Consider the following 72,089-nt stretch of genomic DNA (forward strand, 5'->3'; position numbering starts at 1 on the left):
CTTCGAAAAGGTCCACTGAAAAAAATCTCAGTATATAATCAGCATTTTGCAGAGATTATATTTTATCCCATATTATCTGATCTCATTTCATTTCATTCCATGCCAATTGATTAATGCTTCAAATTAATCAAATCCATTTCACTCCATATTATCATTTTTCATAAAAAAAGATTAGGCTCTATGGCATGATATTTTTGCCTCTCTAGTTGGAAAAATAAAACTACTAAAGAAATACTCGATCGAAACGTTAAAATCCACTAATTTGTAACACGCACTCGCACAAATGTCATTCGTAGTACTCATTTCGGTAAAATTACTCGGTTACGAGATCACAACGTTAATATGAACTCGCACTCACAAAATAACACCGAGTACGTTTGCCGCTAGGGGCGCTGTTCCAATTGCATACAAATTTGAGCAAACTGGCTCGCTAGTGAGAACGTTACAAAACTCGCACTAAGCACACTGATTGTAAAACGTATTATAATTTTAGTTTTAATTTGTGTCTTGTAGTGCCTAGCGACTTGTTTACTCTTTTTACTTTATAATAGAACATTGTACACATATTATATTATTATATTGTTGAATTGGTGTGTTTGACTTTTATCTGTTCGGAGCATAATATCCCGAGAATACTAAACTTAGGCCAACCAGACAAGATAATAAACGTAAACAAGCGGACCGTTACTGAGTAACATTGCGATAGCGAGGGATTATTATCTTTTTTTTTTTTATGATTGAAACATTACTGGTGGCCCGAAGGCCTTTCCAGCTTCATCAGGACAAGTGGGATTATTATCTCTGTCCTTATCACTCCTACGCGCAGTTATGGCGTCAGTTGGTCGACAACAGCTGTCGTTGTTTCGTGGTACAGGAAAGCACTGAGTACCGCAGGTGTCAACATTTGGTCCGCCATTTTGTGAACAAGTTATAAAAGTTTGGATCATGTTATAAAAGTCGAGGACAATTTTTATAGCAATATTGACAACATGATTGATAATACAATAGATAGTTTTATCATAAAAACAGCTGACTCGGACTCTTCCGACGAATCATCTTTGTCTAGTACAGATGACAGCGATTAAAATTCGAACTTTGTAATAATTTATTTAAATACAAATGTTTTTTACTCCTGAAACTTTGTTTACATTTTTTATCTCGTCTGGTTGGCCTTACTTTAATAACAAACTGCAAATCGATCCGACGCTACGAGGGTCGACGGAGGACTCGGAACAATGCAAACATCGGACTAGCGAATCGAAGAGTCAGAAGTGTTGATTCGTTTTTTATTTATTTGAGCGATTGTCACTTAAACAACGAGCTGTAAATGCAGTAATTTACGTAAAACCACTTTATCTTCGTCAGTGCTCAGTGTATTAATTAAGAATTTGGAAATTTACATTCAATAAATGATTAAGTAAATTTTCAACACTTGACGCTTCACAAAAACTGGTGGTAGTGGTAGGTCCTCTTGTGAGTCCGCACGGGTAGGCACCACCGCCCTGTGTGTGGCGCATTTACGTTGTAGATGTCTATGGGCTCCAGTAACCACTTAACACTAGGTGGGCTGTGAGCCCGTCCAACCCTATAAGCAATACAAAAAAAAATGTAATGCGACGTTGCCGGGGTCGGCGTTAGACGCTTCCGATACAGCGTAATACATGTCGTCAAATGCCTTAACAACTTGCATATCGATTTTGTCTTTAGGGTTAATTTGAAGTTTTATGGCATATATTTGATTAGTTAGATCTAAATATTCTTGCCGTACCTATGCCATACCTATACGTTTGTATCGAACATTGAATTGAGATACTGGTGGTAGGACCTCTTGTGAGTCCGCGCGGGTAGGTACCACCGCCCTGCCTATTTCCGCCGTGAAGCAGTAAGTAATGCGTTTCGGTCTGAAGGGTGGGGCAGCCGTTGTAGCCTGGTGTTAAGTGGTTACTGAAGCCCATAGACATCTACAACGTAAATGCGCCACCCACCTCGAGATATAAGTTCTAAGGTCTCAGTATAGTTACAACGGCTACCCCACCGACCGAAACGCACAACTGCTTCATGGCGGAAATAGGCGGGATGGTGGTACCTACCCGTGCGGACTCCCAAGAGGTCCTACCACCAGTACAATACATTCACGTCTCAATTAAATCAAAATTAACAAAACGTCTAGAGTCTATGACTTGAATAATACGTAAGTACAGGCTTGCATTATAAGCGGGTCGAATTAAGAAGATAATAATAACTCTGTTTGCAGTTTTTCAATACTACCGGCAGTAGATACCTTAATTGTTTTGCTTTTTTTTGTTATATATATTCTTCTCAGTCGTGTCACTCTTGACAGAGTGGTCGTGATCGTCATGTAGTGTTGGAAGGGGCAGATTTGATACGTCTCACGATGTCGCGCCATCTCTCTCTGCTCGAGGCCGTTCTACTGCACTCATTTAGGGGACCTCCCACTGCAGTTATATATAAAAATAAATATAATATATTTAGAAATAAAAAAATTGTGTAATAAGTCAGAAAATAAAAATACAAACATGGACTTACTTCAACCTAAAAAGCGGCTTATACTTTGTTGCCAGCTACGGACTGTAATGAAGAGACAACGAAAAAATTTATTATGTTTTATACTAAATGCTATGCTATTCTATGCTATAATATATAAGTATACATACTTCAGGTGAACGAGCTTACAGACCACCTGGTGTTAAGTGGTGACCGAAACCCTAAACATCAATAAGTAAATGACGCCACCGACATGAAGTTTGTTACATAGTAGAAGGATTGTGCCACCCTTGAAATCAGATGGCACCAGAGCTTACCAGGAGGTTTGCAGGTTTGATTTATATCACACGGTTACTTTATAACGGAAGTCATGCATGAACATGCACCTAATATGCATTTTTTTTTTTTTAATTACTAATAGGCCGGAGGTCATAAGGACTATTCCAGCTACGCGCGGACGGGTAGGTGAGCAACGGGCTCAGCTTGACAGAATTTGATAACACTAGACCTATCAGTGCACTAGTTCGCAGAATCTACCACCGGATCGGAATCGCCACTGAATCTGGTGGTAGGCAGCGGCTTGGCTCTGCCCCTGGCATTGCTGAAGTCCATGGGCGACGGTAACCACTCACCACCAGGTGGGCCGTATGCACGTCTGCCTACAAGGGCAATAAAAAAAAAAAAACTCAGTGGGTTAAGTTGTACGTTTTGAAGCCGTCGTGGCCAAAAGGATAAGACGTTCGGAGCATTCGTATCGAGCGATGCACCGGTGTTCGAATCCCGCAGACGGGTATCAATTTTTCTAACGAAATACGTACTTAACAAGTGTTCACGATAGACTTCCACGGAGAAGGAATAACATCGTGTAATAAAAATCAAACCCACAAAATTATAATTTTTCGTAATTACTGGTGGTAGGACCACTTGTGAGTCCGCAAGGGTAGGTACCACCACCCCGCTTATTTCTGCCGTGAAGGAGTAATGCGTTTCGGTTTGAAGGGGGGGGGGTATACTGAGACCTTAGAACTTATATCTCAAGGTGGGTGGTGCATTTACGTTGTAGATGTGTATGGGCTACAGCAACCACTTAACACCAGGTGGGCTGTGAGCTCGTCTACCTAACTAAGAAATAAAAAATAAAATAATAAACGTCGAACTTTTCGTCGTAATCGACGAATTTTTGAAGGCTAAAAGCTTGAAGAGCCTAAAAGCTCCAAAAGTGGATTCGGGGGAAGTTACAAGACATGTTTCGGGCTACGGTGACCTTGCGTTGTCCCGTCGCGTCGTCTGGATCGGATATGAAGTTTAATTAGAAACTAGTGGTCCCGCAGTAGTCGAAATTCGACTTTATTTAATTCGCTGGACGTAACTCCTCGGGATCCTCCAAAAAGTCTCAGTAAATAGGATAATAGGAGAAATGGTAGGACTTCTTGTGAGTCCGCACGGGTAGGTACCACCACCCTGCCTATTTCTGGCGTGAAGCAGTAATGCGTTTCGGTTTGAAGGATGAGGCAGCCGTTGTAACTATACTGAGACCTTAGAACTCAAGGTGGGTGGCGGCATTTACGTTGTGGATGTCTATGGGCTCCAGTAACCACTTAACACACGGTGGGCTGTGAGCTCGTCCACCCATCTAAGCAATAAAGAAAAAAGAAAAAAAAACATATTTTACTGAGATTATATCTCATCCCATATCATTTCACCTCATTTAACTTAATTTCATGCCAATTGATTAATGTTTCAAATTAATCAACTTCATTTCATTTCACTTCATATTACCATTTTTCATTTTAATTTTTTTATAAAATATTAGACTGCATGGTATGATACCGTTGCCTTTCCAGTTGAAAAAAAAGAACTACTACTACTCAAAATGTTTGACAACAAAAGAGTATGCATGCGTGTGTGTGTTAAATACATAGTAGTGTGTGTAATGATTTCTTTATTGATTTAATGTATCTTTTATGCATTATTTAAAAAAAATATTAGCATTGTGCACTTCTTCTCTATTTTCTCTATAAGTGTGGAAAATTTCATACTCCTCCATCCGCGCAATTTTCGTAAAAAATGATACAAAGTTTTTGCTTCACGTATTAATATATATAGGTAGAATGATAGCTGCTTGTGGAATTTGAACACTGCTCGATAAGTATACTCTTATCGTCTTATCATCTAATTTTAATTTAAAAGCGGGCATTTAACACTGTTGTTATCATTGATAAATAATTGTATTGTGAATACTTTATACGTGTTGTAATTTAAACTGTTTTTTTCATTAGACACACATGAGCAATAAATATTAAAATCACAGTCCAAATAGACAGGCTTTATTATTGTTACAAGTAACGATTTTTTTTACAGAATTTCTGTAAATATGTAGGAAATCAGTGAAACATGACCTCACGTACTATGTACTAAACACCTCAATACTTAGTTACATTTAATGTTCACTTTACTTCATTAAATAATATCACTATATAGTATAAAACATAGTCGCTTTCTTTGTCCCTATGTATGCTTAAATCTTTAAAACTACGCAACGGATTTTGATGCTGTTTTTTTTAATAGATAGAGTGATTGAAGAGAAAGTTTATATGTATAATAACATCCATTACATAGTGGAGAAATTAATAATAAATTACAGTTTCCGAAGCGAAGCAAGGACGGGTCGCTAGTTTGGAATAAAGTTGATCATGGTTCAATTTTGAAAAAGAATCTCTTCAAGGTTCCCACCTTCGATCAACCAAATAGAAGCGCTCGATGCTCTCTTGAATACTTCCAGAGATGCGGACCCGACGTCGCTTGGTTCTTGCCAGGTGTGCGCCATTGCATATGCCAATAAATCCGCAGGAATTGAACTAGTGTCCTCTTCGAAAAAGGGTCTAGTTAAATTAGTTTTAGTGAAGCCAGGGCACAGAGCCACAACGCGAACGCCAGACTTTTGAAGATTTCCCTCGTGACCCAACGATCTGGTGAAGGTAATCATGCCGGCTTTCGTTGCTTGATATATTGGACTAAATTGTGAAATCCGGTAGCCCATAATCGAAGAAATATTTATAATTGTGCTCTCTTTCCTTTCATCACGGCTCATATTATAATGGTACAGTTTCAAACTTAGTGTTACACATGCTGTAAAGTTTATATCTATGCATGTTTTGTAGTCTGTACCTCCAACACCAGCGTTGTTGACTAGAACATCGATGCGTTTGTATTTCTCAACGATTTCATTGAACGCCCTGTCTATATCAGTTTTCAAATCGCATTTCACGAATACAGTTTTATCGATTCCCAAACGTTCGATAGCTTGTTTACCTGTATCCTCGTTGAAGTCCAGTATAATGACAGTGGCGGATTGCTTAGAGAAATTTTCGGCAATGCTATATCCAATTCCGGTAGCGCCACCAGTTACAACAACTATTTTGTTTTTTAGATCAACCTCCATTATAAAATATTAGTTTTTTATTTCAGACCACAAGACGGTACAAAGCTGTTTTTAGATCGTGCCAAATAAAACTGTATTTTTGTTTATCAAGGTGTTCACTTAGTCTTCATTCACTTTGTTTGTAATACACGAATTTGGCACTAAAAAGAAGTAAGTACTAGAAAAGCGCACAAGACTTTAGTGGTGACTGAAGCTTTATGTGAAGCGTGAGCGACGACTGAATCTAGCGAACGTAGTTAGAGTATTTAAATGTTATAATACTAGTTGTGATCGTGACTTCGTTTGTATAGCACTATTAGTTGGATTGAGCTTTTTTTTCGTGGCTTCTGTTCTGATTTAAACTTCTCCGTAAATCGGTATCAAAGTTTTAAAAATAAGAATCGGTTTTGAGCTGTAATATTTATCTATATAAACCTTTTTTTTGTGGGGCCGTTGTCTCAACCTTTTTGGATTTACCGCGTCAAGAGATTGCGGAATAGGGGCCATCCGCAAAATGATTTTTATTATTATCTTCGACTTTCACGAGTCGTACTCATAATTAAACCTCATCATCATTCTCCTGCCCTTCTCCCAGTCACCTGGGGTCGGCGTAACATGTTTTCTCCTTCCATACTCCTCTATCATTTACCATTTACACACGCCTATTTCTGCCGTGAAGCAGTAATGCGTTTCGGTTTGAAAGGTGGGGCAGCCGTTGTAACTATACTGAGACCTAAACTTATATCTCAAGGTATGTGGCGCATTTACGTTGTAGATGTCTATGGGCTCCACTAACCACGTAACACTAGGTGGGCTGTGAGCTCGTCCACTCATCGAAGCAATAAAAAAAAAATGCTATTTCTTCTCTCATTCCCCTCTTACACATGTCGGCTTTCAAGCAATCCATCCATTTTTTCTCAGGTCTACATCTTCATCCTCCTTGTGCGGTTTAGTTTTACGTTTGATTCAGTTACTATGTAATTATCGCCCTTAGAATACTTTACGAATTTCGTGGAAACGGATGACTAATGTTCTGTATGCACATCGACATATGCATGACGCGTAATTAAAAGTAACTGTTTTAATTAAACCAATATCAACACTTCATTTACAATTAAAATTTGCGAACAATTACCGGCGATACGGTATTGAAATTGGAACAAAAAATAAACTAGTTGAGTGTTCGGTTTCGAATTGACGGACGGATGTTACGATGTTCGAACGTATAGTGCTGATTATAAAACATCACGTTTTTAATTAATACTAGCTGACCCGGCAGACTTCGCAGTGCCTCAATCGCTAAATAAAAGACCTAAACTTTTGTATTAAATAAACTTAAAACAAACAAAAGGAATCCGTCCGATGGTGTCCCCCATCAAATGAAAAACAAAATTGTTATTTTTATTTAATTCCGAGCATTTTCATATTTATGTAATTTTTAAACCTTCTCGGAACTTCTACAAATAATTCAAGACCAAAATTAGCCAAATCGGTCCAGCCGTTCTCGAGTTTTAGCGAGACTAACGAACAGCAATTCATTTATATATATTATATAGAAGATTCACATTTACTTGATTAAATCGCGCTGGACTGAACTGCCAGCGAATATGTAAGCCTAAAAATGTTATTCATAGCTCATACCGGATCCTGTAGACCGAATGGTAAACAGTCGACGTCGCCCAAAGCACGTCATTACGGATCCTCCCGATCCATTAACGGTGCTTTTAGGCACCACAAGCACCGGTCACCGTCCTCGTCGAACCCGTCGCTTGCGACGAAGGGCTTGGCGAGCGAATAAACCCATAGACACAGCCCACTGAGTTTCTCGCCGGATCTTCTCAGTGGGTCGCGTTTCCGATCCGGTGGTAGATTCTGGGAAGCACTGCACTTGCTAGGGTCAGTGTTAGCAGCACTCCGGTTTGAGCCCAGTGAGCTCAACTACACGTTAGGGTGAAGCTGAAATAGCCTCTCAAGGCTATCAGCATAGGTAGGGAAAAAAATCATAGTAATTACGCAAATTATAATTTTGCGGGTTTGATTTTTACTGCACGATGTTATTCCTTCACCGTGGAAGTCAATCGTGAACATTTGTTGATTACGTATTTCATTAGAAAAATTGGTACCCGCCAGCGAGTTTCGAACACCGGTGCATCGCTCGATACGAATGCACCGGACGTCTTATCCTTTAGGCCACGACGACTACATATAGTATATACATATATATCTTTTGATAGATTAAAACAAATATGCGTACAACAAAGAGTAGTAGTATAGTATAGAAGTAGTTATATTACGTGTTAGTTTAAAAGCATTCACAAAAAAATCGAACGCTCAATAATGAAGTAAAAAAAAATTGTAACTTATTCTTAGTCGCTTAATCATTTTTTCGCGATAATGTATGGACGGACCTGTAACACGGCAGTATTAGTTAATATGACGACAGCGATTAGGTTATAATTAGATAACGTTACGTCGTAACAAAGTTCTAACAATATAAAATTAATTCATAAATCATTACAACAAACAAACAAAAAAAAAAACAAACAAACAAAATAACTAGTTGTTACAATGAATGGAAACCGCGCGCTTTAACTAGTGATCGCTTCATAATGACCATACCTTATATATTCATTGGTACCGGAAATCAAATTCTTTCTGGAACATCCGATAACAAACGCCCACAACGTAAGTGCCTAGAATTTTCGAAATAAAAATACAATAGCGAACAACGAGTCAACTGCTTGTTAATAATTCCATTTCGCTCGGTTCGACTATTGCTATCTCAGTACCACAGGAGTTTTATAGAATACTGGCTGACCCGGCAGACTTATTAGTGCCTCAATCAATAAATAAAAGACCTAAGCTTTTGTATAAAATAAACATAAAACAAACAAAAGGAACCCGTCCGACGGGGGACACATCAATGGAAAAACAAAATTGTTATTTTTATTTAATTCCGAGCATTTTCACATCTATCTACCTTTTAAACCTTCTCTGGACTTCCACAGATAATTCAAGACCAAAATCAGCCACATCGGTTCAGCCGACTCGAGTTTTAGCGAAACTAAGGAACAGCAATTTTAAGAGTCAAATGAAGAAACAGTTCCTGTCACTTTAATCGTATTTAAGTTATTGTTTTATGTATTTTTATTTATATGTATTTTTTAATGCTTAGTTTAAAAATCATGCTTTAACAGCTCTTATATTGTACACTATTCCCCTCTTATACATCGTATTTCTCTCTGCTAATGGTTTGCTGGAAGAAAACTCATGAATGAGTTAGCTCGCCTTTGTACATAGTATTTAGACATTCTTTAAATCTGTTTTTATTATATTTTCTTTTGTGTACAATAAGTATAAATAAAAAATAAAAAATAAGCAATTCATTTTTATATATAGAGATAGATGGACAATAGTTTGAGGCGTGACTTGCTTCGGTTAAGCCGTTCTTTTCATATTTCTATCTCGTCTCATACGAAATATCTAGAAATTCGGTCAGTGCGCATTGTCGCCACAGGAAGGAAGTAGGCCGTTCCGATACAAATATATAAAAACGAATTCGCGCAGGAGAAAAGTAATTTCGACTCTAGAGAGTTCACACGACAATTATATGCGATCCACGCTCGTGATTATTTCATCTCATTTTGAAAAGTAGTAAAATCAGTGCTGCACTAAATTAAAAAAAAGAGAATTAAAAGCGGATTATTCAGATAAGTTTAACGTAATTAATTCCAATAGGTTTGGTTGCTATTTACTAATTTTTCGTGTGTGGATTAGATTAGATCGAGGGAAAGAGACCGCGCGGGCGCAGTCCGACAAGGTGGTTCGACCAAATCCGCACCACACTAGAGATCCCATTCCACGACGCCCTTCATGCGGCCAATGATCGGAGGCGCTGGCGGGACATCACAAGGAGTAAAATCATGTCGAATTATAATGGTCACGACCCTCAGCAGTGAGGAAACGACGCGAGGAGGAGGAGGAGGATTAATTCGATTACTATTCAACAAGTGATTTCTTTAACCTTTTAATAGTGCAAAAAATTTCTAGGGCTATATATTCTTTAATAGTGTTTTAACAACGTAATGAAATGTGACAGAGGGTATCTAAAAATTAGTAAAGTATAACTTTATCTATTTAATCATTCCGATAAGTTTTAAATACATTTCACTGCGTTTTTTCTTCATTAACATTCTATTATCATATTAATTCAGTCCAAATCAGTCCTGCCTCCTAAAGAAACCGCCGCGATAATTAATTCCCACTGTTTATTTCACGCGTTAACATCGGTGGCTTGTGTGTATTTTATTAGAACCTTCTAATTAATAGAAAATTCTAAAATATTTATTTTGTTAAAATAATATACGTTTGGTTTTGTAGTCAGTAGCCTATTAAAAATTGCCACCGAAAAATTGTATACAAGATTGTCTATATGAATTATAAACTCGTAGTAATGTAATTAAAATGTTTGCCACGACACATATCTTAATTTCGTTTAGGTTTTAAAGCCAATTTTATAATAGTTGGAATGTATTTCATAAAACATACTTCCTTCTATTAGTTTATATAAGTAATGTAACTCAAACACATGGCTGGAATTTATTTGCTACAATAGATTAGCGTGATGTTATGATTTCTCGATGTACCAGTCGATATATTTATTAGTAACTACCTGCATTTGCGTAGAAGTCGAAAATGTAATCTTTTCTTTTGTACCTCATAGCGTAGTGTAATGGTGATCGTCCGGCATATAAACAGTTGGGGTTTGATTCTGGGTTGGGTAAATACCTAGTCAGGTCATAAATTCTGTCACATGTTTAATGTAAAATAATTGAAACAAGTTTATTCATTATGTAACCATTCATATACCAAAATGAACTTAACAAAACATAGATTCTTATGACACTAAAGTTTATTCAAAATGACCTCCGTGATTTTGAATACAGGCCTTCAATCTGCGCGGCCAGTCGTCTATCGCAGCACGAACGAGGTCCATGTCAATATCGGCGGCTGCCTTAATCAAGGATGTCTTGAGTGACTCCAAATTGGGATGAGGCTTTGAGCACGCCTTTTCCTCCAAGTGTTGCCATATCTTGTAATCTAACGGATTCAAATCTGGACTGGAGGAGGGCCAGTCTTCGTGCCGGATGAAGTCGATTTCACGCGCCGCCAGTCAGTCTTGTGTGCTCTTCGCTCTATGAGCTGGCGCCGAATCTTGTTGGAATACCCAGTGCCTGTTATTGAACATGGTATGAGAAACAGGTTCCACAAGGTTCGTCAGGACTGTATTTTGATACACAACTGCATTCGTTTTTACACCTTTCTCACAAAAATGTACCTCTGTTAAGCCCCAATAAGAAACTCCCAACCATACCATGAGCGAGGATGGAAAATGACCTCGTTGGACACGCGGAATACGGTTGCTCGCTTCTTCACTACTGTATGCGTACACCTTATCATTTTGTTTGTTGTAGCTCTCTTCTACGGTAAAAATCTTTTCATCCGAAAAAAGAATTTCCCGATATTTTTTTCCCGCGTACCGCTTCAACAAAGCGCGGCATCTCTTCAGTCTCAGGTCCATTAGACGAGCATTCAAACGATGTCCTGTTTTTCTTCGATATGCCCGAAGCCCTAAGTCTTCATTTAACACCCTTTTCACCGTGGTTCTGCTTAACCCCATCTGAAGGGCCAACAGTTTCTGCTTACGTTTGGGATTTTTTTTAATTCGCGCCTTCACAGCTTTTATCACTGCTGGAGTCCTAACAGACCGAGGGCGACCACTTCTTGACCTGTCATCTACACTAGAGTCTTCATTGTATCGTTTGACGGTACGATAAACGAATCTTTTGGTTATATTAAAATTTTTCAGTATGTTAAAAATTTGAATTGGCGCGTAACCGCAACGATGCAACGCAATAACTGCAACACGGTCTTCTTTAAGCGTCCACTCCATATTAATTAAAAATGAGTAAAATTCTAAAAGTATACATTTTTATTTTCATGAACAATTCGAAATTCAAGAATTCAATAAACTTTTTTGTGGCCAGCATTCTAAAAGAAAAGTTTTTACTGTGTGACAATACTTATGACCTGACTAGTTATAATTCATTTAAATATTTGATTTTCTTTGAATTATATTTCGACTAGACCTAAATATCGCCATTCCATTCCGTGTAATTTTTAATTGCTTCGCGAAAGACGCCGACGGCCAGTCCTGGTCTCTACTAGTGCCTGGTAGTTGGATCTTTCGTGCTATACGTGTCATTTCGACGTGTTCCAGGAAACTGGTGGTCCACCGTACGGATTGTAAACCAACAGGCAAGACTTCCGAGTTCCCCACTAAGGCAGTGGAAGCTTCCTCACCGAAGACCCCTACGCGTCACGGGATCGAACGGCCCAAAGATAAGTCCCCAGTGCACATAGGCTTTTTTTTAAAGCTTCCTTGTGCCGCGAATCTAATCCCCGGGAGTACTTAGTCATCACTAGACTCCTAGTGTTCATATATTATTTAATTCAATTAATAATATATTTTTTTGAGATTTTGTTAACATCTTGTAATAAACAATTGTAACATTGTAGTTGAGTTTTATTTGTAACCGAAACTATCCGATTTAGACTGAATTGTAATTAAATTATTATTCAAACCTGAGAAATTTCGCTTTATTAAGAATTTTTGTCAAATCATTTGTAAAAAGTTTTTCCACACAAATTTCCGTTGAGCTACTAATGCATGCGGGCTTGCCAATTAAATTCTGTCTGTTTGTAATATTGAAATAACCGCTTTTTACTACATGCATATGAATATAACTAGTCAGGTCATAAGTATTGTCACAAAGTAAAAACTTTTCTTTTAGAATGCTGGCCACAAAAAAGTTTATTGAATTCGAATTTCGAATTGTTCATGAAAATAAAAATGTATACTTTTAGAATTTTACTCATTTTTAAATATGGAGTGGACGCTTAAAGAAGACCGTGTTGCAGTTATTGCGTTGCATCGTTGCGGTTACGCGCCAATTCAAATTTTTAACATACTGAAAATTTTGAATATAAGCAAAAGATTCGTTTATCGTACCATCAAACGATACAATGAAGACTCTAGTGTAGATGACAGGTCAATATGTGGTCGCCCTCGGTCTGTTAAGACTCCAGCAGTGATAAAAGCTGTGAAGGCGCGAATTAAAAGAAATCCCAAACGTAAGCAGAAACTGTTGGCCCTTCAGATGGGGTTAAGCAGAACCACGGTCAAAAGGGTGTTAAATGAAGACTTAGGGCTTCGGGCATATCGAAGAAAAACAGGACATCGTTTGAATGCTCGTCTAATGGACCTGAGACTGAAGAGATGCCGCGCTTTGTTGAAGCGGTACGCGGGAAAAAAATATCGGGAAATTCTTTTTTCGGATGAAAAGATTTTTACCGTAGAAGAGAGCTACAACAAACAAAATGATAAGGTGTACGCATACAGTAGTGAAGAAGCGAGCAACCGTATTCCCCGTGTCCAACGAGGTCATTTTCCATCCTCGCTCATGGTATGGTTGGGAGCTTCTTATTGGGGCTTAACAGAGGTACATTTTTGTGAGAAAGGTGTAAAAACGAATGCAGTTGTGTATCAAAATACAGTCCTGACGAACCTTGTGGAAACTGTTTCTCATACCATGTTCAATAACAGGCACTGGGTATTCCAACAAGATTCGGCGCCAGCTCATAGAGCGAAGAGCACACAAGACTGGCTGGCAGCGCGTGAAATCGACTTCATCCGGCACGAAGACTGGCCCTCCTCCAGTCCAGATTTGAATCCGTTAGATTACAAGATATGGCAACACTTGGAGGAAAAGGCGTGCTCAAAGCCTCATCCCAATTTGGAGTCACTCAAGACATCCTTGATTAAGGCAGCCGCCGATATTGACATGGACCTCGTTCGTGCTGCGATAGACGACTGGCCGCGCAGATTGAAGGCCTGTATTCAAAATCACGGAGGTCATTTTGAATAAACTTTAGTGTCATAAGAATCTATGTTTTGTTAAGTTCATTTTGGTATATGAATGGTTACATAATGAATAAACTTGTTTCAATTATTTTACATTAAACATGTGACAGAATTTATGACCTTAGGTATATATATAAGTCGGCGCGTGTTTTTATAAACCATTAGTTCATGACTAATAAAGATGGGATGACAAACAACACGTGCAAGCATTCATCGAAAACAACACGTGCATGATAAGAATCGTAAACAACATCGTCCCACCACGATACCTTGCTATAAAAATGCTCCGTTGTTGTCTCTCGAGCTCACGGCTCCGACGGCATCCGCAACCGCACGCTTAAATTGTTACCAGCCCAACTAATAACGATGTTGGCCACCATTCTAAATGCTGCTATGACGAACTGCATCTTTCCCGCGGCGTGGAAAGAAGCTGACGTTATCGGCATACACAAGCCGGGCAAACCGAAAAATGAAACCGCGAGTTACCGCCCCATCAGTCTCCTCCCGGCGATAGGCAAACTATACGAACGGCTCCTTCGTAAACGCCTCTGAGACTTCGTATCCGCGAACAAAATTCTGATAGACGAGCAGGTTGGATTCCGCGCCAGACCCTCGTGCGTCCATCAAGTGCACCGCCTCACGGAGCACATCTTACTAGGGCTGAATAGGAAGAAAACCCATCCCGCCAGGAGCCCTCTTCTTCGATATAGCGAAGGCGTTCGACAAAGTCTGGCACAACGGTTTGATATACAAACTGTATAACATGGGAGTGCCAGACAGACTCGTGCTCATCATACGAGACTACTTGTCGAACCGTTCGTTCCGATATCGAGTCCAGGGAACGCGTTCCCGGCCCCGTCACGTCACAGCCGGAGTCTCGCAAGGCTCCGCCCTCTCCCCGTTACTATTTAGTTTGTATATCAATGATATACCCCGGTCTCCGCAGACCCATCTGGCGCTCTTCGCCGATGACACCGCCATCTACTACTCATGTAGGAAGAAGGCGTTGCTTCATCGACGACTTCAGACTGCAGCTACCACCATGGGATAGTGGTTCCGGAAGTGGCGCATCGACATTAACCCCACAAAAAGCACAGCGGTGCTCTTCAGAAGGGGTCGCCCTCCGAACACCACGTTGAGCATCCCTCTCCCGTCTAGGCGCGTCGACACCTCCGCCTTCGCCATTCGCCCAATCACGATGTTCGACCAGCCCATACCGTGGGCCCCGAAGGTCAAATATTTAGGCGTCACCCTCGACATAAGGATGACATTCTGCCCCCACATCAAGACGGTACGCGACCGTGCCGCCTTCATTCTAGGACGTCTCTACCCGATGATATGTAGGCGAAGTAAAATGTCCCTTAGAAATAAGGTGACACTCTACAAAACTTGCATACGCCCCGTCATGACCTATGCAAGTGTAGTGTTCGCTCACGCGGCCCGCACTCACTTAAAATCCTTCCAAATTTTTTTTATTTTTTTTTATTGCTTACCTGTGTGGACGAGCTCACAGCCCACCTGATGTTAAGTGGTTACTGGAGCCCATAGTCATCTACAACGTAAATGCGCCACACACCTTGAGCTATAGTTCTAAGGTCTCAGTATAGTCACAACGGCTGCCCCACCCTTCAAACCGAAACGCATTACTGCTTCACGGCAGAAATAGGCGGGGCGGTGGTACCTACCCGTGCGGACTCACAAGATGTCCTACCACCAGTAATTACGCAAATTATAATTTTGCGGGTTTCATTTTTATTACACGATGTTATTCCTTCACCGTGGAAGTCAATCGTGAACATTTGTTGAGTACGTATTTCATTAGAAAAATTGGTACCCGCCTGCGGGATTCGAACACCGGTGCATCGCTTCAACACGAATGCACCGGACGTCTTATCCGTTAGGCCACGACGACCACGAATCAATTCAATCCCGTTTTTGCAGGATAGCCGTCGGAGCCCCATGGTTCGTCAGGAACGTCGACCTCCATGACGACCTGGACTTAGAGTCCATCAGTAAGTATCTCCAGTCGGCGTCGATGCGCCACTTCGATAAAGCGGCACGACACGAGAACCCTCTCATCGTGGCCGCTGGTAACTACATTCCCGATCCTGCGGACAGAATGGAAAGCAGTCGACGTCGCCCAAAACACGTCATATCGGATCCTCCCGATCCATTAACGGTGCTTCTAGGTACTTCAAACACCGGTCACCGTTCTCGTCGAACCCATCGCTTGCGACGAAGGGCTCGACGAGTAAATTAACTCCCAGACACAGCCCACTGAGTTTCTCGCCGGATCTTCTCAGTGGGTCGCGTTTCCGATCCGGTGGTAGATTCTGCGAAGCACGGCTCTTGCTAGGGTTCGTGTTAGCAACGTCATCAGGTTTGAGCCCCGTGAGCTCACCTACAAACGTTAGGGTTACGCTGAAATAGCCTCTCAAGGCTCTCAGCTTAGGTAGGAAAAAAAAATAAAAAAAAATTTATATCTCGAGCTCAGAAGCGAGCGAGTCGCCGCGTCGTATCAGACGGAACGCTCCTGCGTAATATACGCTCTGAGTTAACATTTCTGGTTTTATTGACTTACGAAGACCAACCACTTACCATGTTGCTACCCGAAAGTAGAAATAAGGTAAAAGCTCCTAATACGGCGGTAGTCAAAATCGCTTCCTATTACGGTGGTATTTCTATTTTCGAGATTTATTCTTGTTTTATTCAGTTTAAGCTAACTTAAAGCTTAACTTCTTGGTATCCTCCCACCTGTCGATGCCCATATCGTGGTTGGAGGCGTCCGTATAGGGGTCGGGGTGCAGTTGAAGTACCTCGGCCTCATCCTGGACAGTCGTTGGACCTTCCGTGCTCGCTTTCAGAACCTGGTCCCTCGTTTGTTGGGGGTGGCCGGCGCGTTAAGCCGGCTTCTGCCCAACGTCGGGCGGCTTGACCAGGTGACGCGCCGTCTCTATACGGGGGTGGTGCGATCAATGGCCCTATACGGGGCGCCTGTGTGGGGCTAGTCCCTGGCCGCGGGGGTGGCGAAGTTGCTACAACGGCCGCAACGCACCATCGGCGGTCAGGGTCATCCGTGGTTATCGCACCATCTCCTTTGAGGCGGCGTGTGTACTGGCTGGGACGTCGCCTTGGGTTCTGGAAGCGGAGGCGCTCGCCGCTGACTATCAGTGGCGGGCTGACCTTCGTGCCCGGAGCGTGGTGCGTCCCAGCCCCAGTGTGGTCAGAGCGCGGAGGGCCCAATCTCGGCGGTCCGTGCTGGAGTCATGGTCCAGGCGGCTGGCTGATCCTTCGGCCGGTCGTAGGACCGTCGAGGCGATTCGCCCGGTCTTTGTGGATTGGGTGAATCGTGACAGAGGACGCCTCACTTTCCGGCTCACGCAGGTGCTCACTGAGTATGATTGCTTCGGTGAGCTCCTGCACCGGATCGGAGCCGAGCCGACGGCAGAGTGCCACCATTGTGGTTGCGACTTGGACACTGCGGAGCACACGGCTCCGCATGGAAGGGGTGGCGCCGTGTCCTCGTCGCAAAAATAGGAAACGACTTGTCGTTCCCGATTGTTGTGGCATCGATGCTCGGCGACGACGAGTCGTGGAAGGCGATGTTCGACTTCTGCGTGTGCACCACCTCGCAGAAGGAGGCGGGGAGGCTCGTGAGAGACGCGCAAGCCCGCCGCCGTCGAGCGGGGGCCAGGGAGGCGGATCTCGCCCAAGTCCTGGCCCTCTAAGTGTTTCGGGTCCCCCTCACATGTCGGTCTGGGGACCGGCGAGGGGGGCCTAAGAAGACGACGTGCAAGCTGCTCTGCACGCGTTTTACGCAAGAGCATCCGGGTGATGGAAGACCGGCTATCCTCGACCCACGCTGGTTCTGGTCCAGCGGGGTATTCCGTAGGATAGCTCACTCTAACCGGCGCCATCTAGGCGGGCTTCGGATAGCCTGCCGACCGAGAGGGCTGGTGGTCGTAGCGCCGACGACCGCCGGTCCGGCGTCCCGAGGGGGAGGGTGATGGGAGAGATGTGCTCCGCACTAAACGCTGTGGCGGGTAGCCATCATACAACGCAAGATAATTGACAGATGCCTGAATCTCGCTTACGACATTTTCAAGATAAAGCGCATATATACAAGTTCCGAACAACAACATTCGGACCGTCGGTCTACCGAGCAATATCACCCGCTCGGTGGAAGATCTTCCCTTTGTCGTTAAACATACCCAGACTGGTGACCCACGACTACGAGCACCCCGGAGGAATAGATGTCGGAATCCAGCGGATCGGACACGGCGCGTTCGCAGGTAACTACACGACCACGGCGACACGTCAAGATGGCGTCGCCTGTCGGGCCAGCGTGCCCGAATACAGAACTACCCTCAACACACATCAGGATACCACCGTTCTGGCCTGAAAAACCCGAAATATGGTTTGCGCAAGTGGAAGGACAATTTGCCATCATGCGAGTGACTAACGAGACGGCAAAATTTTATCATATATTGGCCAGCCTCGATCGCCAATATGCCGCCGAGGTAGAAGACTTGCTCACCGGTCCTCCCGATTACCAGCCGCTTAAAGAGGAGCTGATAAAAAGGTTGTCGGCGTCCCGCGGTAACAAGGTGAAGCAGCTATTGACGTACGAGCAGCTCGGTACCCGTAAGCCGTTACAATTCCTGCGTCACCTACAGCACCTCGCCGGACCGGAGATTCCGGAGGACTTCCTGCGGACTATATGGACCAGCCGGCTACCAACCACGTTGCAGCCGATCGTCGCGTCGCAGTCGACGCTTCCATTAGACGCACTCGCCGAGCTCGCCGACCGTGTCCACGAGATCGCAGCCCCAGTACACCACGTTGCGGCAGCTGTGACGTCATCATCATCATCATCGTCATCACAAATCGACAGGCTATCCCGACAAGTAGCGGAGCTGACGCGGTAAGTCAGTGCCCTGAGCTGTATCATCAACCGCGGCCACACGAGCGCGGGCGGGAACGTGAACGTGAACGTCAACGACAACGCAGCCGCTCATCATCACGCCGGTCGCAGTCACACTACCGCAGGTACCCCATTTGCTGGTACCACAGCAAACACGGTGCCGAGGCGCGGAAGTGCGTGCGACCCTGCGACTACAAGGCGGGAAACCCGACAAGCAGGCAAGTGATGGCGACTGACGACTTCCACAACTCTACGGGTCGCCTCTTCATCAAGGACCGCAGCAACAATATCGACTTCCTCATAGACACTGGAAGTGACATTTGTGTTTAACCTATTCATAAGTTGTGTGAACGCCGTGCTAAAACTAGTTATCAGCTCAGTGCTGCCAATGGTACAGTTATGTACACTTATGTACACACAGTACACTTATGGTTATACGCAATTAAATGTTAATTTAGGTTTACGCCGCAACTTTCCATGGCGCTTTGTTGTTGCTGACGTCACAAAAGCCATTATAGGCGTCGATTTTTTGTCTCATTATCGACTCATAGTGGACGTCAGCCAACAAAGATTAATCGATAGTCTTACCAATATGAGCACTGTAGCCAGTCTAGATGTAAATAATAATCGTGTTACTAGTGTTAAGATAATGACAGGTGGCGACAGTAAGTACCACGCTATCTTGGCTGAATACCCGGAGCTAACACGCCCAGCTGGTACTCCAGGTATTGTCAAACACAACACGAAACACTACATACGCACTACACCAGGTCCACCCGTAGCATGCTCACCCCGTCGTCTCGCGCCGGACAAACTTAATATTGCAAAACAAGAATTTAACATTATGATAGCCAACGGAACTGCACGTCCGTCTGACAGTCCATGGTCATCCCCGCTTCACCTTACTACCAAGAAGGACAACGGTTGGCGACCATGTGGTGATTACAGACAGTTAAATTCACGCACAATACCCGATCAGTATCCGATTCGTCATATACACGATTTTTCACAAAGTTTGTCTGGTTGTAAAAATTTTTCAGTCATTGATTTGGTTAAGGCCTATAATCAGCGGAGGAGGATATCCCGAAGACCGCGATCACCACGCCATTTGGTTTGTTTGAATTTCCTTTTATGAATTTTGGACTTAGGAATGCCGGTCAAACCTTTCAGAGATTTTTCGATGAAATGACGCGTGGCTTTGACTTTTGTTATCCGTATTTAGACGATTTTCTTTGTTTTAGCAAAACACCACGTGACCACGAGGACCACTTGCGCCAACTTTTCAATCGTATGAAAGACTACGGTGTTCTCATCAACCCGGCCAAGTGTGTTTTCGGTGTGCCCGAAGTTACCTTTCTCGGGTACCAAATCTCTGAAAGGGGCACAAAACCACTGGATAGCAAGGTTGAAGCAATCAACAATTTCCCCCCACCAAAAACCGTCCGAGAACTCAGACGATTTTTGGGGATGGTTAATTTTTACAGGCGATTTTTACCTAACGCCGCTCAGATTCAAGCCCCGCTGAACGCCTTGTTATCCGGTTCGGTTAAAGCTTCCCATCCGGCAGTCATGGAAGGAGATTCACTCAGAGCTTTCAAGGATTGCAAGAAAAGCCTTGCTGATGCAGCATTGCTGGCTCATCCTGACCCTCAAGCCAAATTAGGTCTAGTTACGGACGCCTCCGATACCGCAATAGGTGGAGTACTTCAGCAGCTCAAAGAGGAAGGTTGGCAGCCATTAGGTGTCTTCTCCCGCAAGTTGAGCCCGTCACAGATGAAATACTCTCCGTACGACCGTCAGCTCCTTGCGATTTACGAGAGCATACGCTACTTTCGGCACATGCTGGAAACCACCCACTTCACATTCTACACTGACCACAAGCCGCTATGTTACGCTTTCTACCAGCGGAAAAGTAACTGTTCACCACGTCAGTATAGGCACCTCGACTTCATCTCGCAATTCACCTCGGACATCGTTCACATCGCCGGTAGAGATAACGTGGTGGCGGATACCCTATCGCGCGTTGATGAACTGCAGACGCCTGTCGATCTCGAAGTGATGGCCAATCTACAAGCCTCAGATGCTGAACTCCAAGACCACCTTACAGGCGAGACTTCTCTTCGCCTAGTCCAGACGAGCATACCTGGGAGTCGTGCCATTTTGTCCCAATGCGACAGCTAAACTCGTTGCACAACGCTTCGTTTGGCCACTGATGCGTAAGAACTGCTGTGAATGGGCCAAGGCATGTTTGACTTGTCAGCGTGCGAAGATAACTAGACACGTTGCCTCACCTTTAGGTACGCACGTTTTGCCTTCAGCGCGTTTCAGACATGTTCATTTAGATCTGATCGGTCCACTACCGCCCGCTGGCGAATATCGGTATTGCCTCACAGCCGTCGATCGCTTCACACGATGGCCGGAAGCAGTGCCTATTACTGACATCACCGCTGAAACAGTAGCCAAAGCGTTCATCTCCTGTTGGGTGGCGCGATACGGTTGTCCTACCGAGATCGTTACCGATCGAGGCGGACAATTCCAGTCGGCGTTGTTTCAACAAATGTCCAGGTCCATCGGTTTCGATAACCGGAGGACCACTGCTTACCACCCACAATGCAACGGTTTGGTTGAGCGTTTTCACCGACAGCTGAAGGCAGCCATCACCTGTCATGCTGACGTCAACTGGGCCGAGTCTCTGCCGTTTGTACTCCTCGGCGTAAGGAGTGCCTTCAAAGAAGATCTTCAGTCTTCGTCGGCTGAGTTGGTTTACGGTGAGCCGCTTCGTCTACCGGGCGAATTTTTCGGCCACGAGGTTGCCTACTACACCACCGACATAACCGAGTTCTCAGCACGGATGAAGTCTTTTGCCGAGAAGGTACGCCCTGTTCCACCCCAGCACCACTCCAAGCACAGAACCTTCGTTTTCAAGGACCTGAAAACTTGTACTCACGTATTCCTTAAGGAAGAAGTGATACGTGGCGCATTACAGCCAGCTTACACGGGTCCACACGAAGTACTCAAGAGAGGCGCCAAAACCTTTGTTGTTCGCGTTCTGAACAAAGATATGACAGTAAGCATAGACCGCCTTAAGCCAGCTTATATACTGTCGTCCGATGTTCCAGTACTCCGGGGCAACATACCAAAACTTCCCGATTCCGACCCGGATCCAAAACCAGATCCAGGGCCTCCATACCAGCAGACGACTCGATCGGGGAGAAAAGTACGCTTTCCCGATTATTATCGACCTAAGTAGGTCTCTGGAGGGGAGTGTTGTAGGTGTTTCTACTATATTTATGGATATTAGTTCATATTATTTATTAATTTACAATGCACATCTACTCAATATTTAATATTATATCATATTTAATTACGTATTCTATAACACACTCTCATACAGTACACAAATACGCCAAACAATCATACATTCACAACACTACTCAAAATTATATTATTTACACAAGCATAGTCGGGCGTAACCGCTAGTATGCAGCAAAGACCCCGACTATGTATAACTACGTACGTACTGGTCGTCGCCTGCGCCACGACTCGGCCGCCGCTCGCGGCCAGTCGGGTTTGATTTAGGTTATATTATATAATCTTACTCTATGGGTTTGATCAACGCCACGCTAACACTGTGTCACTCCTCGACTTACGACTTACGTACTCTTTTGCTTCGTTACGATTTATTGCTTTCACCTATTTTGTATTATTGTGTTTGAACTTGCTACTGCTTTATCTGTGCCTTCTGTACTCCGTAATTTCTCCTTCTAAATATTGCTATACTATCTGTGATTGGAATTAAACTGTCCATCCAATTACGGACTCGTTATTGTGCCGCCCGGCACTGGTGACCTTACAACCACCACCAACGACCACCAAAAACGCTTCACTTTCCCCCCTCTGCCTCTTCATGAGTTCTGTCTCATGCGAGGTTTGGACGTTGGTTGTTGAGCGACAGGAGGTTTTAGTCAGTTCGACTCTGACATGCCCCGCCCTCCATCCCCAGTGGAGGGCGGAAGTCCGGAGATTTCCTCCTGACCAAAAAAAAAAAAAACCTCCAAAAAGTCCACTGAGATCTTAATAAATGACCACCGTTTTACTGAGATTATATTTCATCCCATATCATCTCATTTCATTTCATCCCAGTTGATTAATGTTTCAAATTAATCATATTCATTTCATTTCACTCCATAATATCATTTTTCATAAAAATATGAATATAAATTAAAATAAGATATGACTTAAAGGTCTCAGTTACCAGGTCATAAAATCCATTACAAATGTAGGAATAATTCCAGCGCACCCTGGCGGCCGTAGATTACCATGTATTCTCGAATATTTATAGTCTGTGGCATGTCACCTTTTACATCGAAAAGGACTTTTTGGCGGGAACGCGAGGAGTGAAGTTGTGTGATTTGTTTTATTTTGTCTATTTAGTGTTTCTTCAGGTTTAAATGTGTAATAATGGTGGTTTATTAACTGTTTAATATCTGTGAAAGTGCACAAATGTGGGAAAATGAAACAAAGCTGCTGGACGTAACTTCTCGGGTTCCTCCAAAAAGTCCACTGAAAAAATCTCTGTAAATGACCACCATTTTACTGCGATTATATTTCATCCCATATCATTTCATTTCATTAAATTTCATCCCAGTCGATTAATGTCTCAAATTAATCATCTTCATTTCATTTCACTCCATATTATCATGTTTCATAAAATTAAGAATATAAAGTAAAATAAGACATGACTTAAAGGTCTTAGTTACCAGGTCATAAAATCTCTTAAAAAAATATATCGAAAAAAGTCAGGATCGAAATTTTTGAGCGAGCTATAGTTTGTGGTGATAAAATTAATAATTTCAAGTAGATTAATTGTTGTAATTGATATAACTAGTTAATATCAGTAAAATAAAGTTGTGAGTGATTGATATAATGTACAATTTAGGAACCAGAAGTACCGTAGAATTAAATAAAATTTCGCAACCTCAAAAAACCGTTCTGCTTACAGTAAACACAGTCGGTAGTCTGGCGCTCCGTTTACAACAGGATTTTTGAACGGAACTTGGCGCCAGATTCTACCGAATCTGTGGATAGAGTAAAGATTTGTTTGTTTTGTATTGAATAGGCTCCGAAACTACTGAACCGATTTGAAAAATTCTTTCACTGTTTGAAAGCTACACTATTCCCGAGTGACATAGGCTATAATATTTTTTTAAAAAAATTAGGGAACCCTACTAAAATCCAATAATGTAACCCAAGGTGTAAAAAAATTACCTAAAATATTATTTACATCGCGTGTCCTGCGAAAACTATTGATGATAGAATTAAATAATGTACTACGACTTTGTAGATTCTCGGCGGTCCGTGCTCGAATCGTGGTCGAGGCGGTTGGCCAACCCCACGTGGGGTCTACGGACCGGGCTATAATATTTTTTGAAAAAAATTAGGGATCCCTACTAAAATCCAATAATGTAACCCAAGGTGCCCTGGCTATCAAGTACATGCAAACAAGATAGAAAGAATCCAAAAACGGTTCCTTTATCATCTCGCTTTTAATGATAATAAGTGTCACCAACTGAAATCATATAAGGAACGCATTTCGTTCTATCGGATGCAGTCATTAAGCACACGACGTAAATCAGCTGATATTGCGTTCCTTTACAAGCTTATACACAGCATAATAGACTCACCAGAAATACTTGAACGTATTCACTTAAGCGTACCGCGCTTGGGCAGCCGCTTATGTAATCGGAAAACTTTCCACCTACCAAAAATCAAAAGTAATCTTGGCCAGCACTCTCTCGTCTATCGTATGACTTCCCTGGCAAATAGTATACGTGATGAAATTGACATATTTGTTTGCCATGCTTCTCTAGCCTCACTTAAAATAAATTTAAGTTCCGTGATCCACACCGAGCTGTAGACCAACCACATTTATTTTGATTTCTATAGAACATTAATTTCCCTCTTTTAATTTTTTATTTTTATCGTTTTTTTTTGTAAGTTTGTATATGCAGTTTTTTGTTTTCTTTGTCTTAATTTAATATTAGTTAACGATATTTTTATCTTAAGCACAAACGCTCTTAAGCAAGATGTGTTCACACCCAAAAGGGTGTATTCTATAATGTATTATTTTATGTAAATAAGTTCAATGTTTATGTGTGCAGATTTCATCCAGTTGTGTGAACCTAACAAACAAAAAAAAGGTTTAATAAAATTACCTAAAATATTCTTTACATCGCGTGCCCTGCGAAAACTATTGATGATAGAATTAAGTAATGTACTACGACTTTGTAGATTCTCGGCGGTCTGTGCTCGAATCGTGGTCGAGGCGGTTAGCCAACCCCACGTGGGGTCTACAGACCGTCGAGGCGGTTTACCCAGTCTTTGATGACTGGGTGAATCGTGGCCGAGGACGCCTCACCTTCCGTCTGGTGCAGGTGCTGACTGGGCACGGATGCTTCGGGAAGTACCTGCACCGGATAGGAGCTGAGCCGACGACGAGATGCCACCATTGTGGACACGACCTGGACACGGCGGAGCATACGCTCGCTATCTGCCCCGCTTGGGAGGTGCAGCGCCGTGTCTTTGTCACAAAGATAGGACCGGACTTGTCGCTGCCTGGCGTCGTGGCGTCGATGCTTGGCGGCGACGAGTCTTGGAAGGCTATGCTCGACTTCTGCGAGTGCACCATCTTGCAGAAGGAGGCGGCGGGGCGAGTGAGGCAAAGCTCTCCTCACTACGCAGAAACCCGCCGCCGCCGAGCAGGGGGTCGGGACCGGGGTCCCGTCCGTAACCCGGCCCCCTAAGAGCTTCGGGCTCCACCCGCTTTGTGCGGGGAGGAACCTTGGCGTGGGGCGGCGTGGTAGGTCGCGTTCCCCCGACCGCTCCGGGGGAAGGTTTAGCGCGGCGCCATTAATGCGGGCTCTTGGCCCATCGACCGAGGGAACCGCGGTCATGTTGCTGGCGGCCGCCGGTCCGGCGTCTGGGGGACGGCGGGATGGATGTAATATGCTCTGCGTAAACCCTGTCCCACCGTCTCAATAGCTCCGACTGTGCTCCCGCCCGGTTCGGGGTAGGGCGCCGGCTGTGAGAGGCAGGAGTTTTTAGTGAGGTTCGACTCCCACATACCCCACCTGCCGTGCGGGTGGGAATTCGGCGATTTTCTCCTGTGGAAAAAAAAACGACTATGTAAACGACATTATTATTTACAAAAAGTGTCCGGAAAGCATATGTCTAACTATTATAGTTAGGCCGCAATAAGTGTTATTTTATTAAAAAAAATAAAACGACGTCAAATATCGTTGAAATTTTTGTTATAGACCCGAGCGGAGCCGGAGCGGGCCGCTAGTTTTTAATAAATGCATGATAAAGTCGCCACACAACAAATATGTTTATTGAGTGCGAAATAAAAGTTTAATTGTCATGTTTATTAAGGCGATTATAATTTAAGGCATGTAAACATCATATCAGGAGGTTATTGCACGAGATAAACACAATAGCCATTTGGTTCAAATAATGACTTTAGTTATCTTTTGCGTGCAGTTAGGTTTGACGTGTGTATTCAATGAAAGCTTTTTTATTTAAAGCGCTACTTTAAATATGGAACGCGAATTGAAAAATAAAATTGTTGCCATAACGGGAGGAGCTGAAGGTATAGGCCTCAGTATCGCCGATCAATTCCTCAGCGAAGGAGCAGTCGTCGTGATACTGGATATAAACTTGGAGAAAGGACAAAATGCAGCCAAAGAATTGCAAAGCAAGCACGGTGCTACGAAGGTCAGTTTCTTAAGATGCGACGTTACGACCGATCTGGAATCGGTATTCAATCAGCTCATAGATGCTCACAAACGTGTTGACGTCTTGGTGAACAACGCTGGGATCATATGCGAGAGTTCATTGAGGAAGACTCTTGAAATAAACACTGTGGCTCCTATCGAGTGGACGGTGAAGTTTAGAGAGTACATGAGGACAGACAAGGGCGGGAGTGGTGGCACAATTTTCAATGTATCATCGATTTACGGCTATTGCCTAGACCCGTATGTGCCGTATTACAAAGCTTCGAAGTTTGCTCTGTTCGGTTTCAGTACTACGTTGGGACATAAGCAGAATTACGACAGAACTGGGGTAAGAATCGTGACTGTGTGCCCCGGGTTTACAAGCTCAGCGTTGACAGCACAACTGACGGTGTGGGATGAGCACGTTGAAGAGTTTGCGGCTCAGAGGAGCCAGCTGAAGTGGCAAACTCCTGCGCAGGTCGGTGCTGGTGTCGCTGAGCTGTTCAGGGTCGCTGATAGTGGAACAGCCTGGGCTATTATAGGGGGAGAACCAATTAAGCAAGTAGAGCAAAGATGTCTCAAATAAATATTGTTAATTCTTGTGTTTTCTTTGTGTTCTATGGATTAAATCAGGGGTGAGCAACCTTTTTAATCAATGGGCCAATTTTTTTTTTGACCTCACTTAAATAACTCTTATTATACGAAGCTTTATTTCTTTATTAAAAACAAACAAGAAATGCTTGGCAGACCGCTTGTTGCTCATCCTTGGATTGAATCATTATCATTTGATTCTCTCATTTATGCAATAAAAATGTGGAATACATATTTTGTATATTATTTATATTGTTAAGGATTGTGTTTAATCTACATTACATGTGATATATTATGTTTTTCAGTTTTGAAACTATTGTTACGCGCTGGGTTCGGGATAAATAAAATTCTACCGAAGTACAAATTAAAAAGTGTATTAACACTTAGAACTTCACAAACACTTTAAAATTCTCAATTCGAGTATTGTGTTTCCCGCTATCTGACAATAGATGGCGCTGTACTTCTCGAGCGTTCTAAATGCTACTAGATCCTTCGATATTCGTTCGGCTATTCGGCGATAGAAGGCGTTACTCTTACCGGTGTAACAGTATCTACTCGCAACAAAAACTCATACATAACAAACACAGAGTATCGACCCAGGTGTGTCTTATCATTATATTTGTTTACTCTAAATTGTCAAAGATTCTACCCAGCTGTATTTTTTATCTAAACGTCCGCCCGTCTTTGAATCAGTGTCAGAGGGAACTTATTTAGCGCTTGCCACAAGTCAAAAGATATTGCACTATAGACCTTTCGCAATTTCTTTATTTTCCTTTCGATCTAATGAGCTATTGGCTTATCATGAGACGGAGGAGTCGTTAGATCGTGACGTCATCCACAGATTCGGTAGAATCTGGCGCCAAGTTCCGTTCAAAAATCCCGTTGTAAACGGAGCGCCAGACTACCGACTGTGTTTACTGTGAGCAGAACAGTTTTTTGAGGTTGCGAAATTTTATTTAATTCTACGGTACTTCTGGTTCCTAAATTGTATATTATATCAATCACTCACAACTTTATTTTACTGATATTAACTAGTTATATCAATTACAACAATTAATCTACTTGAAATTATTAATTTTATCACCACAAACTATGGCTCGCTCAAAAATTTCGATCCTGACTTTTTTCGATGTAAAAAGTGACATGCCACAGACTATAAATATTCGAGAATGGTAATCTACGGCCGCCAGGGTGCGCTGGAATTATTCCTATTTGTAATGGATTTTATGACCTGGTAACTGAGACCTTTAGGTCATGTCTTATTTTAATTTATATTCATATTTTTATGAAAAATGATATTATGGAGTGAAATGAAATGTGATATTATGGAGTGAAATGAAATGAAGATGATTAATTTGAGACATTAATCAAATGGGATGAAATGAAATGAGATGAGATGATATGGAATGAAATATAATCTTAGTAAAATGGTGGTGGTCATTTACTAAGATCTCAGTGGACTTTTTGGAGGAAACCGAGAAGTTACGTACAGCGACTTTGTTTAATTTTCCCACATTTGTGCACTTTCACAGATATTAAACAGTTAATAAACCACTATTATTACACATTTAAACCCGAAGAAACACTAAATAGACAAATTAAAACAAATCACACAACTTCACACCTCACGTTCCCGCCAAAAAGTCATTATTCCTACATAAACTGTAGCTTCAAGGGGATAGTTTGCAGTTCTTATTGAACGGTTTATACATTAAATAACGTTAATGTTGTTACTGTTAGTATTTTAGTTTAAGTACTGCCGAAGCAAGTACTGTTGTTACTGTTGGAGAAACAATTTTGTTTTGTAATGTAATACCGAAATACTTTACGAGATGGCGTTACAAAAAATCCCTTCCCAAAACTATAAAACCGTTGTGATTGTCTACGAATAATAAATAATATAATAACTAATATTTATTCGTAGGTGATTGTTTAAGATGCTATGATTATTTCGGTTTTGATTTCATCAAAATAACTTGAACTTTACTATTGAATTCCGAAGAAAATTCTAATTAAGGCTGAGTTAAGTTCAGCTTTTTATTTAAGCCTCTTACTGTAGTTTTTAAATTACATTTATGCGGATTGATGTTTCAAGGTTTTCAGATTTTAATTTTAAATTCTGAAATAATTAAGAACAGCGTCATCATTAAATCAGCCCCACCTCCAAACTTATCTCTAGCGATACATTCTTGCCAAAAAAACAATTTCCTTACACCAATTCTTCCGTGTGATTGTCCGTGTGATTGATTGGAAATACTTAAAGTTAGTTCCACTAAATACTTAGGCATCACTATCGATGAAAAACTTACATTTAAAGAGCATATAGGCTCTACTACTTCTAAAGTCCGGAAATTAATTTTCTCCTTTAAGTTGCTCCGAGACGTAGCAAGTATAAACATATTGAAATCCATCTACCTCGCCCTATGTCAATCCATACTCTCATACTGCATCCTGGCCTGGGGCGGAGCAGCCACTTCTCATCTAATTACCCTTGAAAGAGCTCAGAGAGCAGTATTGAAAACTATTTTAAAGAAACAATTTCGGTATCCCACAGACACTCTCTTTAAAGAATTTGAGGTCCTGAGCGTGAGAAGAATATTTATCCTTAGGGCAGCCCTTGATTACCACAGAGAAGTTCCTAAAATTACCAACATCAAAGTTCTTGCTACAAAACGCACTCCTATAATCCCGACGCCCTCAGTTAGGACGGCTTTTGCTCGTCGTTTTAGCTCCTACATGAAACCTTACTTATATAACAGACTCAATAAAAAATACAAAATTCTTAACCTAAATTACGAAGAAGTTAAAAGAAAGTTAATAAAAGAACTGCTTAATTGGTCCTACTCTTTTTCGGAGGACTTTCTGAAATGCATTAAGTAACCCTAAACACGTACTTATGGTAAAAATCCTTATACCTGTTCCTTTTCTTATATATATGTGTATGTGTATGTATATATATGTATATGTGTGGGTGTGTATATATATATGTATAATATTTCGCTTAACTATTTTGATTTACTTGTATATTCAGCACCGTTATTACTAGTTTTAAGATACTCCTGTAAAAAAAACTCTCCACGAGACAGGCAGTGCCTAGTGTGGAGAGTTTTTAGCAAACTGTTATGTGTAAATGTATCAAGGTTAATAAATAAATTATTAATTATTAATCTACCCTTCACATTTGAAACAAAATTTAATTCGGTTTAAATTTGTAAAAGTTGATGTTGATTATTATTACACTGTAACGCAGCGTTCCGTTTCGCGGGGCAACAGCAGCCAAAGGGAATGTGACTCAGGTCCGTGCCGCGAAGACCCACCCCGCGCTACCCGCGCCCGCGCATCTGTTGCATCATTCGCACCCCCAATTAGTGCGCGCCAGACTTTGAAGCGGAATACACGCGTCCCCGGTCGATACCGGAACTGACAACCCGAGAGTCTCATGCCAGTCGGGCACCTAACATTAAACTGGCAGCCCAAGCGCGGGCCCTTTAACTAGTATTTCGGAGTGAATCTACGTAATTACGACACGTACTCGTCGTCAGTCACGGCGTCAATCCGATTTTCAAGACGTTGAAGAAGAAATTGGTTCAACCGCGGGACCGACGCCAACATTTACCGCAAACAACATGGCGTCATTACAAGAAAGTCAAATGGCAGCATTCGAACGCCTACTCGACCGAGTTTTTGAGCATAAAACTCAACTCGAATCATCAGCAACACCGACGTCGGAGCCGACATCGCCGCCTTCCTCGACGCCCGCTCACCATTCTGGGAACTTCGCGTCATGCACGGCGCGGTTCAGCGGAGCGCCCGGCGACTCACTCGACGGTTTTCTTGACGCGGTCGAATCATACAAAGATTGTGCTGACGTAGGACACGCCATCGATGTTACTAACCGGAAATGCAGCCGTGTGGTGGCAAGGCGTTAAAGCTAGCATCACTTCCTGGGACGACGCTTTATCATCGTTACGAAGCGCTTTCGGTGATTGCAGACCGCCCCATCGAGTCTACTTAGAGCTCTTCAAAATGTCGCAAGGACAAAGAGAGAAGACGGAGATCTTCGTTGCCAGAGCACGAGCCCTACTAGCTCGACTCCCACCTGGTGACCTTAGTGAGAAAGTTCAAATTGATATGCTTTACGGCCTTCTACACCGTCGTGTTCGTAAAAAATTAAGAAGAGACGAAATAACTTCATACGACACGTTATTAAAGAAAACGCGCCATATCGAGGACTCCATCTACGAGACCAGTCCGCCTGAATTTATTCATCATCCTCAGCGAGCGACGCCACGTTCATCGGGTAGTACCGTAGGCGAAGTTCCCGCCGGTGCTTCGACTTCGCAGCATACATACGCGCGGATGACGCCGCGGAAAATATTCAACTCGGGCGCGGCTGGCGGCCCGCCACGCGACGACAGCGCTGCGCCGAGCACCGTTCGAGTCCCCGCGCCTCGCTACACGAACACTTATAATGTATCATCTACGTCGATTGTTAAAAGACTGTTCTGTGTTTATTGCAAAAAGTACGGACATATTCGTGATGAGTGTTTAAAATTAGCGTCAAAAACGAAATTCGACAACGAAAATACGCAAGCTGTATCCTCGTGTTACGGGTGTGGTACCAAAGGTGTTACTCGGTCTCAGTGTACAAAGTGTAACGCAAGTTATTACGCCGTCGACGCTGCACGGACCCGATCAGTCACATCCGATTTACCTATTGGTAAAGTAAATACACAGCTGTCAAGTTCAGTGAACTCTATTCATCGCGGCAGCTCGTTGCATACAGCTTGCACTTCAAACACCGTAAAGTCGTCCATTTATATTAATAATCGTAAACAATGTTTTGTTGATAATGAAAATAATTATTATCCTACCGATTTTAAGGCGATTCTTCCTCCGCGCTTTTTCGGTACTGATAACAAGGTTAGACTTCAAAATTATTCTAGACTTAATCATAATATAAACAATAATATTAGTTCTAGGAATAGGCCCCTGATGCGTTACTCGAGTGGTACCGAACCAAAACATAGTTATTCCGAGGTACCAAGTGGCCGCGATAGGGTGGGTGACCATGATGAACGAAAATAGTGTGACCATGGAAAACGTCGGACATTTTTCGACGATTAATTCTAATGTGAAAAGTGTTGCCCAGAGTAACTCTACTGAGCACCAGGTTAGGTTAAGACCAATTTTAAGTGTTCAAATTTTAGGTATACGAGGTAATGCTTTGTTGGATACGGGAGCTAAGAGTAGCGTTACCGGTGCGTTGCTTTATGAATTGCTGTTAAAGCATAACCATCCGTGTGAGGAAACCAGGCGTCGGGTGAGGCTTGCAGACGGTTCCGCGCGCACCCGCCGAGTTTTGCTCACTACTCTAGAAGTAAGGATAAGTCCCGAAAGGTCAGAAACCCTTGAATTTACTGTTTTTCCAGATGCTCAAAATAATGAAACTTTGCTTGGCATGGATTTTTTGGTGGCGGCAGGTATTGTGCTTGACTTTGCTTCATCCACTTGGCATTTTTCGGGAAAACGGGTTACCTATCCAATTGAATATGAGTGCCCTAAGCCATGCATGTTTGCTTCTACTGCTGACTTCCTGCGTGATGATAAGGGTTCTATGCTTGGCTCCGATGAACGGCAGCAGCTATCACATTTATTGCAGCAGAATGGAGACATCTTTAGGGTGGGGGGAGCCCCAACCCTTTACGCCGAGCACCACATTGATACCGGTGATCATCCGCCTATATCGGTACCGCCGTATAGGCTCACTCCTGTGCTTCAACAGCGAGGAGAGCTTCTCGCAATCGATTTGTTCGGGCCACTGCCAGAAGGAGAGCAGGGGGAGCGATGGGTACTCCTGGTAGAGGATGTAGCTACAAGATGGGTAGAACTCTACGCACTTGTTGATGCCACCGCCGTGGCTTGCTCCCGAGTCCTACTGGAAGAGTATTTCCTTCGTTATGGCTTGCTTATGCGTCTAGGGGTGTAACACGTAAGTTCATGCCACGACGGGATGGCCCGTATCGCGTAGTAAAAATAGTTAGTCCTACAACGTACTTCATAGCAGACTTGTCAAACAATGTCATCGGCAAGTATCACACCGCGGATTTAACCCACTCTCCGTCAAATTCAAGTACGGATCCAATTATGCCAAAGAGGCAAAGAGGAAGGCCGCCGCGTCTTCAGACTAACAGTCCCAAGTTGGACTCGGGACGCGTTCCCAACTTGGAGGGGGAGTATGTAACGCAACGTTCCGTTTCGCGGGGCAACAGCAGCCAAAGAGAATGTGACTCAGGTCCGTGCCGCGACGACCCACCCCGCGCTACCCGCGCCCGCGCATCTGTTGCATCATTCGCACCCCCAATTAGTGCGCGCCAGACTTTGAAGCAGAATACACGCGTCCCCGGTCGATACCGGAACTGACAACCCGAGAGTCTCATGCCAGTCGGGCACCTAACATTAAAACACTAATTAATTGAGCGTTTCATTAGCTTTTAAGCTGAGTGACTACATATTTATAATTTATTTTTAATTAGTAATAAATGAGCAAAAAATAATACTTAACAAAAAGATATGAAATCCGAACAAAAACAGTTTCACTGTAAAAAATTGCGCCAAGTCCACGTTTATAAAACTCATCTCAATAACATTTGCACTTTACAAAAAAAAGAAGACTTCAATAGCTTTCATTCTCTACAAAAATATGTGAAATACAAAAAAATACCAAGAAACCGTCATAAAGATGAAAAAATTAAAAAAAAATGTTGAAAATTTAAAAATAAAAAAATAAAAATTTTATCGTACTTGGCGCGCGTCATTGAGTACCCCAAAATTTTTCGGAAGAATTTCAACCCGAGAAAAAAACCATTTTGCTTTAATATACAGTGAAAGCTGAAAAAGTTACCCAGGTTATCTTTTTCGCTCTTGTTAGCGTTTTATGAGAAATTGAGACAGAACTACGGTAATTTTCAACAGCTCTCACTATATACCTATGGGCTATTATATGCCAAATCGACCACTTTTGCGTTCGACCCCTTTAGATTCAGCTGAAACTTTATTATTCTTTTCTACCCTTTGAAAAACATCTTTGAGAATTTTTTCAAATGTTTTGAAGCCAACGTATACATACGTATCGACTCGTAAGTAGCTTGTATTTGTATAAGCGAACACGAGAGGGTGTTTAGTTCAAATCATAAAAGATGAGTGGGAAATGAAAAAAATTCAAATAACATACGTATGAGATGTCGATTTTACTTAACTTTTGTAAAACTTATTATGAAATAATAATTCATTAATTACATTTATGCATTTCATAGGTTGACCTACTTATAAATTTCTAAACATTGAAAGGATGTTCATTTATCCTGAAAAATTTAGGGTACTCAATGACGCGCGCCAAGTACGATAAAATTTTTATTTTTTTATTTTTAAATTCTCAACAATTTTTTTTTAATTTTTTCATCTTTATGACGGTTTCTTGGTATTTTTTTGTATTTCACATATTTTTGTAGAGAATGAAAGCTATTGAAGTCTTCTTTTTTTTGTAAAGTGCAAATGTTATTGAGATGAGTTTTATAAACGTGGACTTGGCGCAATTTTTTACAGTGAAACTGTTTTTGTTCGGATTTAATTACGCATCGAATTAGTATCCAAATTTGGGATAAATGGCAGTGATTGAATATTTAATACATTGCCTGCATAATTAACATAGTGTTAATTAAATATTAGTTCAAAAATATTAGTTTGAATTAAGGTAGGCAGCGGCTTGGCTCTGCCCCTGGCATTGTTGAAGTCCATGGGCAACGGTAACCACTCACCATCAGGTGGGCCGTATGCTCGTCTGTCTACAAGGGCAATAAAAAAAATTAACGATGCTAACGTTAGAAATGAATTGAACATAGTTGAAATACATTTGTATATGCAATTTCGAAATGGGCACATGTCTGAAAATGTAAAATGTTCAGGAAATGAAAAAAACTGATTATTTTCTAAAGCAGTGTAAAATTTAAAATATAAACTTTTGAGATATATTTTAGTGTTAATTTAGCAATTGAAAATTACTGTAATTATTATAAAATGGGTGTAGGTAAGCCTCAAAACTACATGTGTATGAAAAAACGTATTTGACAAAATATGCGACATGTGCCCTTTTCGGAATTGCATATTCATTTATTACGTCGAGTCTACACTATGAAATTAGTTGCATGACACTAATTTCGAAATGTAAATTCGCCTTTATAGCATTATCTAAGAAAATTAAATATAGACGAGTTAAAGGCTATTTGGTTTAAGCGACATTCTTGCAACTTTACAGGAGGGCCACTTAAAGTTTAAAATTTAAAGAAAAAAAACATGACAAAAAACTTCTACAGCTATTTGAATGTGAAAATAATTGATGTTCAATTAAAAATGTCGAATTGATACTGATACCGGAGAAAAGGGACTTTTAATTACACAGATAAATGTCGCATATCAAGTGAAATGTTGCTTGAACTTAAAACCTTTTATCCCTCAATATAGTTAAAATGCATTTAATTAATAAATATATAAAATAAAAGGCATTAATCAAATAAAGGCATTTGCGCACATAGGTTATGTTGCAAGCCAGATTTTGTTTCTTTTTATTTGTGTTTTTATGTATCTTTAGCTTGTGATGTGTATTGTGAGCCTAATAAAAGAAATAAATAAATATTGAAAAGTATTTTAACTGAATTTCTGTGCTGGCGTTAAGATTATGCAGAATGTTTGTAGCCCCATGATGAGTATTGTAATATGCACACCTGACAATATATGTCAACATCTGTATTGTTTTTGTAACAAGATTTGCGTATAATACTTCATCGGATCAAGGTAATACAAGTTAGGTGGTACGGAGTCGTGTGAGTTCGTATGGGTAAGCCTATTAATAGTGATTTCCAGTTTGAGGGATGGGATTTTGGAAGTAAAGTAAAAACAAAGGGAAGATCTTCCACCGAGCGGGTTTTTATTTTTTTTATTGCTTTGATGGGTGGATGAGCTCACAGCCTACCTGGCGTTGAGTGGTTACTGGAGCCCATAGACATCTACGACGTAAATGCGCCACACACCTTGAGATATAAGTTCTAAGGTCTCACTATGGTTACAACGGCTGCCCCACTCTTCAAGCCGAAACGCATTACTGCTTCACGACAGAAATAAGCGGGGTGGTTGTACCTACCCGTGCGGACTCACATGAGGTCCTACCACCAGTGACACTGTTCGGTAGAGGGACAGTCCGAATATTATTGCTTGGAACTCATACATTAATTTCAAGCTAGTTAACTAATATACTACAATAGTTTATTAGATACTATCTTTCTTTTATTTAGTCTTTTAATTCAGTCGTCTGATTTTACTTCGTTTTATTTTGTTTCTATAAGCAGATACCGAGATAACACGAACTCAATAAATACTTCATTATGTTTTAAAATATATTTATAAGTAAATCTATACTAATATTATAAATCTGAAGAGTTTGTTTGTTTGAACGCGTTAATCTCAGGAACTACTGGTCCGATTTGAAAAATTATTTCAGTGTTAGATAGCCCATTTATTGAGGAAAGCTATATGCTTTATAACATCACGGTAAGACCAATACAAGTGGAGCACCAATAAAGAATGTTTCAAAATAAGGCTTTAAATAGCTCCTTAACATTCTATAATTCAAAAATATTGTCACTTTCTACGTAAATGAAATGGCGGGTAAAATTTAGCGATATGCCAAAGTCACTATTCCACGTGGACGGAGTCGCGGGCAAAAGCTAGTTATTAATAAAAAACTTTCCCGCCCGCAGCTTGCTTCCAACTTCTCCCCCAACTTACAAGCGCGTCAGATGAAGTTGATAAATGACGCGAAAGGTAATCCTCACCGTAATCTTCGCCGGTGCGTCTCCGTAATTTTTCACCTTCTTCTATCTTTTAATCCGGAATCCGAGGCCTCGATCGGGAAACGGTTCTTTAAATGTAGTTCATTGAAAATTCTAGGATCATTTTAAGTTAAAATATATATTTTGCTAGACGTTGGCATCATGAGAAGTAATAATTTTAGGCTCTCTTTACATTCATTTATTTATTTACAGTCTAAACAATGTAGCTACGTTGAGTGAAATAATAAAAACATACGCTTAGTTTCGTTATTAAAAAGCTACCTTAAAACCTTCAACTTTTAATACAATCAAAAGCAACAAAGGTATGCGAAGGAATAGAAAAAGACAAATATTTTTGATCGAAGGATATTAACGATATTTCTGTCAGACTATTCTTTAGCCTAAAGAATAAGACGCCTGCTGCAGTCGTATAAAGCTAGTGCCAGGGCTCGAATCCCGCAGGCAAGTATCAATTTTTCTAATCATATACGTACTGGACAAAAGTTCACACAGTGAAAGAATGATATTGTGTAATAAAAATCAAACCCGCAAAATTATAATTTAGTGGACCTCTTATGAGTCTGCACGGGTAGGTACCACCGCATTAGCTTTTCCTGCCGTGAAGCAGTCATGATTTCAAGGGTGGGGCAGTTGTTGTACTATAAAAACTGAAACTTTAGTACTCGCGGCTCGAGGTGGTTAGCGCCATTTAGATTGTAGCTGTCTATGGGCCCCGGTAACCACTTAACACCAGGTGGGCTATAAGCTGATCCACTCATCTAAGCAATAAAAAAAATTCATTAGTCATCACCACCTTACTCATGACGAAAATCGCACAATACAACGGCAAATTTCACCTCAGGTTGTGATTGAGGACTGGGAGGTAGTATTATATTTGTGATCGTAATAGGCTCGGTTAACTTGTAGTCGTGGACTCCTGTGCGTATCTAATGCCAGAAGAAAAGGTTAATAAATTAATATGTTTTTATTTTCTTGAGATGCTTACATTTCAAAACATTTGGCACGCAAGCAACTAGCCCGGATTTTGTATTTATTTGTTAATGAGATACATAACACATCTGTATCGTAATTTGTATACATAAAGTTCGTATTCCAATTAAAACGTGAAATAATTCAAAAGATTCGATCGGCACGGCGCGGCGCCGCTATCGGTGCTCCGTATCAAGTGTACTTAAAATGTACAAACGGCAAATAAAATTATATAAAAATAAAATAAATAAAAATATTTTATTTCCAGACATCATAGTCTCGTAAATATTACAAATAATTTCAGAATTATTTTAGTATTTAAGTAAATCTAGGCATATCAACCCCGTCCCAAGCAGCCTACCCAGAGTTGGTCCATTCAGTCTTTCATCTAATACCATCAAGACGTCGGCGCTTCCTCCTACTCTACGCATAATCAATGCCACTTTTTTGCGCATTATCGCGAAATAGTCATCAGTGTGTTCTATATAATATGCTATAAAGAAATATCATTATATTTATATTAAAATAAAACAGGTTCACTTGGCTTAATATTAGTTAACAACGACAGGCAGAGTCAAATAATGTGTGATGTATTAAATATTGCATATATTTTAGCTAGGACACCGCTACATTAGGAATTACCGAGGACCTAGTAAAGGAGTTCGGTTTCGTGTAGTAAAAATCAAACCCGCAAAAATTATAATTTGCGTAATTACTGATGGTAGGACCTCTTGTGAGTCCGCGCGGGTGGGTACCACCACCCTGCCTATTTCTGCCGTGAAGCAGTAATGCGTTTCGGTTTGAAGGGTGGGACAGCCGTTGTAACTTACTTGAGACCTTAGAACTTATATATCTCAAGGTGGGTGGCGCATTTACGTTGTGGATGTCTATGGGCTCCAGTAACCACTTAACACCAGGTGGGCTGTGAGCTCGTCCACTCATCTAAGCAATAAAAAAATAAAAACTTCAAACCAGGTTGCAGAGAGTGTTTACTCAACGCTAGGCAGCTACGTTGCTGTGTATTCATTAATCACGCCTATGAGTGACAAATCACTCTACATTTTATCTCCATTTAATAATTATGCTTTTTACATTAGATGGTAGTCTTCATTAAAAATACAATTGAACTAGATGAGATTCAAGTTACATGAGGAAAAAGTAGGGTAATTTGAATACAATTTAGTTGCACGATCATTCGTTAGTTGTTTAGATGTGACTGTGTTGTTCTATGTTTGTGAAATATATATTTAATGCATTTGTTCTCATAAATCATTAAATATTATCGACGAGTAAGACGTTTACGATAGTAATCACCTTTTTTTCGGACTATCCTAAACTCTGTACGAAAACTGACAAGAATTAACTAAGCATATCACCCTCGACACACATATCAACTTGTTTGGGTCCTCTAAACAAAAATCTACAAAGCCCTTTCTAGTTTTTACTACATTAAGCATATCAGAAATATTTTCGTTTAATCTCCAGAGAATACATGACGAGCACTCCTAAGCAAAAGTTGGTATGGATACCAAACTCGGGTGGAATACTTTGATTGCTTCTACAAAATAATGACAATGTCGCGCGAAGGCGATATGGAGTTGCAGAAACCAGTTTGATGTGGATAGACTTTTCTACTGATATGTCCTAAGATTTTTATGTGGAGGGTAGTTACAAAAATGTACGTTGAGTTTTTTGTTAAATATTGAGCTTTAACAAATTCACAATTTGTCATTTGATCACTACTTACAATTGACAGTTATAAATGAATTGTAGAAATATATGTTTTTTTCTGACCGTACTTTTAATTATGCTGTGCCTGTACAAAACATCGTAGCAAATGTTTTTTTACGTACTTCCACTACAAAGTAAAACAGCTTATTGGTATATGCATACATCGAGTTTAAAATAATGATTTTAAAATTTATCCATAGATAGAAAACTTTCATTTATTTCGAAACTATAATTGAAATTTAATATAAAACTTTATTCATGTTAAAAAACTCTTAGGTTACTCAATTTAATAAATAAAAAAGTACATTTGTGTTTTACCTTTTGGTTTACATCCTTTCGTTTTTCACCATAATGCTGGATGCATGCAAATAACTAGTGGCTATGGAACTGGCAGCTGTTGTGTGTGAACTCCGAGGGAAGTAGGATAAATCTGATGTTAAAGGCTAGAAAACCTTTTGTCGGGCAATACTTTTGTATTTTTTTCTTTTTAATAGTTACTAGATGATGACCGAGCTTTGCTCGGTTTTTTTTTTGATAACGCCATCTTGTTGTGTCTTTAAAGCGGTTAGTTGCCCTCAATTAAGAAAATTAGTATTATTATTCGCCAATAGATGTCGGGAAGAGTTGATTATTGAAAACACGAATAAAACAACATTTTCTGAAAATAAATCGTAGCTAGATCGATTTATCGCCCCCGAAATCCCCTGTCACGGTATATATACATGTTGGCACACGTCAGGAATGGCTGAGCGGTAGGTTCCGTCATCACTCGTATTCGATTGAACTCAGTTTAGTCCATAAAACTTTTCAATAATAATTATTGAAACTCAACACACACAACTTTCACAATGACAGGGTAAACCGACAGTTTCGTTCCACATACCGACAGACCGACCGACTGACTGACTGACTGACTGACTGACTGACTGTCAGAGACTCACTGACTGAGACGGACGGAATGACTGTCTGACACGGAATGCCACGACTCTGTCCACGTACCGCCATTTTATAATGAGGCGTTACGGAGTCTACCCTTCATTTTGTGATATTGATCAAAACAACATTTCATCATTTAAAATAATAATCAAAACCACCGTCTTAATATTACTAAAAGTCCGTATCCACGACAACTAAAAGTCGTTATCCACGACATACATATAACTAGTCAGGTCATAAGTATTGTCACACAGTAAAAACTTTTCTTTTAGAATGCTGGCCACAAAAAAGTTTATTGAATTCGAATTTCGAATTGTTCATGAAAATAAAAATGTATACTTTTAGAATTTTACTCATTTTTAAATATGGAGTGGACGCTTAAAGAAGACCGTGTTGCAGTTATTGCGTTGCATCGTTGCGGTTACGCGCCAATTCAAATTTTTAACATACTGAAAAATTTGAATATAACCAAAAGATTCGTTTATCGTACCATCAAACGATACAATGAAGACTCTAGTGTAGATGACAGGTCAAGAAGTGGTCGCCCTCGGTCTGTTTGGACTCCAGCAGTGATAAAAGCTGTGAAGGCGCGAATTCAAAGAAATCCCAAACGTAAGCAGAAACTGTTAGCCCTTTAGATGGGGTTAAGCAGAACCACGGTGAAAAGGGTGTTAAATGAAGACTTAGGGCTTTGGGCATATCGAAGAAAAACAGGACATCGTTTGAATGCTCGTCTAATGGACCTGAGACTGAAGAGATGCCGCGCTTAGTTGAAGCGGTACGCGGGAAAAAAATATCGGGAAATTCTTTTTTCGGATGAAAAAATTTTTACCGTAGAAGAGAGCTACAACAAACAAAATGATAAGGTGTACGCACACAGTAGTGAAGAAGCGAGCAACCGTATTCCGCGTGTCCAACGAGGTCATTTTCCATCCTCGCTCATGGTATGGTTGGGAGTTTCTTATTGGGGCTTAACAGAGGTACATTTTTGTGAGAAAGGTGTAAAAACGAATGCAGTTGTGTATCAAAATACAGTCCTGACGTACCTTGTGGAACCTGTTTCTCATACCATGTTCAAGATGATTTGAATCCGTTAGATTACAAGATATGGCAACACTTGGAGGAAAAGGCGTGCTCAAAGCCTCATCCCAATTTGGAGTCACTCAAGACATCCTTGATTAAGGGAGCCGCTGATATTGACATGGACCTCGTTCGTGATGCGATAGACGACTGGGCGCGCAGATTGAAGGCCTGTATTCAAAATCACGGAGGTCATTTTGAATAAACTTTAGTGTCATAAGAATCTATGTTTTGTTAAGTTCATTTTGGTATATGAATGGTTACATAATGAATAAACTTGTTTCAATTATTTTACATTAAACATGTGACAGAATTTATGACCTGACTAGGTATAATAATAATTAAATGAATAGTATGTACCTAAATACGAATTAAGGTTGTTAATAAAGACTTCTTTATCTTTATTTTTATCTATATTACTGTTACGCCGGTAAACAATGCCATCTATCGTCGAATAGCAGAAACGCTTTATTTATTTATTTTTAGTGTTACTTAGATCCCTGGATGAGCTCACAGCCCACCTGGTTAAGTGGTTACCGCAGCCCATAGACATCTACAACGTAAATGCGCCACCCACCTTGAGGTATTAGTTCTAAGGTCTCAAGTATAGTTATAACAGCTGCCCCACTCATCAAACCGAAACGCATTACTGCTTCACGGCAGAAATAGGCAGGGCGGTGGTACCTACCCGCGCGGACTCACAAGAGGTCCTACCACTAGTAATTACGCAAATTATAATGTTACGGGTTTGATTTTTATTACACGATGTTATTCCTTCGCCGTGGAAATCAATTGTAAGCATTTCTCAAGTACATATTTTATTAGAAAAATTGGTAGCCGCCTACAGGATTCGAACACCGTTGCATCGCTCGATACGAATGCAACGGACGTTTTATCCTTTAGGCCACGAAGACTTCTAGATCTCAATAAACTCGATCTCAATAAACATCTACAGTCTTGTTTTATCTCATCTTATTTAAATCTATTTCATTTAATTTCATAATCAAAAACATTTTAATAAATCTCATCTCATTCGGTGCCATTTTACTTATAATCCAGCAGGCATGGTTCAGCCTTTGTCAGAAAATATATGGCTACATGCCCTACGTTTTCTTTGGTACGTCCACTGAAAGAATCGACCTAAAATAAATATCTTTAAGTTCTGGGCGAGTGCTGACGTCGTCTGCCTGTCCAGAAGACAATGCATCAATAAAATAAAACTCAAAAGGCTTGCACCGAAAACATGAAACAATATCGCCGATATCGTTCATTGACCTCATTCACCTGTGACATACATGTTATAAATAGTTTATTTATTGTCTACACGTTCTCGTTTTGAATGTATGTGTCATGAAAAAGTACCGAAAGAGGTGTTTTATTGTATCGAAACAAATAAAGCACGCATCTCAGTAAATTATATTTATTTATTTACTAACGGCCCGCTCCGGCTCCGCTCGGGTCTTTAACAAAAATTTCAACGATATTTGACGTTTTTTTATTTTTTGAAGTTATACTTCTTTAGGCGCGTTATGAAAAATCGATGAGAGTGAAATTTTACGATGCGCGCGCACCGTGACACAAAATTAACAGAATGAAGTTGCCCACTAAATCGCTCATTACAATACGACCGACGTAACTTGGCGAGTCTGAATATAGCCGCAGGTGAACTTTCCGAACCGTACCAAGAATCACCGAATTTATACGATGTCAAGAAAAGGGATGTCCAATGTGCGTGTTTGAGGATGTTGTTAAATCGATTTTTTTTTCAAATTAATTAAAATTTTAATAAAAAAAAAAGAAATAAATTTAATAAAAATAAAGTATAACTTCTTACGCGCGTATATAAGTACACGCACCCTTTTCTTTAAATAAAAGAACAATTATTGCGGCATAACTATAATAGTTAGACATATGCTGTCGCGACATTTTTTGTAAATAATAATGTATTCTACAAAGTCGCAGTACATTATTTTATTCTATTATCAATAGTTTTCGCAGGGCACGTGATCTAAATAATATTTTAGATAATTTATTTACACCTTTTTGGAGTTTTAGTAAGGATCACTAATTTTTTTCAAAAAATATTATAGCCTATGTCACTCGGGAATAGTGTAGCTTCCAAACAGTGAAAGAATTTTTCTAATCAGTTCAGTGGTTTCGGAGCCTATTCAATACAAACAAACAAATCTTTCCTCTTTATAATATTAGTATAGAAGTATATAAGTATAGACTAGTATAGATTTATTGGAGCTCTCTTATTTTTATCTTGACCGTGGGAAATTCGCGAACATATGTTAAACTAGCGATCCGCCCTCGCTTCGCTTCGGGGACTATAATTTGTTATTGATTTTATTGAATTATCTTTTATATATTTGTTTTAGGCGATTTTCAGTTTTTTATACACTCTTTTTTTCGATATTTGCAGCACGCATTTTGTCATGTTATGTCAAACGCCGTAAAGTTACATTAAAAGTTATTAGAAAATTTAATATGGAAGTGTGGCGGGTAGCCATCATACAACGCAAGATAATTGACAGATGACTGAATCTCGCTTACGACATTTTCAAGATAAAGCGCATATATACAAGTTTCGAACAACAACATTCGGACCGTCGGTCTACCGAGCAATAACACCTGCTCGGTGGAAGATCTTCCCTTTGTCGTATAAGCCACCCAAACTGGTGACCTGCGACGAGATGTGAACACGCAACCTTCGGATTCATCTTCAGCGCATCAAGAACTCCGGCTACCACAATCCCCGCATTCTCGCAGATAAAAGCACGTCATTGAGAGTCGTCCCACAGCAAGCCAGCATCGCAGCCTCAACAGGACCATCGCAGCTTCCTGGTCCTACGGCACGCAACTTCACTGCCTCATCACGCCGCTACAGTTCATCGCAGCCCACGACCGGATCATCAACGCTTGGGGTCACACATCTCCGGCGTGGCAGCTCTGCATCACATGGACTACGCACGACACGCACGCAACATTCAAGCTCAGTCTTGACTCACCGCAGACTTCGAGCAGCACTGGCGACAATCACGCAGCATTCAGCTCAGTTTCGACTCACTGCAAACTTCGAGCAGCACTGGCGACACGCACGCAGCATTCAAGCTCAGCCTCGACTCACCGCAGGCTTCGAGCAGCACTGGCCCTTGCAAGCTAATCTCAGCACGGACAACGCTAACTAAAAATGACACGACCTCCAGTCTCGGAGGGGAGTGATGTGGCGGGTAGCCATCATACAACGCAAGATAATTGACAGATGACTGAATCTCGCTTACGACATTTTCAAGATAAAGCGCATATATACAAGTTCCGAACAACAACATTCGGACCGTCGGTCTACCGAGCAATATCATCCGCTCGGTGGAAGATCTTTCCTTTCGTCGTAAACTCCCCAAAGAAGCACCATATTTATTCTTAAATTTTCTAATTTTGCGCGCAATTTTCTTAAATTTTTCTTTTATAAGAACCTTTTTGACTGTTTTAGAATAAAAATAGTGTTATGGTGTGCAAACAAACCCAAAAAAAAATTATCCAATTTGTTGCCCGTACATACGTTACAGATTCATTTTTATATATAAAGATAATATTATGTGCGTTTCGTTACAAAAATTGGTTTCTGTCTGCGTGGAGTTTGGGCACCGGTAATGATACAGGTATACCAGGCATCTCAACCCTTAAGTCACGACGGCAATATGTCAAACAAGATACAGTATAGGCCACCGTACTACTACTAATATTACTACTTTTCGACGACTCGACGAGAAATAAAATCAGCCGCAGCAGCATACGTTTTTCGCTGAATCATATAGGCGAATCGTGCTTGCAATTCGTTAGTAGACTTTCATCGGAGGCGCTCAGACAGTCTCCACCAAACCTTTCATGTTTACAGCAAAACGTATATACTAATTGATTAGTTAATCCTTATTTCGTGAACAACACAAAGACACCCTTTCATCCTCCGATTTCCCTTGAGGCCGTTGACCTTACGCTTCACAATATACAGATTTCTTGTACAACGGAAATCGAAATCTAATATACATATATTTTAACACTTATATATATCTAAAACTCAGAAATATAGAATAAAAATTTGTACATAAGAGAAATATTCACACTAAGTGAGAATCGAACCCAAGATTCTAGGTACCAATTAAAACAAGTCGAAATATGACGCCACCTTCATATTTTGCACGGAAGAAGCGGAAACCCTGCATGTCATCTTTGATAATGGTAATCCAGACGAAGTTATTTCAGGGTTTTATTTGAAGACGTTGTTACAACAATCAGATATATGGCGTCAGTGATGTTTGGAGCAGAAGGTCTAACCCTTGAAAAATTCAATGTATCGGTCAAATGTTTGTCAAGCACCCAAACAGAAAGATAGGTGAATTAAATTGAATTTGATTTCGTCCGATTTTTTTTATCGGTAACTACTTTTCTATACTATTAATATTATAAAGAGGAAAGATTTGTTTGTTTGTTTGTTTGTTTGTTTCGAATAGGCTCCGAAACTACTGGACCGATTTGAAAAATTCTTTTTCCATTAGAAGCCGACATTGTCCCTGATGAACATAGGCTACTTTTTTAAATTTTTTTTTTTTTTTTTGGTTTCATGTGTGTTTTAATGTTTCCGAAGCGAAGCGAGGGCGGGTCGCTAGTATATAATATATAAAGCGTATGTGATTTATGTTTGTCTATGATTGTACGTTTTTCAATTGAGTCTATGATATAGGTATCATATATTATACAACATCGCACGTAACACGTAATGCTTCGTCAAATGAATCATTGTAACCGCAATACTGTTCAATTGAATTTGACTCGTAAAGTATTCCTAAAGCAGTCGTTGTCCACATACCGTTAGTGAATTTATCATGTCTCAGGTAAAGTACAGATAGAAAGGACTATTGTGTTCATTTCTGTTATTTCTTGAATTCTTGAATTTCGGAGTAAATGTGCCTGGTTAATTTAGTTATAATGATATATAATTATAATGATTGTTGGGATGAAATGACAAATAGTGTCAGGAAGACAGCTAAGGCTGTGCTCGGCGAATCAAAAGGGAAAGGTATAATTGACAAGGATACATGGTGGTGGAATGAGAATGTACAGAGAGAATTGAAAGGAAAGAAGAATGCATTCAAAAAGTGGCAACTAGAAAGAGGTAATGAAAGTAAGAGGCAAGCTAGGAAGAATGAGTATAGAGAATGTAAGAAAAAGGCCACTCAAGCGGTTGACGCTCAGAAACGGTTGTATGCCGCTTTAGATGGACGTCGTGGACAAAAGGAACTTTACCGTATTACAAGAGCTAGAGAAGAAAGAGCGAAAGATATTAAGCATGTCAGATGTATGAAAAATGAGACAGGTAAAGTTCTAATGAAAGATGACGAAATAAAAGAGCGCTGGAAGATATATTTTGAAAAATGAATGAATGAGGAGAACGACTGGAATAGAGTGATTAATAGGAAGCCAGAGAACGTCGGACTTGTGAATGAGATTAGTATGTATGAAGTTAGAGAAGCAGTGAGAAGTATGAAAAGCGGAAAATCGGAAGGACCAGACGGTATACCAGTGGAAGTATGGAAGATACTGGGAGAAGACGGATATAAGTGGCTGACTTTATTCTTCAATAAGCTGCTGCAAGAAGAAGTGATCCCTACGGAATGGAGCATCAGTACGCTGGTGCCCATATACAAAAATAAAGGGGATGTGCAAGACAGTGGCAGCTATCGGGGAATAAACCTTATGTCTAATAGTATGAAAGTTTGGGAGAAAGTGATAGAAAAGCGATTGCGAGATGAAAGTGAGATCACCCAAAACCAGTTCGGGTTCATGCCTGGTCGCGGGACAACGGACGCCATATTTGCACTCCGCCAAGTGTGCGAAAAACATCGCGACGTGCACAGGAATCTGCATATGGTGTTCGTTGATCTGGAAAAAGCGTACGACCGAGTACCTAGAGCAGTTTTGTGGTGGGCATTGAATGAGAAAAGTATACCTGGTAAGTATGTGAGGTTAATCTGTGCCATGTACAGTCGAGCCAGGACGTATGTACGAACCGCCGCGGGGAATTCCGACGAGTTCAGTGTGGCAGTGGGCTTACACCAAGAGTCTGCACTAAGTCCCTATCTCTTCCTGCTTGTGATGGATGCCTTGACATCGGAGATACAGGAAGAGCCCCCTTGGTGTATGCTGTTTGCCGATGACTTAGTGCTCGTCGGAGAAAACGGGCTCGAGGTCCAAAACATACTGGAGAAATGGCGATGCAAGTTGGAGAGTGTTGGCCTAAAAATCAGCAGATCGAAAACCGAACATCTGTTCTGTGATTTTGGCGGTCTCTCCAATTTTACACCCATTTCCCTCGACGGAACACCTTTGCCAGTATGTCAAGACTTCCGATACCTAGGGTCTGTTATCCAAAGCGACGGTGAACTGGATCTTACTGTGAGGCACAGAATTAACGCAGGATGGATGAAATGGCGGCAGGTCACGGGCACCATATGTGACTCGCACATCCCTCTTCCCCTAAAAGGGAAGATATATAAGACCTTAATAAGGCCTGCCGTCTTGTATGGATCAGCCTGTTGGACAACGAAAGTGGCGGATGAAAGGCGATTGCATGCAGCAGAGATGCGAATGTTGCGATGGATGTGTGGAGTAACGAGAATGGATAGAATACGGAATGAATATGTTAGAGGAAGTCTGAAAGTGGCACCTGTGACAGAGAAGCTGAGGAGTGCACGTTTGGGATGGTATGGACATGTGATGAGACGAAATGAAAATGAGGTTGTTAAGAGAGTGTTAACTATGAATGTGGAAGGATTTAGAGGAAGAGGTAGACCTAAGAAGAAATGGATGGATTGTGTGAAAGACGATATGGGTAGGAGGGGAGTGAGCAAAGAAATGGTATATGATAGAAGAGTATGGAAGGAGAAAACATGTTGCGCCGACCCCAGGTGACTGGGAGAAGGGCAGGATAATGACACCCACAGTTGCATCTTTTTTTTTGTTATTGCTTAGATGGGTGGACGAGCTCACAGCCCATCTGGTATTAAGTGGTTACTGGAGCCCATAGATACAACGTAAATGCGCCACCCATCTTGAGATATAAGTTCTAAGGTATATGTAGTTACAACGGCTGCCCCACCCGAAACGCATTAATGCTTCACGGCAGAAATAGGCAGGGTGGTGGTACCTACCAGCGCGGTCTCACAAGAGGTCTTACCACCAGTCTTCGACCTGATATGTCAAAGTAGGAACGGCCATTCACGTTGTAATGTCAGTGGCTTTTGGTAACCGCTTAACACTAAGCGAAATCTATGCGAGTGTGTCCTGAGGGAAAGCTAATTTGCTTCGACTACCATAACATAATCAAAGCCCACCTCGCAGTAAGCATTCCTGACAAAACATCAAAATTAGATTTATTTTCATTACTACGATGTACTTGTAACTAAATTTTGAGATGAAATCAGTAAATACGTCAAAAAACACATAAACCAGGAAATAACATTTATCGTGATGTAAAGACGGGACCGATCGCTAGTTCAATGCACCAAAATCAATTGTATCGATTAAAGATATGCGTAGCTATGCGGATTAAAAAAAAAAGATTAAAAGAATATAATCGCGAAATATTATCATGCAAATTGATTACTAGTGTGATTCTGTACTAGTTAAGACGTAATATTTGTTTGAGTTTATATGTACTAATTCATTGGTGAGTAAAGACTTTTTAATTTTTTTTAGAAAATTTGAAGAGTATCTTTATTTAAATTGGATTCAGTTGCCTTATCTTCTAAAGTTTCTTTATTAATTTTTATTTTTATTTAATCTTTTTTAATTCTATTCTAGAATCACGAGTTACAATACTCTATGTTCAAGCTTGTACATTTTTAGAATTTTCACCACCGTCACGTACATGCCGTAACGAGAATCGGAATGTTTTCTCTGACGTGTATTTGGACTACCTACGTTGTATGGAATGTCCACAATTTCTTGACTATTGTCATATTTTAAGATACATCGCGGTTTTTTCTATAAATTAATTTTTTGGTATCAATGGATTATTTTTTCGTTAAGTGGGAACCGCAGCTTTTTTACTGGTGGCAGGACCTCTTGTGAGTCCGCACCGGTAGGTACCACCACCCTGCCTATTTCTGCCGTGAAGCAGTAATGCGTTTCGGCTTGAAGGGTGGGGCAGCCGTTGTAACTATACTGAGACTTTAGAACTTATATCTCAAGGTGGGTGGCGCATTTACGTCTTAGATGTCTATGGGCTCCAATAACCACTTAACACCAGGTGGGCTGTGAGCTCGTCCACCTATCTAAGCAATAAAAAAAAGCTTAGGGATATCGCGAAGGTCAACATTACTATCATCAGGGCATAAGGTGATCTTAATATATCTTCTTGTCTCTCTATCTCTCTTCCCAGCTATTTATCCCACATGGTAGTGGGGTTAGCTTTCCTTACTTTACTCCTCCACTTCGTTCTGTCTTCGACATCTTCGTCAGAAACACTTTAATAGATCTTCTTGTCTATGGACATAAAAATGAATGTTTGTTCTCTCTGCGTCCCACAACTATTCATCGGATTGTCATGAAACATCTTACAATTCGTACTCCATTGGTTGTCGCAAGTCTCACAGACAATATAAACTAATTTTACGGCTTAACTCTACCACCGGTTCCAAAAAAAGCCACAGTCCTGAGAAGAACCGGCGAAACAAACTTAGGGGGCTTTTTTTTTTTTTGTTTTTTCTCAAATATTTTCTTTTTTTTAAATAAATAGAAATATTCACAATAAAAGAAAAAACAAGTCTAAAAAATTTTTCATTATTATAATAATGAAAAATGAAAAGGCCAGGAGCGAGCGCCTCATTCCCACGTAGTGCCATCTAGTAAATAATCCTTAACTTTATAATATGCCTTGTTGCACAAACGTTCCTTAACAGTTTTCTTAAATCTATGAACAGGTAGTAGTTGAACGTTTAGTGGGATCTTGTTGAAAAGCTGTACACCCAGCCCCCTAAAAGAGTTGCTTATTTTCTTAATTCGAGCCGCCGGCAACGCAAGCCTATGTTTGTTCCTAGTGTTCACATTGTGCAAATCGCAGACTCTGGGGAATTCTTCAATGTTTTTACGCACGTACAATAAATTTTCAAAAATGTATTGGGACGCTAAAGTTAGAATTTTGATTTCCTTAAACTTGTCCCTCAAGGATTCCCTCGGGTGCATATTATAAATAGCACGAATAGCCCTCTTCTGCAGGATGAAAATCGTTTCGACATCGGCAGCATTGCCCCATAGCAAAATGCCATAGGACATAACACTATGATTGATCTTTTTATCAGAACATGATCACTTTAATCTGGTTGGGTGTACTTCTGGTGACACTGACGTTACACCTCAGGAAGGTGTACTCAAGGTTCAAAGATTATGGCGTGAACCACTTCACGCCGATCCCGGTATTAGGAAACGCTGGTCCAATAACAGTGCGACTTCGGCACGTTGCTGAGGACTTCGATATGGTGTATAAAGCTTTTCCAGAGGACAGGTAAGTCAAGTGGATATTTTTACGAATGTGTAGAGTTCGAAAAATTAGGTAGAAGTTCTATTGTACGGGACCCGAACGATTTGCAACAAGAATAAGCGCGAGTTTAAAGCCTTTAGGTACTTTAAGTACTAATCTCATTCGTTCTCATGCGTTCGGATTTTCGATAATCCCATTCTCACGGATCGTTTGGAACCTCTGGGTCTGCGGAGGGATTTCGGTTCTCTTTGTATTTTGTACCGTATGTTTCATGGGGAGTACTCTGAGGAATTGTTTGAGATGATTCTATCATGTCCTTTATACCATTGCACCGCCCGCCACCGGAGTAGAGTTCATCCGTACTACTTGGAGCCACTGCGGTCATCCACAGTGCGTTTCCCGAGAAATTATTTTTGCCACGTACCATTCGGCTTTGGAATGAGCGGTATTATTCTCCTCCACGGTATTTCCCGAGCGCTATGATATGTCCTTCTCCAAACGCGGCTTTTACGGTAGGCAGCGACTTGGGTCTGCCTCTGGCATTGCTGAAGTCTATGGGTATCGGTAAACACTCACCATCATGTGGGCCATATGCTCGTATGCCTGCGAAGGCATTACATTTTTTTCTAAGAATCGGGGAAAAAAAAGGAATATGCAAATCACATCAGCGTATAATTGATTTAAAATAACAAACAAAATACAAAACTAATGAAAAATAATACTGAATTCAACAGAAAAAAACATAATATGCATTATTAAGGGCAACTAAAGTCAGATCTTAATAAAAAAAGACTTGGCCCACATGAACTTTCAAATAACAAAATCATCAAAATCGGTTCAGCTAGAAAAAAATTCAGAGATAACATGCATAAAAATTAAGATACAGTCATATTGAGAACCTCCACCTTGTTTTAAGGCGGTTAAAAATAGACAACGAGACTTCAGACGAGTTTCTAAGTAGGTTTTTCCTTATAAACTTGGCTATAATTTTGTTATTTAATTAATCAAATGTTATCGATTTATCGAACTTTATCGAAATACAATCTTAATACTTCCAAATCACGTTTTTAGGTTCACAGGCAGATTTGACTTGCTGCGGCCCACGGTTATCATCAAAGATTTGGAACTCATAAGGCAGATCACCATAAAAGACTTTGAGCATTTCCTGGACCACAGAGCTTTGGTTGATGACACCGCTGACCCATTCTTTGGCAGAAACCTATTTTCTTTAAGAGGTTTTGATATTGTTTTACATAATATTTAATTGAACAGGCTCTTTGTATTTTCTTGGGGTTTTTTGTGAGTCGTAGACATAGTTCGGTTTCAAAATCTAACAAGTTTTTATAACCTGACGCTGATGATTCTATCACAGTAAATATACAATAACGGATTCGTACCGAAAGTGTTTTAAAAATACACTATCGTATATATCCAACGAAAGTAATTTTATGAAAACAAGGCGAAATTTAGTTTGTAATTTCAGATAAAAATCAGTTCAGCACTTTTCTATTAAAAAATGAATTGATACATGAATTAATTGAGGTATCTTTTATTTCTTTAAGAGTTGTAACAATCTTGGTTAATATCCTTAGATAACATAGCAATAGCATAATATAACATAGCATAAGAATAAATATTAATTGATTTTCGGACAGGTCAAGAATGGAGAGACATGCGGTCCACGTTGAGTCCTGCTTTCACCAGCTCCAAGATGCGTGGAATGGTCCCTTTTATGGTGGAAGTTAATAACCAGATGATTGATATGATTAAAAAAAAAATTGTGGCTAATGCGGGTGAGGAGTTTTGTTATATGATTTTTTAAGCTTGTATAGCTACGATAAAAGTTAATTTGGTTATATTCTACGAATTTAAAGTTAGTTGTATTCGAGTTACCGAAATTGGTTGTGTGGCCATCTAATTTATGGCTAATTGGTATTTTCTGGAGATAGGTCGTATTGTAAGTTTGAAGTAAACTGTGATGATGTAGTATATTATTTCTATTATAGATGGCTACCTCGACTGTGAAGGTAAAGACCTGACCACTCGCTACGCTAATGACGTGATAGCGTCCTGTGCATTTGGCGTCAAGGTGGACTCCCATACCAATGAGGAAAATCAGTTCTATCTTATGGGTAGGGACATGGCGGATTTTGGATTCCGAAAGATTATGGTATTTCTCGGTTACTCTTCGTTCCCGAAATTAATGAAGGTTTGTTTGAATAGGTACATAATTGATATAGTTGAAGCATAAGCTATCTATGTAACCATTAACTATAGTAAATGGAGGGGTATCAAGCTTCTAGACAACTGCGGTTCACTTTGACATTAAGCTTCTTTTGGAATACGAGATTAGAGCTTAAGAGCGCATTTGTACAATAATTACCCTGGTCTCGAACCGAAGCTCTTTAGTGTACTAGCTTACATGTTTGGTATAACATAGTAGCCCAAGAGCCCGCAACGGTCAGACCTTCGTTATTTTATAAAAGCTGAAAGTTTCTCTGTGTATGTCTCCAACACGAATTTAAAGTACTATTTTATATACCTTTACTGCCTGTTACCTGCCCAAGTAACCACAATTGGAACTCTATAGTCGCGGGTCGTTCTTACCTGTGTTGGAGATATGCACAGAGAAACTTTCAGCTTTTATAAAATAACGAAGGTCTGGCCGTCGCGGGCTCTTGCTCTATAGTAAAAAACCACTGAAGGAAAAATAATAAGATTAGTCAAAATCCTTTTTAGAAATTCAACGCCAAACTTGTGTCTGATGAGACTGGACATTTCTTCACCGATTTAGTTCTCAGAACGATGGAAGACCGTGAGGCTAAAGAAATCGTGAGACCTGACATGATTCATTTACTGATGGAGGCAAAAAAAGGTGAGACTATCTATCTAAGTACTAACCCAGAATATTGAATACCACGTGGTAAGTCCTAGAACATATTCCAGCTTGAAGTATAGTCGTGACTTGGTCCTTCAATGATCTAATTTTTTTTTGAGTAGATTGGTATGTTTCATGATCCTTGTTTTAAAAGGAGACCTTAAATGTGAATTCCTTGAGAGGTGAATTGGAAATGACAGGAAATATCGATAGAGGTGTAAGGTAGCTTCCTCAAGCCTCAGACCAGAACAAACTAATGCTTTATAGCAGAAATGGGAAGTTTACCCTGTACGATTTTATGATTTGCCACACCAAAATACTTAGGTGTTTTAGAGGGAAGGGCTATTCGAGAAGAATAAATTTATGGTTTGATACAGGAATGTGGAACAGTGGCTGCTTGGGGACATCAGGATGACGTAGTCGTAGGATGAATATTAGTACATACCGTTATTGTTGTTATATTATATTATAGGATCTTGCAAAACTTTTAATTGTTCTATCTAGTAGATTTTGATGTATCTAATTAACGTTAGGCTATAGGTTATAATATATACCTACTATTACGAAGTACGTATTCGTGTTAAAGCAACTATGTGACTAAAACAGAACTATGCCTGAACTAGGTCAAAATAGGTAATTGAAAACGTAACTTAGTATTTGACTATCGGACAGGCTAGACAAGGCGTCTGTAACATTAGGTAGGGCACCACGGCCTAGCCCTACTTTGAGTTTCTACCTAACTTTAGCTTAAGCATATTTTATGACCGGAAAATAGTCTAAAAGTCGAACACACTGAGACTGTATCAAATAAAATAGGAGATTGATCTGTAAATGTAATATTAACCATTTTCACGTTTTGTGGTATGAAAATTATAGTATCCTCTTGAACTTTCATTATAAAAATAGGGAAATTAACCATATCTAATTAGTAAGATAAGATTTTTAATTTATTTTTCCTTTTTTTTAATAATTATTATTCTGTTATAATACAATGTGTATTAATTGTATGTATATTTACGGATATATGTATGTATGTATGTATGTAGGTATGTATATGTATGTATACATATATGCATATGTATTTCACTGGATTGGTACACCGCGCGTAGTTCGTTTCCAAATGATTCTTGTCCACCTGATGGTTGTCTGGAAGAGATCGCTCTTACCGATAAGACCGCCAATTGTACTTTTTGTGTTTAATGTATCGCACTGTTTATTTGATTTTTGGTGTACAATAAAGAATACTCTCTCTCTCTCTCTAAGATATGTGCAGATAAATTGGTAAAGTGTTGTCGTCCAGCCAATTATACGAAACGTAGACAATTGGATATTTCAAATTAGTTTAGTTTTAGTCTTATGGTATTCATGTTTTATTTTATTGAATATTATATTATACATTTTGGTTGTAGGCAAACTTTCTTATGATGAAAAAAGTACTAAAGAGGCTGACACTGGATTTGCAACAGTCGAAGAATCCGATGTCGGAAAAAATACTATCAATAGAAGTAAGTATTGTAACGTTATTTCGGTTGACTAGAGCTAACAGAATCGATTGAAAATTGTTGAAGATAAACATTAGGGATTAACATCACTTTATTGAAAAAATTGTATTTTAAGGTGAACTATTCTTGTACCTATATTTATTCAACTTTTTATCTATCTTGTGGTTACTGGAATCCATAGACGGACGATGATGTCGAAATATCTATTATAATGTATATATAACAGATTTCCCATCCATTAAAGGAGAAAATACAGCGCTGTTTCGCGGCTGAAATACTTGGAATAATAGTATTTACCCGTATAGATTCAAAATACATCTAGTAGGTTAGTAGTAATGTGTAATCGATAAGACACATTTCTGTAGGTCAATTATTTTATAGCTCTAGTTATTTTATAGCTTTAACTGGTACGTTTTTAAAACAATAATTTTAACTTACTGAAACGTTTTTATTAATACGCTTTTATTAGCTTCAGACGTATGTATGTTAGTATGTAACGGAATCTTTGAACATGATTTTAGCCCTCTTCCACACGTCGGATTAACTCGAAATTTGGCATACTTATTAAGGACCGATGACAATTCAATATTTAAAAAAATATTGATAATATTGAAATTCAACTAAAAAATGGAAAATAAATAATAGCTTAAGAAAAAAAAAGCTTTTATAGAAAATCCAACTAAAAAGTAGAAAATAAATGTTAATAAATTTGAATTAGAAACAGTGTAAGAAAAAATGATTTTATTGTAAAAAAAAGTGGGGTGCTTTTCAGGATATTATCAAAATAACCCTTCTTCTCATATCTGTTCATAAAGTCTGATACCATGCACCCCACGCTTTTTTTTACAATAAAATAATTTTTTCTTACACTATTTTCAATTTTTTTATTTTTTATTTTTCGATCAGTCTGGTCCGACACCGATTTGATTGCCCAAGCAACCCTCTTCTTCGTGGCTGGCTTTGAGACTATTTCGTCGGCGATGTCGTTTGCACTCCACGAGTTGGCTTTGAACCCTGAAATTCAGGACCGTCTGGTGCAAGAGATCAAGGAAAACTACGCGAAGACTGGGGGGAAATTCGATTTTAACTGTATTCAGGATTTGACTTACATGGATATGTTTGTGTCGGGTACGTACATATATGTATTGGCGAAATAGGTCATTATAATAATCCTTGGGCCTTTTTTTTTAATTACTTAGATGGATGGACGAGCTCACGGCCTACCTGGTGTTAAGTGGTTAAGTGGTTACTGGAGCCCATAGACATCCATAACGTAAATGCGCCACCGACCTTGAGATATGAGTTCTAAGGTCTCAGTACAGTTACAACAGCTGCCCCGCCCTTCAAACCGAAACGCATTACTGCTTCACGGCAGAAACAGGCAGGGCAGTGGTACCTACCCGCGACTCACAAGAGGTCCTACCACCAGTAAGCCTTCCCAATGGCTAACAGAGAACGTCTGTGACATGATGATGATGACGATGTATTTTCAATAGTTTTAAGATTAGTCTATCCGTTTAAATAATCTAATGCTAGTGCTTCGTCAGTAAAGTCTTGGGAATCATAATGTCCTTTAGAAAAATTGGTGGCAGTTCCTCATTAACACCCCTGATCTTTTGTTTCTAGGAAGTGATATCATTTGGTGATCAATTAGATACCCAAAATACCGTCGTAACTTTTTGTTTCTCAGACAGAATATTGAAACGTTTCTCTGAACTTTGCGTTATTTGGCATTCACATTACTTATGCATATGTGCATGGGCTCAACGAAATTAGCACATGAAATATTTGAGTGTGACTTGGTTACTTATTTTTACAGAGGTACTTAGATTGTGGACTCCAGTAGTCGGCATGGATCGTCTCTGCGTCAAAGATTACAATCTGGGAAGAGCGCACAAAAACGCTACTAAAGATTTTGTCGTGAGTGAAAATATATTTTCTAACTTGAAGTTCAAAATATTACCTTCTTCTTCTTCTTCTTCTTCCAGTGCCTCTTCAATCCTGAAGGTTGGCCGTTAGCTTTCTATATTCGTTTTTATCTGCAGCCAGCCGGAACAGCTGTTCGACGGAGGCAATACCGGTCCACTCCCGGATATTCCGGAGCCATGATTTCTTTCTTCGCCCAGCACGTCTCTTTCCAAATATTACCAGAGGATAATTTATTTATGATTGTTATTTCATAGTTGAGTAAACGAGCTCATGGCCTATTTATTTTTAAGTGGTTATGCATTCTATACACAACAGAATCTGGCCACCTATAGCCATTTGAGACAAGAGGTCCAAGTTTCAATTGCATTCTGTAGTGAATATCCCACACTTTTTAAGGAAATAAGTGGGATGACGGCACCTTTTTGTGCGAACAAACATTACCAACTTTATGCTTATTTATATTTTTTTCCGGCTTAATAAGTAATATTATTTTGTTCATCGTGAAAGTCATTAGTGAGCTGTATTGAGTGTGTATTTAATTGGAAAAATTGATGTATGGGGCTTATGTGTGAAAAAATGTTTTATTTTATTTAGATAAAATTTCGTGTGAAAGTATTTTATAACCTGGATATTAACAAAGGATGTTTTTATCATCGCAAACGATATGTCCCGGGCAGCGCCCCCTATTTCTGCCACAATAAAGCGACAGTGTGTTTACCTCACATACTCGCCCGGGAATGGTACGTTCTTGTTACAGTTTGACAGCCGTTTCTTTAACGTAATTGTAACTAATCTATAGTTAGTTAGCTTTGATTTTTTTATGTTAAACAAGCACATCATTACGGATCCTCCTGATCCATTAACGGTGCTTTTAGACACCACAAGCACCGGTCACCGTCCTCGTCGAACCCGTCGCTTGCGACGAAGGGCTCGACGAGTGAATTAACCCACAGAGACAGCCCACTGAGTTTCTCGCCGGATCTTCTCAGTGGGTCACCCATAGTGGAGAGCCCATAGACATCTACAACGTAAATGCGCCACCCACCTTGAGATATAAGTTCTAAGGTCTCAGTATAGTTACAACGGCTGCCCCATCCTTCAAACCGAAACGCATTACTGCTTCACGGCAGAAATAGGCCGAGTGGTGGTACCTACCCGTGCGGACTCACAAGAGGTCCTACCACCAGTAAAAGCTTCTGCGAAGCACTGCTTTTGCTAGGGTCAGTGTTAGCAACACTCCGGTTTAAGCCCCGTGAGCTCACCTACACACGTTAGGGTGAAGCTGAAATAGCCTCTCAAGGCTATCAGCATAGGTAGGGGAAAAAAATTACGTGTAACACAAAGTGAACTGTATTTGATAAAACAGAAAGGAAATACTTCATTATTTTCACTTCCAGCTCCGCAAAGGCGAAGGTTTGTCTATCCCGACCTGGTCAATCCATCACAATCCTGAGTACTACCCCGAACCTTATAAATTCGATCCAGAGCGCTTCTCCGAGGAAAACAAACGGAACATCAAACCGTTCACTTATCTACCATTCGGGACGGGTCCGAGGAATTGTATCGGTGAGGATATTGAATTGCTAGGGCCAATCAGTCACCTCAGTTATCATCTCGGAGCGGAAACGTCTTGCCTGGGAAGTTATCCAATTTACTGCTGGTAGGACCTCTTGTAAGTTCGGTCGGGTAGGTACCACCACCCCGTCTATTTCTGCCGTGAAGCAGTAGTGCGTTTCGATCTGAAGGGTAGGGGAACCGTTGTAACTATACCGAGACCTAAGAACTTATATTTCAAGGTGTCAATTTACGTCGTAGATGTCTATAGGCTCTAGTAACCACTTAACACCAGGTGGGCTGTGAGCTCGTCCACCCATCAAGCAATAAAAAAAAAATGTGTGCAATTCACACGTGGTAGAAGTGAAACCTTCCAAAATTAAAATACAATTATCCTAAACGTCTTAAGTATATGTAAAATTTTGTCATTAGTAAATAATTGTAAGGTAGCGCCCTCTGTGAATTGATATTTTAATTTCACGTATAATCCTAAATTAAAATTCACTACAAAAGCTTTCATACACACGTTAGTATTAAAAAATCTCACAGATGGCGCTGTATTAAATCGTATGTATATTTCTGTCTCATTCTTTGCTGGCTTCATCCTACACATTTTTGTATTTGTGTCTCTTACCTGTCGTTTTTTCCGTTGCATCCGATTTGAAATCACAACGACTCTAAAGAAGTTTTCACTTCAAAAAGTCAACGCCTCAACTGTGAACTTCTTTTTTTTATTCCTTAGATGGATGGACGAACTCACAGCCCACCTGGTGTTAAGTGTTTACTAGAGCCTATAGACATCTACGACGTAAATTGACACCTTGAGATATAAGTTATTAGGTCTCAAGTATAGTTACAACGGCTGCCCCGCCCTTCAAACCGAAACGCATTATTGCTTCACGGCAGAAATAGGCAGGCTGGTGGTGCCCACCCGCGCGGACTCACAAGAGGTCCTACTACCAGTAATTACGCAAATTATAATTTTGCGGGTTCGATTTTTATTACACGATGTTATTCCTTCGCCGTGGAAGTCAATCGTGAACATTCACTTCGAATAACTATATGGAGGAATGATAGGCTATTAGGCTTAAGCGACGTTTTTGCAATATCACAGGAGATGCACTAGAAGATTGCACAAAGTGGGAATGAGTTGCTCGCTCCGGCCATTTCAATATTGCAATAATTGTTACGTTATAATACTCATTGTAATAATGAATATTTAAAAAAAGTTGAGCTGAGTTTCTTGCCAGTTCTTCTCAGGACGGAGGCTAGTTTTTATGAATTGGCGGTAGTTCTTTTTGATGTTCAACAAATATGTACTTTCATTTATGTTGAATAAAAATTTTATGACTTGATTTGATAAAAAAAAAATTGATTTGAGAGCCTTTTAAAGTTTGTAACTTGGAAAAAATATCGTAACAAAAAAACTTCTTCACTTATTAGAATAGGGTGAACTTAATTTAAGTTCAATTGAAAACATCGAATTATTGATGCTAATACCAAATTAAGTCATCGTGGCTTAAAGGATAAAACGTCCGGTGAATTCGTATCTAGAGATGCAACGATGTTCGAATCCCGCTGGCAGGTACCAATTTTTCTAATGAAATACGTACTTAGGAAATGTTCACGATTGACTTCCACAGTGAAGGAATAACATCGTGTAGTAAAAATCAAACCCGCAAAATTATAATTTACGTAATGATTGGTGGTAGGACCCCTTGTGGTACCGCCATGCCTATTTTTGCCGTGAAGCAATAATGCGTTTCGGTTTGAAGGGTGGGGCAGCCGTTGTAACTATACTGAGACCTTAGAACTTATATCTCAAGGTGTGTGGGGCATTTACGTTGTAGATGTCTATGGGTTCCAGTAACCGCTTAACACCAGGTGGGCTGTGAGCTCGTCCACATATATAGGCAATAAAAATAAAAAACGTGCCTTTAATTACAAAGATAAATGTCACGTATTAAGCGAAATGTTGCTTAAACTAAATTGCCTTTCACCTCTCGATATAACTTTTTTTTTAATTCTTCATTTAATTTAATAATTCTTTTTAATTTAATAATTAATTTTCACTTTATAATGTAACTATCAGCTAATGCTCCAAACTGTGCTTTTGATGAAATAAGTTTAAAATTATCATTAAAATTGATTTCATTAAAAGACCTTTGGTGTGTCAAGGTGTCACAATTAGTTCATTTTTAACCAAGTAAACTTAGTTGGCAGTCATAATTAAAATTACTTGTACAGTTTTTCTCGCTTTTTTTTAATTGTCATTAAATTATTTCCGAAGTGACCAACACTTTACAGTTTTCGTGGTCACGGACGACTAAGTTTTTATTCTTTGACGTTTGAATAATGTGTAAGTACCTTCTATCTTTTTAACAAATAGTTAAATATTTCTAGGCTAGAAAAGAAAATGAAAAGTCGAGTATAGGAAACGTCGGAAATAATATAACAATGTCACGCGCTGGGGTTCGGAATAAATAAAAATTCTACCGAAGTACAAATTAACGCTGTATTAACACTTAACAACCACTTTAAAATTCTCAATTCAGTTCTTCCTCTTCGCTTCAGGTGATCCGTTCGCTGTTTCGCTTCGAGTAGAATCGCTTACTAACTGACTGCGTGCCATCTCTGCAACGTGTTTATAGTCGATACGACACCCTAGATTTATCGAGTACATTCTGGAGAAATCGAGTAACTTCGATGTGTGATTCTGATATCTGACAGTAGATGGCGTTGTACTTCTCGATTTTACAAATATCTTCAATATTCGTTTAGGCTATTCGGCGATAGATGTCGTTACTCTTACCGGTGCAACTATAAAAATATAAACGTGATTACGACTCTTAAAAACCTAAGAATATTTAAATGGTTGTGTGATGTACCTTATGTACTACTTTCAGTACTACGACCAGTCTAATCTTTACTAGGAAGGCTGTGAAGACTGGGGCTTGATATTGTGATATGTACGGCCTAACTGTTTTATATGAACGAGCAGTTTGTCTATTCTTTTTTAAATTGTTGAAGTGAAACTTCTTTAGAATCGTTGGGTTTGATTTCAAACTCGATGAAACAAAAAAATGAAACATGAAGTTAAAATATCAATTCACAGAGGGCGCTACCTCATACTATAAAACATGATTTAAAATTATTTCTATTCAATTTGCTATCAACAGATGTCGCTGCACGTAAATTCAACAATTCCTGAATCGCGATGTCGAGATGCGTTACACAGTTGATAGACGTTCTCGTATTTCTTTTGCTAAATCATACTTACCTAGCGTACAGATATCGTGATCATGCAGGCGGTTCCCCCAGGGTGAGGCTGCTCCATTGCACTGCGGAGTGGTTGACCCTTGCGATTGTTCTTATTTTTTATAAGTGAAAACTTCTACCATGTGTGACTTGCACACACACACACATTTTTTCCACATAATTTTAATATAAGCTTCTCCTCGCAGGTTCAAGGTTTGCTCTTTGCGAGGTGAAAGTCATGTTATACCAGCTCCTGCAGCAGATCGAAGTTCTTCCGAGCGACAAGACTAAGGTTCGAGCGAAATTGGCGAAGGATACCTTCAACGTCAAGATCGAAGGAGACCACTGGATTAGACTCAAGCTTAGGGATTAGATTTTCAAATAAATTGTTTTTACTATTATTTATTCAGATTTTTTATTCTCATATTATATTTTACTAGCTGACCCGGCAAACGTTGTGTTGCCTTAAATAAGTTTCTAGGGAAATTCTACTGTAGAAAAAAAAACCTCCTTTAACCACATAATACCTCATTATAAACAAAAAAAAATATCCAAAAAAATTCACTTAGGGGTATGAAAAACAGATAGTAGCCGATTCTCAGACCTACTGAACATACTATTGATACACAAATAAAACCAAAAAAACATGGCTGAAAAATGTATAATATTGTATAGCTCTCAAATATATTAGGTGTATAATCTATGATGTATAGTGAGTACGTAAGACAGGAGACCGGCTTCGTCCTCATCCCTACTACGTGATGTTTGCTGGATGAGTGGTGACACCTGGCGGGGATAGCTGATCGATTGATAGTTGATCAGTAGTCGACCGCCGAGGGCGGGAGATCAATTTCAATTAAAAAAAAATCATAATTAAAGGAACTTGATATTATAAACTCTGAATAAGAATTTATAATATCAAGTATAATTATAATATTTGATTGCCATCTTGCAACCTTATTGCGGATCTGTGCATAGAATAAACAATATATTAATCGGAATGGAAAAATAGGGGTTGATCGTATAAGAGTGAAAATTTAGAGTAATATGATTTTTTTTATTTTAAGTCATGACAAAACAAAATAAAAAACTTGCCGAAAAAATTAAAGTTTATAATTAACAAATAAAAAATAGGGGTTGATCATAGAGGGATGAAAAATTGAGAGTAACATCAGATTTTTTATTTTAATTCATGATAAAATAAAAATGAAAATATTGCCAAAAAAATTAAAGTTTATAATTAACCAATAAAAAATAGGGGTTGATCGTAGAAGGGTGAAAATTGAGGATTGTATGTATTTTTGTATGTTGTATCATAAAAAAATAGAAATTAAAAATTTTGTCTAAAAAATAAAAAATAAAATTTAGGGGTGGACTACCCCTAACATTTAGGGGGATGAAAAATAGATGTTGGCCGATTCTCATAGATACCGGATAAGCACAAAAAATTTCATCAAAAGCGGTCAAGCCGTTTCGGAGGAGTATGGCAACGAAAACTGTGACACGAGAATTTTATATATTAGATATATTTATCTATAGAGATGATTACAATGTTTGACAATACAACATTAACAGTAGTGCAATTGTTGTTTGTGTTCATACGTACGTGTCCATAGGTTTGAGTTCTAATGCACGCTGACTATTTTTAAATGATTTAAAAAAAAATGTTGAATTAAATTTTGGCGGTGTTAAAACTTATTGGAACATTTTTTGTAAAACATCAATAATGAAATTCTAACCAATACAAGAGAACTCAGAGTGCCGTGGAAGATTCTCCATTTATAATAGGAAGCACTCCTATATTTTGTATCCTACATCTAATAGATGCAAGGTCGGGAATAAAAAAAATTAAATATACATAGTTTTCTAAGTGTTTTTTTCCATAACTTTATAAGTCACCCAAGAGTTTTTTAGACTTAGTTACAATAGTTAGAGCCGAATGAAGGGTCCGGTAATATTTGATATTTTAGTCTGTTTAACTTATTAGGAACGCGTAATCTATGCTTTTAAATGCATGTGTTAGAACAAACCCATTTACAAAAATATCTCGAATGTTTTCAGAGGTCTCGGCACGTCAGTCTCAATTGCTTTATCGTTGCTGTCGCTGACTACTCCCTGAATGCTATTCACGCAGAAGCCAGTCACCGTTGACGCCCTTCATATTCACCGGTAACTGTACTCGTCGAACTCGGCAAAGGGTTTGACGTGAAACTTTACCCATGCATCAGCTAGCTGAGTTTCTTGCCGGATCATCTCAGCGGGTCCCGATTTCAATCCAATAGTAGATTCATTCGCGAAGCAGCTGCTCTTGAGTTGTTAGGCCTAAGCTGTTAGCAAATCCCACCCCTTCTGGCTGAGCGTTTGCATGCCCACCTGTCCTGGTGAAACTAGAAAGGCTTCCAGGCCACCTTCCAGCCGAGGCCAGTATTCCTTAAATCATAAAAAAAAGATCTCAGCAATACCAGGGATACAACCAAGCCGCTGCCTACTATAATGTAAAGTAACAATGCAATAGAAATCACGGTCTTACCTAATTTTTCAGTCGAGCTATAATCATTTCCGATGTTAATAATCAATTTGTTGAATTTCTCCTATTACCGAGAGCTCAATTTTGTACTCTTGGTTTTAATCTACAGCCTTAGCTCCAAATATCGACTTAGACCAAATGTCATGCGAATGTTTTATCTGAATCTTCATATGGTCTTTTTACGAATGAATTGGTATTCTTTTTGATGAATCTACGTCAGGTTAGTGGACACTGAACATTATTGCCCACATTTCAAATTGATTTTATTCGATTCCACAATATTGTTATCTCGGTAAGGCAAAATCGATATTGTATCGAATCGCCGTCAGTAATTCAATCAAGTGGCTCTCTGAGACTACATCGACCGCCAAATTGCCTGACACTGAGACTCAATTGTCTTGTACTGAATGTGATTTTACCAAAAGATTTTACTCAAATACAATATTAATTATTGCTGAATCCACAATAATTATAGAATAAAATTATTTGTTACTCATGTGCGTGGATGAACTCAAAGCCCTCCAGGTTTTAAGGATGTTATGGACGTTAAGGATAAAGTAGAAGGAAGGATGGATGAGATAATAATAATTGTAAATAGACATGCTTTAACAAAAACCGACTGCAAATAGAAAAAAAAAACATATTCCAAAACAAATTAATATACACTAAGAACAATAATCATCAAAATCGGTTGGCGTGATATTGAGTTATTCATCTATTTGTCGCGCACGTACTTAATGCACATTTAAGACTTATATGGTTTTCTCATGGATACCATTATCAGAACTGGACTAACTGGATGAAATGGGACCACACGGGAAGCGTCAGCTTTTTAATAAAAAAAGAATCATCAAAATCGATTCACCCAGTCAAAAGTTATGAGGTACTTCTGATGAGTATTCTTCTGACCGGTATGAGAGTCTTCTCTGTATCTGTCTAATGTATGAGAGTATCTTTTGAAGTCGGTTAAAAAGCGTGATTTTGGTAACTTAAATAACTCTATAACATTCTATTATTCAAAAATATTTTCACTTTCTACGTTAAATAGACCAGTGTCGATAATTTTTAAAACCAAAAAAAATAATAGTAGGATGAAACCCATTAGAAAAGGAGGGGAATATTATAAAAATTAAAAGAAAAATAATTTACGAGCGATCTGAGCTCGGGGAGGGGTTGGGGGGGGGGGTTTAAGGGTAAAAAACGGTTTTTCTCGATTTCCGGCAAAACTAAAAGTCCTACGGAAAAAAGTCAAATGGCAAAGTTGTAGGTAATAAAAAGATCTAAAACTTTTGTATTAACACTTTTTTCACATAACCTCAAAATTTATGTAAAAAATTAAAAAAACCAAGCTTTTGGTTTTTTATTTTTATCTTTTTCAAAAAAAAAACTTTTTTCACGAAGTTTTCTGAAAACTTACCTTATTATGTCCCAACTACGCTGTAATTTATTTGATTAGAAATATTTATTTTTTCACCTTATTTTGAATTAATATCGAAAAAGTACCCTAATTTTCAATCGAAAATTCACCCGTCAAAATATCAGCTTTTTTCAAAAAGTTGGTATGTTTTGTGTTCGTTGAAATCTCTACTTTCCGATGGTGAAAAAAAATATATATGTTACCATAGTAAATCTTCTCAGAAAATGCAAATAATCGAAAAAAACTCTAATTTGAATATATATTTTTTTAATAATTATATACAATTTTTTATTTTAAAATTTACACTTTAATTACTCGAAAAACATAAGAATACATGTTATATTGATAAAAAAAATTGCAAATCAAAATAAACCCTGGTCGAAGAGGCGGGTAAAATTTAGCGTTATGTCAAAGTATTTCACGCGGACGAAGTTGCGGGCAAAAGCTACTTATTTTATAAGTATAAATATTATATGATCTACATTATTAATTATATGTGTAATCAAGTATTTTATTCAATTGTGTTGGGCGTAATTCTAAAGAACATTCAGTAACAAACAGTTCTAGGGTCCCCATTTACTTAGTCTGGCCATAAATACTGATACAATTAAAAATTAAAAATAAATCTATCGCAAATAACATTTATTACTTTTACAGTGTGTTAGTTTAATACATAAATATAAAATAATTTAAAGTATAAAAATTCTTATTCGCAGTGGTCTCCATTGGCTGCAATACAGTCCTTTAAACGTTGAGGCCAGTTATCAATAGAAGCACGCACTCTTTCCATGGGAAAAAATTTCACTGCCATTCGTACGGATTGTTTTAGGGACTCCAAATTATCATGGCGTTTAGAGCAAGCCGTACTCTCTAAAATTGACATAAATCATAATCCAGCCGATTAAGATCGGGACTAGACGACGGCCAGTCTTCAGCTCTGATGAATTCCAAACGTTCGTTTCCAACCAAGACTGCGTAGACCGAGCTTTATGTCCTAGCGCCGAGTCTTGCTGGAAGGACCATTCTTGATTATTGAACATGGTGTTGTTAAGGGGCTTCACTACCTTCTCAAGAATGGTATCTTGATACACTTGTGCCGATGTTTTGATACCTTTTTCACAAAAGTATGGCTCAGTCACTCCTTCATAGCTAAAATACCCCACCAAACCATCACTGAAGTCGGATAGTGCCCACGTTGCACTCTGTCGACTAATTGGGAAGCTTCCTTAGAGCTTCGAACATCAATACTGTCACTTTGTTTGTTAAAATGTTGCTCAATTGTAAAAAATTTCTCATCCGTAAATAAAATTTTTCTATGATCTCCTTTTGCGTACCGCTTCAGTAGTTGTTTCGATTTTACCACCCTATTCTCTTTTAAATTATCAGTTAAGAAATGACCAGTACGTCTCTTATAGGCTGCAAGTCCTAAGTCATCTTTTAAAATACGCGACATGGTTCCAGGTGCTTCATCTCCCGAGATAAAATCTTTTGCTTTCGGACAGGATTTCTTCGAATTCTTTCCCTTGCTGCTTTGACCACCTTTTTCGTACGAACACTACGTGGACGGCCAGATCTTTTTCTGTCACAAACAGAGGAGGTCTCATTGCACCTATTAATAGCCCGGTACACAAACATTTTACTAATATCAAGCGTATGGAGAGTTTTAAAAATTGTATTTGGCTCCATACCTACTTTGTATAATGCAATCACAGCGATTCGGTTCTCTTTATTACCCCACTCCATTTTAATATCGGAAAATATTGTACAATGTATTGGCGTCAAAATGAGAAAACTCAATGAGCAATCATATAAAAATGACAGATTCCAAATTCAAATGTTATATTTTGTTTATTTTTAAATGTAACAGTATTTATGGCCAGACTAAGTATATTCCATCCACTAATTATCCAATATCGTTGTACAACCGCTTGATGACAATATTTGCTTAGTAGCATCGTATTATTGCGATATATGTACATCGGCGTGGTTAGCCATTACTTGTTTGACTCCGTGGCGCGGCAGTTACCGTCTGTAATTGCTTTGCCGAGGTCTATAAGTTTGATTCTCATCATATATCGGGCACATTTCGAGGAATCTTTCGTATGCCAAACATTTCTGCCTTGAAGCAGTAATGCGTTTCGGTTTGAAGGGTGGGGCAGCCGTTGTAATTATACTGAGAACTTATATCTCAAGATAGGAAGCGGTACATATTTACGTTGTAGATGTCTATGGGCTCCGGTAACCGCTTAACACCAGGTGGGCCGTGAGCTCGTGCACAAACTTAAGCAATAAAAATATTAAAAATACTATTAATTTTGAACCTTATCTGATCAATACAAATTACCGAAAAACATAAATTCTCGCAAGAATAATTTCCAATCAAAATACCGGGCTTACTTTGAATACAAATACGCGAATCTCTGAATTTAAGTATTCCCGATCGAGCAAACCGCACTTTTAGATTCATTAATCCGAATTTTTAACGGGTATTCGGTGAATACTTAGTGTTGTCGAGATTTTGGGGTCCCAGTTACAGCGAGCCTTTACTGGATATAATTTATGAACCCTATAAACATATGTTCATACGGAGTTCGATCTTATTTTTATCATTCTAGATGGACACTGCACCTTATGTTTGGATAGCAGAGCCATTGATGCTGTTAATTTTGAGAAATCAGTTCCAAATTTGAATCTTATACCTTTAAACGAGCAATTCTTGTATATAATAATCTGAATCTCGGTAACGGCTCCAACGATTTTCATAAAATTTAGTATACAGGAGATTTCGGGGGCGATAAATCGATCTAGCTACAATCTATTTTCAGAAAATGTTGTTTTATTCGTGTTTTCAATAATCAACTCTTCCCGACATCTATTGGCGAATAATAATACTATTTTTCTTAATTGAGGGCAACTAACCACTTTAAAGACACAACAAGATGGCGTTATCAAAAAAAAAGCCGTCATCATCTATATTAGTTGCATTTTAATTTGTAATGATTTCCCCGCCATTATCACTACGAACTCACTACTTCTCTCTGTGATTCACTGCAGTTACATATACAATTTATTATTTAAAGTCGCTGCTAAAGCCACCACACCCATTTCGAGGATTAAAACGCGGATGAGCCCTCTTTAGGGCGGAACAATCAACATCGTCCGCCGTAATACATCACCCAAGAGGAGGGATTTAAAGCGAAATACGTTCCACGACAAACGCCCTATTAATATTTAAGGATATTCAGCTATTTGTTGGCAAATGAGAGCTTATTTTGTCGCCTCCCGAAATTTACAGTAAAATGCTAATTTTACTTATTGGGACTGAGCTTCGGTGTTTGCGTTTGCATGCTACTCTCTCTGATGTTTGATGGCAATTGTAAATGAGGGTTGGGAAGTTGATTTTAGACCTGAGGCTCTTAGACTGTAATATTTTCTGTGAATATTAACTTGAAGATACCGGTAGCCGATAGCCTCGGCCTCCTGTGGCTTTTTTTTTTTTTGTCAGGAGGAAATCGCCGGACTTCCGCCCTCCCCTGGGGATGGAAGGCGGGGCATGTCGGAGTCGAACTGACTAAAACCTCCTGTCGCTCAACAACCCGCGTCCGAACCTCGCATGAGACAGAACCCATGAAAAGGCAAAGGGGGGAAAGTGAAGCGTTTAGTGCGGGGCACATCTCTCCCATCACCCTCCCCCTCGGGACGCCGGACCAGCGGTCGTCGGTGCCACGACCACCAGCCCTCTCGGTCGGCAGGCTATCCGGAGCCCGCCTAGATGGCGCCGGTTAGAATGGGTTATCTTACGGAATACCCCGCTGGGTCAGAACCAGCGTGGGTCGAGGATAGCCGGCCTTCCATCACCCGGATGCTCTTGCGTAAAACGCGTGCAGAGCAGCTTGCACGTCGTTTTCTTAGGCCCCCTTCGCCGGTCCCCAGACCGACATATGAAGGGGACCCGAAACACTTAGAGGGCCAGGGCTTGGGCGAGGTCCGCCTTCCTGGCCCCCGCTCGACGGCGGCGGGATTGCGCGTCTCTCACGCGCCCCGCCGCCTCCTTCTGCGAGATGGTGCACTCGCAGAAGTCGAGCATCGCCTTCCACGACTCGTCGTCGCCGAGCATCGATGCCACAACACTCGGCAACGACAAGTCGTTTCCTATTTTTGCGACGAGGACACGGCGCCACCCCTCCCATGCGGGGCAGGCGACGAGCGTGTGCTCCACCGTGTCTAAGTCGCAACCATAATGGTGGCACTCTGCCGTCGGCTCGGCTCCGATCCGGTGCAGGAACTCACCGAAGCAACCATGCCCAGTGAGCACCTGCGTGAGCCGGAAAGTGAGGCGTCCTCTGTCACGATTCACCCAATTCACAAGAACCGGGCGAATCGCCTCGACGGTCCTACGACCAGCCGAAGGATCGGCCAGCCGTCTGGACCATGACTCCAGCGGCCTCCTGTGGCTACCTTTTTTATTTTTCTAATAATCATAGATTCATAGTTATTCTAACACGCCATTACGGATCCTCCCGATCCATTAACGGTGCTTTTAGGTATCTCAAGCATCGACGAGTAAATTAACCCATAAGCACAGCCCACTGAGTTTCTTGCCGGATCTTCTCAGTGGATCGCCAAGTCTTCCAATTTAAGCCCCGTGAGCTCACCTACATGTTAAGGAGAAGCTAAAATAGCGTCTATATTATTCTTTTCTAACTTGTTTTATTACATAAATCTTTACTTGATTAAACATTTTTATTTGTACTCTTCATTCGGTCGTGTGAATCCCGCCTAATACAAAACGAGAGGAAGTAGAAACGACCATGATCAGCATTATAACCAGGCGCGTGGCCATCTCAAGGACGCCTGATTGATGAAGTAGTCGACAAATACAGCTCTACATCTCTACCACGACGGTTTCCTCGAACTGGATCATCGTAGACCGCACTACCAAATTCTGTACCTTGACATTTGGGTTGACTTAGCTAAAGTAGCCAGCTGTCGTTCTCAGCTATGAGTGCGGAAGCTTCAAGGATATAATAATTATCAACAAACATTAACATAATAATATGTTCGATGACTAAAATTTATCTTGTAATAGCATTTTCAATAGATAATTACAGAATAGAATTACTAATGTGCGTCTAAAATTCTGGTAGTCCTCAACAGAGCGAAGCGGTACTTCACGCCTGAACAAAGACTTGCTTTAGAAAGCACAAGTTCAGCTTCGCGTGCAGTACTACTCAATTACCAACTACAATTACCAGCTACTTCCATATTTGGCTTCGGGGTCGTTCGAATTGTCGATTATCGTATTCTCACGGATCATTTGGAACCTCTGGGTCTACGGAGGGACTTCGGTTCTCTCCATATTTTGTACCGTATGTTCCAAGGGAGTGCTCTGAAGAATTCTTTGAGAGGATCCTATAATCTCGTTTTTACAGCCGTACCGCCCTCCATTGGAGTAGAGTTCGTCCATATTACCTAAAATCGCTGCGTTCATCCACAGTGCGTTTCCAGAGGTCTTATTTGCCACGTACCATCCGGTTATGGAATGAGCTCCCCTCCACGGTGTTTCCCGAGCGCTATGACATATCCTTCTTCAAGCGAGGCTTGTGGAGAATACTTGACGGTAGGCAGCAGCTTAGCTCTACCCTTGGCATTGCCAAGGTCCATGGAC

At 40.0% G+C, this 72,089-nt stretch overlaps 6 protein-coding genes across 6 annotated transcripts; 5 read left to right on the forward strand and 1 right to left on the reverse strand.

The window, feature by feature from the left end:
- Positions 1 to 4,810: 4,810 nt before the first annotated feature.
- Positions 4,811 to 6,177, reverse strand: LOC114248055 (15-hydroxyprostaglandin dehydrogenase [NAD(+)]-like). The gene has a single exon (XM_028181173.2). The coding sequence runs from the start codon at positions 5,945 to 5,947 to the stop codon at positions 5,204 to 5,206; it is 744 nt and encodes a 247-aa protein (XP_028036974.2). The 5' UTR covers positions 5,948 to 6,177; the 3' UTR covers positions 4,811 to 5,203.
- A 15,214-nt stretch (positions 6,178 to 21,391) lies between these two features.
- LOC149501174 (uncharacterized) lies at positions 21,392 to 22,084 on the forward strand. Its single transcript, XM_089734470.1, has one exon. The coding sequence runs from the start codon at positions 21,392 to 21,394 to the stop codon at positions 22,082 to 22,084; it is 693 nt and encodes a 230-aa protein (XP_089590596.1).
- Positions 22,085 to 26,342: 4,258 nt separating this feature from the next.
- LOC114248064 (15-hydroxyprostaglandin dehydrogenase [NAD(+)]-like) lies at positions 26,343 to 27,429 on the forward strand. Its single transcript, XM_028181182.2, has one exon. The coding sequence runs from the start codon at positions 26,431 to 26,433 to the stop codon at positions 27,190 to 27,192; it is 762 nt and encodes a 253-aa protein (XP_028036983.2). The 5' UTR covers positions 26,343 to 26,430; the 3' UTR covers positions 27,193 to 27,429.
- A 3,536-nt stretch (positions 27,430 to 30,965) lies between these two features.
- Positions 30,966 to 33,189, forward strand: LOC114252253 (uncharacterized). The gene is made up of 2 exons (XM_089734091.1): positions 30,966 to 32,120; positions 32,408 to 33,189. Exons 1-2 carry the CDS (start codon positions 31,083 to 31,085, stop codon positions 32,483 to 32,485), a joined length of 1,116 nt encoding a protein of 371 aa, XP_089590217.1. The 5' UTR covers positions 30,966 to 31,082; the 3' UTR covers positions 32,486 to 33,189.
- Positions 33,190 to 46,837: 13,648 nt separating this feature from the next.
- LOC149501175 (uncharacterized) lies at positions 46,838 to 47,254 on the forward strand. The gene has a single exon (XM_089734471.1). The coding sequence runs from the start codon at positions 46,838 to 46,840 to the stop codon at positions 47,252 to 47,254; it is 417 nt and encodes a 138-aa protein (XP_089590597.1).
- Positions 47,255 to 49,466: 2,212 nt separating this feature from the next.
- Positions 49,467 to 62,878, forward strand: Cyp9a22 (cytochrome P450 CYP9A22). The gene is made up of 11 exons (XM_028181163.2): positions 49,467 to 49,544; positions 51,178 to 51,380; positions 52,428 to 52,591; positions 53,012 to 53,149; positions 53,363 to 53,565; positions 54,096 to 54,231; positions 55,644 to 55,739; positions 56,643 to 56,864; positions 57,556 to 57,656; positions 59,063 to 59,231; positions 62,684 to 62,878. Exons 2-11 carry the CDS (start codon positions 51,181 to 51,183, stop codon positions 62,848 to 62,850), a joined length of 1,596 nt encoding a protein of 531 aa, XP_028036964.2. The 5' UTR covers positions 49,467 to 49,544; positions 51,178 to 51,180; the 3' UTR covers positions 62,851 to 62,878.
- The last annotated feature ends 9,211 nt before the right edge of the window (positions 62,879 to 72,089 follow it).

Source organism: Bombyx mandarina, chromosome 17, assembly GCF_030267445.1.
Source record: "Bombyx mandarina strain Sakado chromosome 17, ASM3026744v2".
In the NCBI taxonomy this organism is placed as follows: domain Eukaryota; kingdom Metazoa; phylum Arthropoda; class Insecta; order Lepidoptera; family Bombycidae; genus Bombyx; species Bombyx mandarina.

Bases quoted from the DNA above. Each gene is read 5' to 3' on its own strand.
- LOC114248055 (XM_028181173.2), bottom strand. From the start codon at position 5,947: ATGGAGGTTGATCTAAAAAACAAAATAGTTGTTGTAACTGGTGGCGCT.
- LOC149501174 (XM_089734470.1), top strand. From the start codon at position 21,392: ATGTCCAGGTCCATCGGTTTCGATAACCGGAGGACCACTGCTTACCAC.
- LOC114248064 (XM_028181182.2), top strand. From the start codon at position 26,431: ATGGAACGCGAATTGAAAAATAAAATTGTTGCCATAACGGGAGGAGCT.
- LOC114252253 (XM_089734091.1), top strand. From the start codon at position 31,083: ATGTTACTAACCGGAAATGCAGCCGTGTGGTGGCAAGGCGTTAAAGCT. The intron at 32,121-32,407 runs GTTAGACTTCAA...TTCAAATTTTAG, and splicing joins TTTTCGGTACTGATAACAAG to GTATACGAGGTAATGCTTTG.
- LOC149501175 (XM_089734471.1), top strand. From the start codon at position 46,838: ATGACAAATAGTGTCAGGAAGACAGCTAAGGCTGTGCTCGGCGAATCA.
- Cyp9a22 (XM_028181163.2), top strand. From the start codon at position 51,181: ATGATCACTTTAATCTGGTTGGGTGTACTTCTGGTGACACTGACGTTA. The intron at 52,592-53,011 runs GTTTTGATATTG...ATTTTCGGACAG, and splicing joins AAACCTATTTTCTTTAAGAG to GTCAAGAATGGAGAGACATG. The intron at 53,566-54,095 runs GTTTGTTTGAAT...AATCCTTTTTAG, and splicing joins CGTTCCCGAAATTAATGAAG to AAATTCAACGCCAAACTTGT.